The sequence below is a fragment of the Rattus norvegicus genome, chromosome 7 (genome assembly GCF_036323735.1).
Source record: "Rattus norvegicus strain BN/NHsdMcwi chromosome 7, GRCr8, whole genome shotgun sequence".
Taxonomy (NCBI): domain Eukaryota; kingdom Metazoa; phylum Chordata; class Mammalia; order Rodentia; family Muridae; genus Rattus; species Rattus norvegicus.
Genome location: NC_086025.1, coordinates 111154515 through 111205270, shown reverse-complemented (window position 1 = coordinate 111205270; position 50756 = coordinate 111154515). Strand labels below are relative to the sequence as shown.

The 50756-nt window shown below is 46.2% G+C and overlaps 2 protein-coding genes across 7 annotated transcripts; both read right to left on the bottom strand.

Annotated features, from left to right (window-relative positions):
• Positions 1-307: 307 nt before the first annotated feature.
• Apol7b (apolipoprotein L 7b) lies at positions 308-19790 on the bottom strand. 4 transcript variants are annotated; one of them, XM_006241935.5, is made up of 6 exons: positions 18726-19790; positions 8938-9039; positions 6436-6562; positions 5820-5924; positions 4373-4429; positions 308-3435 (listed from the first exon to the last, which is right to left on the bottom strand). In XM_006241935.5, the coding sequence occupies exons 2-6, from the start codon at positions 8948-8950 to the stop codon at positions 2583-2585; spliced, it is 1155 nt and encodes a 384-aa protein (XP_006241997.1). In that variant the 5' UTR covers positions 8951-9039; positions 18726-19790; the 3' UTR covers positions 308-2582. The 4 variants fall into 4 exon arrangements, with proteins under 4 accessions (XP_006241997.1, XP_006241996.1, XP_038935503.1 ...); XM_006241934.5 differs by lacking the exon at positions 18726-19790 and adding an exon at positions 11573-11692; XM_039079575.2 differs by lacking the exon at positions 4373-4429.
• Positions 19791-26964: 7174 nt separating this feature from the next.
• On the bottom strand, positions 26965-35964 carry Apol3l1 (apolipoprotein L3 like 1). Of its 3 annotated transcripts, none has more exons than NM_001013175.3 (4): positions 35754-35964; positions 31308-31393; positions 28454-28583; positions 26965-28131 (listed from the first exon to the last, which is right to left on the bottom strand). In NM_001013175.3, the coding sequence occupies exons 2-4, from the start codon at positions 31318-31320 to the stop codon at positions 27264-27266; spliced, it is 1011 nt and encodes a 336-aa protein (NP_001013193.1). In that variant the 5' UTR covers positions 31321-31393; positions 35754-35964; the 3' UTR covers positions 26965-27263. The 3 variants fall into 3 exon arrangements, with proteins under 3 accessions (NP_001013193.1, NP_001264288.1, XP_038935180.1); NM_001277359.3 differs by having other exon boundaries at positions 35831-35964; XM_039079252.2 differs by lacking the exons at positions 28454-28583; positions 31308-31393; positions 35754-35964 and adding an exon at positions 28224-28409.
• Positions 35965-50756: the final 14792 nt, after the last annotated feature.

Here is a 50756-nt window from a genome sequence, read left to right as displayed (position 1 = left end):
TACCTGGCAATGACCAGGTATGCCTGACTCACTATAAAAGGGCCTTCTTGCCCCTCCTCTTTCTCTTGTTCTCTTGCTCTTGTCTTCCTGCCCCTGCCCCTGCCCCTGTTCTCTCATCCCTTCCACCCCCCTTCCATGTGCTCATGGCCTCTACTTCTCTCTCTCTCTCTCTCTCTCTCTCTCTCTCTCTCTCTCTCTCTCTCTCTCTCTGCCTCCGTCTCTCTGCCTCTGTCTCTGTCTCTCTGCCTCTGTCTCTGTCTCTGTCTCTCTCTCTCTCTCTCCCTCCCTCCCTCCCTCTACTGCCCTCTTGACTCCTCTCCCAATGCCTTAAATAAACTCCCTTCTATACTATACCATTGTGTGGCAGGTCCCTCTATGGGAAGGGATTGCCTCCACAGGTCGTTCCCCCATACCTGACTACACCTGTATAAAACATACCCCCCATATTTTTTTATAAAAACATCAGGGATAACACATCTGGATCAACACAAGCCTCTAATCCAGATCTTGAGGCACAGTGACTGTGCATATAAAAACATAGAGTGAAAAGGACGTTGGAAAGGGAACATTGCCACCTATATAATGGACAGCTTTGACTAAGCACGTGTCATGGACAGCCGTCTGCCATGCTGTGTGCAGTTCTTTCTTCCCTTTACGGGCTGAGGAGTCACAGATCATCGTGAGGACCTCCTAGTCTCTCACGCAGGTCAGGACACCCTCAAAAAGCCTGAAGCGAATGCAGTGCCTGTGCAGGGGAGCAGCTGCAGGCACAATCTTTGTTGCCTGTCACTTGTGTTCGTTGTCACAGACCTGGTCACAGTGGCTGCTCCTCCACACTCTCCTCCCTTTCTGCCCATCCCTTCTGTCCCTTTCAGGGGCCTCTCCTCATCTCTGAGCTTCTCCTGGTCTCTTTCCTGGACACCTAAAGTGGTTATTCATACAAAGGGCTATGGTATAGAAGTTTCCAGGACATGAGAGCCTTCAAGAGTTCATTGACAAAGGCACAGGGTTTCACAAAAACAATGTCCTAAAGGGCCAGGCCGAGAGGTTCTGGAGGGAGTATAGGGGTTCAAGGTCCAGGAAGGGGTAGAGCCTGGTGATAGCTCTTGGGTTGGTCACTGGAGAGATGCTGAAGAGCTGGCACAGGGTTCACTAGTGTTCACACATGGGCCCACCAGGAGAACTAGGGTTCACTAGTGTTCACACATGGGCTCACCAGGAGAACTAGGGTTCACTAGTGTTCACACATGGGCCCACCAGGAGAACTAGGGTTTACTAGTGTTCACGCATGGGTTCAACAGGAGAGGGGACTCAATGAACTTGGACACTGAGGTGCAAGCTGCTAGGTAGCCCTAGGTGTAGGGAGTTTTCTTCCCCAGTTCATCCAGGAGGCCATCCTGTCCCTGCATGTGCACCACAGAAGAGGCTGACTCCACACCATGCTCTCACTTAGTCACATACCCAGCCCAAAGGGAGGACAGACGGACTGTGGAACACAAGAGTCTTTCTCTAATGGACAAGACCTAGACACCTCACAGTTCGTTCCTTAGTCTCCATTTGCCAGAACACAGGAAGGAGGCCACCTGAGGTGCCATGATGCAGGGGACACTGTGCACTGTAGTGCAGTCTCAGGGGAGCCTCAGCCATCAGAAGTGCAACAAGGAGGAGGAAAAGGCCCACGTGGAAATCTCAAATGTTCCTCTTAAAGCACAATAAAGAAGATGATTTTTGAAAGAGATGTTAAAATTGGGAGGGAATTATCAACTGACTATAGTTAACAATCCAGAAAATACGATATTACTTGCACAAAGCACACAAAGCATGTCTGGGTCAGCGCTCACAAATTTATTCTTCAGAAATCATGAATCAAGTGTAGCCGTTTTCCTGTCCATCTCGGCAGATCTCTTCCAATTACAGCAGATTTTAAACATCAATAGTCATTAAAGCTTATGATTTTCCCAGGAGTCTGGTAGCAGAGAGAGGAACTCACCAGTCATATCCTGTCACTCTCCTTCCATAGCATCCATGGTGACATGTAGGGCTTGTGATGACTGGACAGTTGGTATTCCCAGCATCCTCTCTGTCTAGTCTTGAGCATTTCACCCACAGGACCCACAACCAAGAACAGGAAATGATGTTCACAGTCAGAGTCTGATTGTAAGATTGAGAAATATTTGAAAAGCACACTTTAGGCAAAAGAAGGAAAGAGGAGGTCTCTGTGCCACCAATCAAAAAGCAGTGGGAAGATTGACAGCTCAGTGGACAATGAGGACGGTGACCTCAGCTGGGAGAAGTGTGGTGGGCACAACTCAGGAGCAGCCATGCTATGGCTTAGTCAGGACTCCCCAGCATGGGAGCTTGGTTTAGTTGGGAAGTTGGGAGGCTGATGGATCTAAGAGCTGGAGTCTGGTTGGAGGTCATGAGACTGTCCCATTTGTGTTCTGACTTCCTGTAGCTTAGTGTGCCCTCTCCCTTTAGCAGGAACTGCCTTAAAAGGAATACAGTCGGGGGCTCCCATGTGTTCATGGCTCTGTCCAGCACACTCCCTCCCAGTCCTCTGAGCTGCACTGAAGAAGAAGAGGTCACTGAGTCAGGCTGTCGTGAACCTGGTTGAGCTCCTGCAGCTTCTGCTCCAGGTCCCGAGCCTGCCGTCGCAGCTCTGCAGCTGACACTGACTTAGCTCCCTCATGCAAATGCTTTGAGTCTTCCACAAGCCTGACCACATCCATCAGGAGGAAAAGACCTACAGTGGCTGCACCTATGATCCGGGCTTCTTTGGTCATTGCCAGAGCTGTACCTCCAAAGGCTTTCTGCACCTGTCCAGTGGTTTGGGTTGATGTCTTCCCTGTGGTCATGAGACGCTTGGCATTAGTTGCTAGGTGAGGGTTGGCTTTGGCCAGCTGAATGGCATTCATGTTCTTCTGGATGGCTTGTATGTTCTGGATGGAATTTGTAGATAAAGAAGCAAGTCTGGGGCCACTCTGCTCCAAAACTTCTTTCATCCTGTTCATCGTGTCTTTGGTTGGCACCAGCTTGCTGGCTTCAGCTTCAGCAGACGCCAGGCTTACCTTCTCCACAATGCTTGTGGAAACACTAGTCACAGCCGCTGCTGCTCCCAGCCCCATGCCAGTGGCTGACAGTGCCAGACTGACTCCTGCTGTCACAGGTGCCAGAGCCAGGCCAAGGATTGTGAGGACTCCAGACACAGCACTGCTGGAGCTGGCCACCACCTGTGAGACGGTGCAGTCCCTGTGCACCTTGTCAACCTTGTCTGCCAGGGCGTGGAGCTTCTTGATGTGCTTCTCGAGCTCCAGCCTCACCTGAGGATAAGCCTCCAAGAACCTTTCCTTGTCATTTTGGAGTTGGTCTTCATCTTCTGTATCAGAGTCAGCTGTATTCCCACCAAGAGCCTCCCTCAAGGCATCTTCCTCTTTCCTGTAACGGGAGAGCTGAGCTGAGTGAGGAAGACAGCTTGTAAAGTAAGATCTGTGCTGTGGAAACCACAGAGCATTCACGCTGAAGCACAGAATGTTACAACTCTATAAGCTCTTCCTTACCATGATGCACATGCTCGACAAGCCATGCCATTCTCAGTTCCTAAGGACCAATGAATTCAAAACCATCTATAATTGACCTTCAATTTTTTACCTTATGTATATGAGTGCTTCCTGCATTGTGCCTGGGTACCATATTCACCAGTGGGGGCCCGTGGAGGACAGAGGAAGGAAGGCATCGGATTCCTAGGACTGGAGTTCCAACAGTTCTGAGCCATTGTGAGGGGGCTGGGCACTGACTGACTCAGTCATCTGGAAGAGCAGCCTGTGCTCCTCATCACTGAGCTGCCTCTCTAGGGTACCCTCCAGCACACCCTGTTATTGCTAAACATTCAATAAAGGAGCCTTCCCCTCAAGGTCAGTGTCATCACTACCAAAGTACTTCTCTCTAGGAACTCAATACAAAGAGAAGTTAGAGGAAAAAAAAATAACCCTTTCATTTAGGGAATGTTAGTGTTCACTGAAGAGTTCACTTCCCTCAAGAATAGCAGTCTCTGGACCTCAGCTTCTGAGACCTGCCCTGTGTATCCTACAATGCCCTGCTGGTCAGGAGTGCCCATGTTTGCTTGGAGTCCTGGACTGTGAGACTCTGAAAATTGCACATCCTTAAGAAAGCAATTATATAGGACATTCTTATATAGGACATTCTTATATAGGGCATTCTTTGAAGCCCGAGGTATTTTTGCCTTGCAGTGGTGTGTACTCCTGAGCTGGTGGAAAAGCTCACAGCTAAGATCCATCCACTCAAAACACAGCACATAGATTTCCCTTCCAGCTCTGACTGGAGATAAAGAAACACGAGTGGATTCCATACTCACGTGGGGGATTCCCATTCACAACATGAGCTCTCATCCCCAAGGCATCTCACTGTGCCTCTGTAAGAATTTAAGTAACAGGCAAAATTGAGAATTCAGAAACATGTAGGTTCCTAAGCCCCTCCCACCCCCCAAAGAATTCTCAGCCTGAGAAAGGTGAGGTGTGGTGAGGATTTTTGCTGTCCCTTCTGACCCCAGACCCCAGAGGAAGAAGACACGAAAGGTACTGACTTCCTTGGTGGAAAAAGACCCAGATCACTCATGGGGATGGTGTTTTTGATGAAGGCCCAGCAAACTTCTGGACACTGAAGCTTAGATTGACAAGATGTTTGTTCTTTGGAAAAACTTTGTGTCTTCTAAACTTCTTTCCCAGTATGGATGGGCCTTGGCTTCCCATGACTTTCTTGTGCATCTTGCACTTGTCCTGCCAAGGCTTGGCAGGAATCAGAAGTCAGGTTGTGCGAACACCCTACCTTTGATGCTTAACCTCCACCAGGTTCCCATGTCTGGTATTTAGGGAGGGGCGTTGGCCTTGGCTTTCCTCAGGAGGAACCCCATGAGGTCAGCTTCACAATGGCCCCTCTCTGCTCTCTACTACCTGTCACTCTGCTCCTCTGTGGTAAGTCTCCAGCTGAACGGATATCCAGAATTGTTCTGTCTCTTTGTCTTAGAGCTGTAGTCCTGAACAGTGTCCGTCTACCTGTGTTAATGTGTGTCAGAATAACTGTTCTTTCCCATGGGAGCTTTCTTGGTGTGTGACACTCCATGTGATCTCTCACATGAGGCACTGTCCTGAGGACAACAGAAGATTCTGCTTAAAGCCCTTCAAGGGACCTGAGGATGTGGCTAGGCTGGTGAGGTGTTTGTCACACAGACAGCAGGACCCGAGTTCAGTCTTCCAGAGGCCACATAGGAAAGCCAGGAGCTGGGCCTGGGCTTGTCATCCCCATGTGGGGACACAGAGTCAGGAAAGTCCTCGTGCTTTCTGTCACCCAGTCTAGTGACAACAATGAGTTCCAGGTAAAGAAAGGCACTGTTATTGTCCTTCATTCAGATTGTATGGTTCTCTTGCAGAAAAAGTGAGTTCAGGTCCCAGCACCCACACTTGGTGGCTCAGCTGTAGGGGATCTGCTGTCCTCTCTGGGCCTTGATGTACTATGTACTTGCTGGTACTATGGGTCAGGGAGCTCACACACACCCTTGCTCACTGTATGTTCTTAAATTCTCCTTCTCCAAATACAGTCACCAGGGTTAGGGACGCAACTCAGTCACTAACACATTAAACATTAACACTGTGACATCATTAAAATAGGTCTGGTAGCAGGTGTTCAGACACACACTTAACTGGCTTGTCGCTGATCCATTCCAACTCTTACACACGGTCCTCTAACCCTGTTCTTTCCCTTCCCATGTAGAGAGAAAAGGCCTCACTGACTCTTTGCCTGAGTACCTCTCTTTCTTGTCCTGAGGGTCACTTTGGAGTTTGTCTTCTTCTTCTCCATCAGAATCTTCAAAGATCTCAGCAAGAGCTTCTCGCAAGGCATCTTCCTCTTCCCTGTAATAGGGGAGACTGATATAGGAAGATTGCTTGTAACATAAACTCACCCACATGCAAAACACACACATGCACACATGCACACACGCACACACATGCACTCACATGTACAGAAACACACTAAAAAACTTTGAAAAGCTAACTTTTGATGAACACCTACTGTGTGCAGGCTGCCTACTGTGTGCTGGCCATATGCTGGACTCCCCACATGTGTTATCTTATTATTCTCACAGTGCCAGTCAATGGTGACCAAATAAAGAAGAAGGTAATAAATTAACTTCCCATGGTCACAGGAACGGCAATGGCAGGAATAATTTTGTTCCCTGTGGCTGCTGCCATTTCCCCTCACCCAGAGGCTCTTCTCTGGTAGAGAACATGGAGAGGGGAATATTTGCTGAGAAGAGACACCCTGAACCCTGAGTACTTGGTCTGTCTGGGGAGAGTATTCCTGCCTAGAAAAAGCCAACCAGGCCTGAATTCTGCTACTGCAGGCGTCCCTCAGGGAGGTGACCTGGACAAACCAACTCCTGCCACAAAATGTCTCCAGGATTCCTCTTCAGTCAGCAGGAGCTGCAGGTCCTCTAGGCTCCTCGTATCCAGGAGGTAGAAAAACACAGTCTCAAGGAAGCATTTCTTCTCTACATGGGAAGGAAATGTATATGGTTAGAGGACTATGCACAAGAGTTTGAATGGGTCAGTGTGTGGGAAACCTGGTTAAGTGTATGTCTGAGCACCTAGCACATGGGGTATTTTAATGTCACTAGTGGTAGGGACTGAGTATGTCCTTAAACTCATTTGTAAAAGCCCTAACCCCGGTGACTGTATTTGGAGACAGAGCCTTTAAGTTCACATAGTAATGAAATTAAGTGAGGGTGTGCATGAGCTCCTGACCTGCTGTGGAGCTCCTGATCTGCTATGGAGCTCCTGACCCGCTGTGGTAATCCCTTACAATACAAGAATAAACTGCCTTCCCTCCTCTTCCCGCTGTTCGTTTTCTCTTTCCCTGTCCCGGTCCCTCTGTCCAGGCACACAGACAGGACATGGGAACTCTCTGCCAAACAGGAAGAAAGTGCTCTCCAGGGCCAACCTGCTGCACTTGGATTGTGGCCATCAGACTCCAGAGCAGTGAGAGGTCTTTTCTTTTTAAGCCATCTGCCCAGTGTTTCTTCACCATGACATGTTGAGGAGACTAATGTCCCTGGGAGGTGTCCTGGTACTTTGCAGGGATTTTCCTTTATTTTTATTTTGTGTATATGAATGTTTCCCTGCATTTATGTGTGCGTACCATGTGCATGCCCAGTGCCCATGGAGGCCATTGGATCCCGTGTAGTGGCAGTTTACAAACTTTTGTGAGCTGACGTGGGTGTTGGGAACTGAACCCAGGTCCTCTGCAGGAGCAGTGAGTGCTCCTAACCACTGAGCCATCCTCCAGCCCCAAATGTGACCTTCGACACAGGAATGGTCAGTTTTCAATCCCGAGTTTCAACTCTACTGGCTTAAATATCTGGGAGTTCAGCAGCCCTTAGCTGGGGGTTGTGAGGGTGCTTCTCTATCTAATCAGAGCATAATGCCTGAGCTAATGAGAGGTTCAAAGACTGAGGGGAGGCACCATGGGAAGTGGGGCCTGCTGGAGTCTGGAGGGCAGTGGGGGTGTGTCTCTGGGGTTGATGAGCATCGTCTTGTCTTGATCATTTTTGTTATTGCTTTGTTTATTTTTTTATATGTTATCTATTTTCTTCTTCTTTTTTTTTTTTGGAGCTGGGGACCGAACCCAGGGCCTTGCGCTTGCTAGGCAAGTGCTCTACCACTGAGCTAAATCCCCAACCACTTTGTTTATTTTTTTATCTGCTGTGATGTGAACTGCCCACCCTTCCTTCCTGCCTCTCTGCATCCCTGGGTGGACCGATCATGCTACGTCGTAAGTAAAATAAATGTCTCCATTAGTTACAACAATGGTACAAGTGAGTAATGCAAGCTTCACAAAGTAATTACAATGGATGGTTGGATGGATGGATGGATGGCCGGATGGATGGATGGATGATGGATGGATGGATGAAGGTTCTATAGAGCTAATAGAAGAATTTAAAAAATAAAATGGAGTGCTGCACTGCATAGTAGTGCATTCATTTAATCCTAGTGCTTGGGAAGCTGAGGCAGGAGGATCTCTATGAGTTGGAAGATAGGCTGGCTATCAGAGTGAGTTTGAGGACAACTGGATCTGGAGCAGGTTGCCTCCAGTCTACACCATGGTGGTTTGAATATGCTTGGCCCATGGGAAGCATACTATTAGGACACGTGACCTGGTTGGAGTAGGCATGGCCTTGTTTGAGGAAGTGAGTCACTGTGGAGGTGGGCTCTGAGGTCCTATGCTCATTCTCCAGCCTTGTATGGAAGGGAGCCTCCTCTTGGGTGGCTGTGGAAGACAGAATCTTCTCCTGGCTGCCTTCAGGTCAAGATGTAGAACTCTCAGCTCCTCCATCACCATGTCTGCCTACCTACTGCCATACTTCCTGCCATGATGATCATGGACCAAACGTCTAAAACTGTAAGCCAGCCCCAATTAAATGTACTTTATAAGATCTGCCTTGGTCACAGTTATCTCTTCACAGCAATGGAAACCCTAAGACACCACTCCCCTGTCTCTTGTTTGTTTGTTTTGTTTTTTCTTCAGAGCTGGGGACCGAACCCAGGGCTTTGCGCTTCCTAGGCAAGCGCTCTACCACTGAGCTAAATCCCCAACTCTCCCCTGTCTCTTAATTCCTCTCTCCCTCTCTCCCTCCCTCTCCCCCCTCCTCCTCACTCTCCTCTTGGCTTCCATTTTTCAGGCTGGGTATTGAGGAGGTGATTCCTGGGAATTTACTCAAGACAAAGTGTGGAAGGGAGCTGCTCTGACCCTGGACTGGGGAACTCTCTCTGCTCCACTCAGGTTTCTCATCTGTATCTTTGACTCCCCAGAAGGAGTTCAGCGCAGAGGCTCTGGCACTCATAGGCTGTGTAGAACAAGACTGCTTACCTGGAGTGCCCATGATAGCTGCTAGGTCTAGGAGTCAGGCAGAGGACTTGACAGGTGTTCCTTCAGCTCACCAGGGTCCAGGCTACAGGAGGAAAAGGCACCCTGTGAGATAGAATGGGGACGGCTTAGTGATCAGGGATCTGGGACGCACAATTCTTTCAACAGTGGCTGCCAAGGACCAAAGAACTTGACCCACAGTTCTTCTGTTTCCCTGGGCTCTGTCACTGCTATTTAAAGAAGTTGGTCTTGTGATCCCAGCCCTGCTGCTCTCTCCCCCTCAAGGCAGAGGACCCTTGTCCTGTTAGGGACATTGAAGAAGGCATCAGGTGAGGACACAGCTGTGGAGAAAGGACTGACTCTCACACAGAAAGAGAGATGAAGAGGAATGTTCTGGTGGCCATCTGCAAGCGGGAACTGTACACACACACACACACACACACACACACACACACACACACACACACACACTTTCTCCCAGTGTAACCCTTGGTCTTGCTGTGTACTGTGAACCTTCCTGCTGGTCAGTCACACGTGAGCCCCTCTGATGAGTGCCCCCTAGATAAGAAGTGTAGGTGAGGGGTTGGGGATTTAGCTCAGTGGTAGAGCGCTTGCCTAGGAAGCACAAGGCCCTGGGTTCGGTCCCCAGCTCCGAAAAAAAGAACCCCCCCCCAAAAAAAAGAAGTGTAGGTGAGCCCTGTCCTGCCTGCTCCTGACCAGCCGAAAGCCCAGGCTGGAGCTTCCCTTTCTGAGGTCTCTAAATGGGGCAGAGGGAGCTTTTCAGCAAACTCTCACCCCTTCAGTGGCTGCTTGGCACCTTCCCTGGGCAAGGAGCCCAGGGCTCAGGACTGCAGGCTCCTCCCTTGAATCTCTAAATTTCTACCCTCCATTCCGCACACACTCCCCCCTGCTGCTGTGTCCTCTACCTTCACCACACCCACCCCAGCTCCCACCACAAGCACCTTCCAGTGCTCTAGGTCAGTGCTCCAGACAGCCCTGAAACACAGCCCGCATCCCAAGAGAGGTCCCACAAGACACCTGCTCCCTGCTGGCTTCTCCAGTCTAGCTCAGGAAGTCAGTGTAGTCTGAATCATCTGAGCCTTGGATCCCTGGTGACAGAAAAGCAAACCCCACTGAATTGCTCAGCTAGGAGGAAAGGCTGATGGGACAATGCCCTCAGACTGATGATTCTGTCAGGTTTCTGAGAATTTCCAGTAATTTCTGTGCCTGTCACTCCTGGTTTCTTCCATCACTCTTTCCTTCTGCACAACATACTCAAAGACCCTCCTCCTACATCTCCAACCCCGACCCTCAGCCAGCCTCCAAGGCCTCACATCCGTCATTCACTTCCTTTTATACAAACGGCTTCTACCTCTCAGCTCCTCTCCCTTATTAACAGTCAGAACCTACTGGAACCTTGTCCTTGGTCCAGGGCCTTCCCTCCATTGCTGCTGCTCCTCCAGACCCAGCAGTCTCTAACCCTTAGGCTATCCTCTCTATTATCCCTGACAACATCAGTCACTTCCAGTTCTAAATCTTAAAGACAGTTTCTTCTTGATACTCCCAGATGTCACTCCCAAGCCTTTTGTCTTTACATAGATGGATCCTGACACTAAAGTCCTGACACTGACCAGGGCTGTCCCCCCACTTCAGTGTGTAGATGTTCTCCTCCTTTGCAGGCTTTCCCTCTTTACTAGCCAATCTGATCCTGCCTCATTCCTAAATTTCCTCAGGTCCACAAGTCACCAGGTCTCTCTTCCTAAAGCTCAGTTCTCCCAAAGTCACAGACCTAGGATTCTCTCTCACATCAACACTTAAGCCATCACTGTACACCACCTTGCCCATCTCACTCCCGACCGCTGCCCTCATGGCCAATTTCCTCCCTAATCCATTCCTGTACCAAGCCACTTCTGGATCTCCTCATGACACCTTCCTCCTACCCACACATAATTCCTTAAACTTAAAACATTCTGACTACAAAACTCAGGCTTATGGGTGTGTCCCAGTTCCCACTTGGGTACACAAGAAAGTCCTGTTCTTCCCACTTATTCCCTACAGTCGATCAGAGGGTAGGTGGCTGCCAGCCACCTGTCAGTTTCTGTCCCAGAACCCTGGTCCAGTCACTCTCTTCTGAACCCTTGATTTCCTCATGAGGTGTGACTCAGAGTGGGGCATTCAGAGACAGGTTGGGTGAGAAAACCCTGGGTCCTTGTGTCTCAGATGCAGCCCTGTCCCCATTTTGCTTCAGTCACAGCACCCTAGAGCCAGCTTTGGGTATCCAGGCCCCAAGAACAGAGAGGCTTGGTCCCCACCCTCCATTCTTTTCTTCCATCTCCCAGTAGACAGAGTGACAGCAGCCATCTGTCTGAGGTCTCCTGGTCACGTCTCAGGCATCCTGGTGCCCAGGCTGAGCCCCTACGGGCTCTATGGTCTCGTCTGAGGAATCTCATCCTGTCTTGTGCTGAGGGCAGATGGAAAAGGTGGAAGGCCATGGCTGCAAGGCCAGCTTTACTGCTCCTGTATGACCTGAAGCAGATGCCAGCCTAGCAGAATTTATCAACAAAGCAGGTGCATAATCTTCCTTCCGAGCGGCTATGGGGGTACGCAGGTGGGAGAGCTTAGCCGTTGCCCAACTCACCAGGAATCTTCAACAGCTGTGTGGATCCAGGGACCATCTGTGCATCCAAGGCACAACCAAGTACCATCTCCTGCTTATGTACCCAAAGAAGGAAATGAAAGAGAAAGTCCCATTTCCAAGGAACTCACCACCAAAACAACACAGGGAACTTGTGGCTTGCTGGATGCTATACCTTCATCCCATGCTCCCTGCTGACCCACTCACAGGAGTGACCTTTGGCCTGTCATTCTAAGTTCTCCTTGGCTGACCCCATTTCAAGTGGGGATCTCCGTAGTCTGTATGTGGAAAAGACCTACTTCTACAGACTAGAGGACCCTCCACAGATCACTTCCTGCACCTCCTGGGCTCTGTTCAGTCCTTTCCTTTCTCACCTGCAGCCTCAGCACCACCCCCATCTCTTGGATCCTGTTGATGGCTTCCTGGGATAGCATGCACAGCATCTGAACATCTGCTTTCGTGGCTTCTCCTTTCAGGAATTCTTGCTATGAACCTTGAACCACTAAGTATCACATTGTCTCGGTAGAATAGGTTCCTACATCTTAAGGCCCTCAGACCTTAGCACAGTTGACTCCATGATGAAAGTATCATTTAGGTCATAAAACTCAGCAGATACTTAAGTTCCACATGAAAAAAAATGAGAACAAAGACCTAGTCCGTCAAAGCCCATAGTTCTGCAAAAATATCTACATGTGTTAACCTGCCCTTTGGTTTCTATAGTTTCATTTCTGGCTAACTCTTCTTGTTAATTGAATTGTGTCAACACAGAATATAGATTTTTGGCTTAACAGCCTCAGAAGAGTACAAGGCTACACTGGGATTCTGAGCACTGTTGTAGTTGCTGGCTGGCTAATAAATACTTTCTATTTGGTCTAATCCATGTGTGGTGGTTTGACTATGCTTAGGCCAGGGAGTGGCACTATTAGGAGGTGTGCCCTTGACAGAGAAAGTATGACACTGTGGGAGTGGGCTTGAGATCCTCCTCCTAGCTCCCTGGAAAACAGTCTTCTCCTTTTTGCCTTCAAAACATGATATAGAACTCTCAACTCCTCCAGCGCCATGTCTGCCTGGATGCTGCCATACTTCCTGCCATGATGATAATGGCCTGACCCTCAGTACCAGTAAGTCAGTTCCAATTAAATGTGTTTTTTTTAATAAGAGTTACCTTGGTCATGGTGGCTCTTTAGAGCAATGGAAACCCTAAGACAGAAGTTAATACCAGAAGTGGGGTATTGCTGTGATAGACCTGACCATGTTTTTGTTTGCGGGAATGTAGACTTGGAGACTTTGGATTTAGAAAGCCATGGAATGCTTTAAGTGGGATTTAATGGGCCATCCTAGTAGGAATATAGAAGACATTGGTGCTGAGGATGATCTGAACTCTGGAGATTTTTCTTATGTTTTGGTGAAGAATGTTGCTGCTTTTTGCCCTTGTCTGAAGAATATGACTGAGGCTAAAGTAAAGAGATTTTGGTTAGTTGCATTGACAAAGGAAGTCTCAGAAAAGTCCAGAATAGACTTTGTCCTCAGGTTCATGTTCATGAAGTGCTTTCTGATCAAGTGTAGCAAGCTTAGAAAGGGAAAATTCAAAATGTATGGTGCAAGCAATAAAAGGGCACCAGGTAGTACAATGGAGCTAAATCCTGTTTTTGAGGCAATAAATGGATTAAGAAGTGGTGACTTCAGGGCAAGAGCCCACCCAGCTAAGCTTATTGTTTGTGTGTTTGCCATTGAACAATTTATATCATGTTAGATGTTATTTTTACTTGGTTATTATATTCAATTGGATTTTTAATCTGGAATGAACTACAATCCAGAAAAAAAGGACACATTTGAATCTGGATCTTGAGGAACAATGTCCATGAAAAGCTTAGTTCCAGGCATGGTGGTACACACTTTAATCCCAGGAGACTGAAGTAAGCAGATCTCTGAGTTCAAGGTGAGTCTACTGAGCAAGTTCCAGGACAGCCAGGCTTAGGCTGTGGCAGAGTTGGAAAATAGAAAGCTGTAATAGATGGGGCTGGGGATTTAGCTTAGTGGTAGAGCGCTTGCCTAGCAAGCGCAAGGCCCTGGGTTCGGTCCCCGGCTCCAAAAAAAGAACCAAAAAAAAAAAAAAAAAAGAAAAAAAAAAGAAAAAAAAAGAAAAAAAGAAAGCTGTAATAGAACAAGGGCGGGGGGAGGGGCATGTTTCAGCTCCAGCAAGCAGCATAACTCAGCAACTTCAGCCATGTGGCTCTGGCTTTAGAGCCACAAATAGAAGGGACTACTGGGACAATTGATATTGGCTGTCTGGAGCTAAGAAATTAGCAGTGATTAAGAAGAGACTAGCATCACTGAGGTGCAATTTTCTGGGAAGTGTTTTCTAAGAGCACAAAGAAGCTGTGTTCCAGAGATAGTCAAGGATGTACCTTGTGCTGCAGATGGACTTGATAATGTGTTTGGGTCACCCAGGTAGTACTGGTTTTGAAGGCATGAAGGCTTCATGGAGAGCAGCTGAGGCTTGGCAGTGTGAGAGCCCATGAGAGGCTATTGGTGAAGCCTAGTTACAATGGAAGACCCTAGTGTCCTGGAGATGCTAGTACCATGGGAAGATCACCAAGAAAGCAGCAGCAGTGAAGTAGAGTCAACCAGAGCCTAGATTGCTATAGAAGGCAGAGCTGGAGAAGTGACCTGAGTCCTTTGGAAGAGCCCAGAGGATCATGTGTGGGTCCCAGACATTGGAACACGAAGTTGTAATGATTAAGTTGCCTTGGAGACCCTGAGTTATTAGAGATGTCAGAGCCGTCTTCCAAGGAAAGCTCCTAGCCGGGAGTGGAACCAACCCAGGAGAAAAGTTTGTTGCTTCTGAATGCCAGATCTGCCCACAGCAGTCAACAGGCATGAAAGTGGCTCAAGATCTGAAGGGAACTTTGCCACTGGTCATGGAGATGCGGAGTTTAAAGTTTGCCCAACTGGTTTTCTGTTTTGATTTGGTCCAGCATTTCCTCACTATGACGTTTCGGAATGGTGATGAACATCCTGTGACGTTGGAGGTATGGATCTACTCTTTGACAGTCAAGTGATTGGATGACTCTCAGAAGAGACTTTTTACTATGAGGACTTTGGAAGTTGGGCTAAACGTATTTTGCATTATGTTATGTTTAGGTATGGCCCCATAGACTCATGTGTTTGAACAGCCTGCGGGAGCCAGGGAGTGGAATGTGATGGTGTGTGTCTGCTTGGCCCAGGGAGTGGCACTAGTAGGAAGAGTAGCCTTGTTGGAGTAGGTGTGTTACTGTGGGCGTGGGCTTTGAGATCCTTCTCCTAGCTGCCTGGGAGACAGTCTTCTCTTGTTTGCCTTCCAAACAAGATGTAGAACTCTCATCTCTCCCAGCCCCATGCCTGCTTAGGACACTGCCATGCTTCCTGCCATGATGATCATGGACTGAACCTCAGAACCAGTAAGCCAGCTCCAAATAAATGTCCTTTATAAGAGTTGCCTTAGTCATGGTGTCTCTTTACAGCAGTGTAAACCCTAACTAAGACACCATGTGTGAGTAGTCTCCTCTAGTGACCATCCCACATTTCTGGAAGCCCCACGGAAGTCCCCAGAGCAGAAAAGAGTTTATTATCCAAGGAGCTCATAGGGTGTGCAAGCTGAGAAGTTCCAGGTTCCTTTAATCAACCCTTGCCTAATGCTTCAGAGGGGTGACACCTCCACCCCTCAAGGAAACAAATGAGAAAGTCGTCTGGTCTGTCATCTCTGGAGGCAGGCCTTCTGTTTAGGACATAGGGGCTGGATATAGCACTCAGGATCTGTGTGAGACGTCGCCAGACTTCCCTGGTCTACTCAAGTATATGAATGTGTGATGGCCGCCTCTGGTTTTCTTTACTGTGTCTCTCTGGGTGTCTGTCTGTGTGTTCCTGCCAGTTCTATTTCTCTGTATTGGCAAGTGGCTTTCTCAGGTGTGAGACCCCATCTCACCCCAACCCTTTCCCATTCCCAGAGCAATTGCTTGTTTCGTTGCTTGACCCCCCGCTCATGAGCAGAATCAGACCTAGTCCCTATGTAGAGGTGGGGAGGGGATGGGTCTCTTATGCAGGGGGGAGGTCTGCCATCTGAGCAGAGTGCACACAGGGAGGAGAAATACTTCCCAAGTCCCACACTGACTCTGCCCCCCCCACCCGCCCACCACCTTCTATAACCAGCCTCAGGGAATGGGAAAAATTCCGCTGGGCAAAAGAGAAGTTCTGCTTCTTCCTCTTTCGTAATTGATTCGCCCTTCCCAACAAGTGATCTGCATAACTGGAGAACTCAAAACGTACTATTCTCTGCAAAAAGTAGAGAAACCACCCTGGGAATCGTGGGGTGAGGGTCACTGCTGGGCCGTGCAACCTGGACAGAATGGGTTGTCCCTTCTGTCCAACACTGACTGACCAAGGGGACTTTAAATAATTTCTGCAGGGTCCTTTTAGGAAGATCGAGAACAGCTGCTGCGAGATTTGCTTTGTCATCCAGTCGGGCCCAGATGGTAGGAAACAGTTAAAGTTAGAAAAACGTAAAGGCTCAGATTGATGATATTGGCTGCAGGCAGCTCAAAAGATGTTTAACAACAGAACCAACTGAGAGACCAGATCCTTTGCATAAACTGAAAGGCACCGTCACCTTCTCTGATGATGAGACACAGTTGAACTTACACATGCCCTGCAAAACTCTGGTGTCCTGCACTGTCAGAAGAAAAATTTCTAGCTGAAAGTCCTGCCTCCAACCAAAATATACAGTGGCACTGTCTCTCAAACTGACAACAAAGATTCCCAGAAGTATAGGTAGAAACCAACACACCAGGACTGGCCCAACACCAAGTTCCTGTAAGTGTTCAATTAACCAGTTCAGCCACCGCATCCAGGTTAAACAATACCCGAGGGGCCTGGAAACACAAAGGGAAATTGCGGTCCACTCTGCCCGGTTCAGGGAGACCAGCATCCTGGTGCCCTGCCAGTCCTCCTGGAACACACCTCTCCTGCCTGTGAAGAAACCTGGGACCTCTGATTCTCATGAATCTGATTCTTCCAGAGACGTAGATGTGCTCTGCCTTGCACCTGAAAGCTACATTCTTCAGCCTCCCATAGAAACAGTTAAAACCACCCATCTTTGCTTTTACATGGACAGAGCCAGAGGGAGGTTACAGCAGGCAACTTACCTGGACCAGGCTGCCTGAAGGATTTAAAATTCTCCAATCCTGTTTGATGAGACACTACATGCTGACCTGCCTGTCTGCCCTTGTGTAGGTGTCTCTCTGGGTTCACACTCTTACAATCTGTAAATGGCATCCGCCTAGCCTCTAAGGCTAAAATAAACTATAAAGGGGCCACCGAGGGACTGCTGCAAGAGCTACAGACCTTGGGCTACAGAATGTCAGCTAAGAAAGCCCAGCTTTGCATACCCAGAGGTTTCCCATCCTGGCTACCAGCTGAGGGGAGGAAAGAGGAGGCTGATTCAGAAGCCACCCTTCAGATCCCTACTCCAAAGAGTAAGAGACAAGTTTGTCCAAGACTTCCTAGGTGTAGCTTGGTATTGCTGCCTCTGGGTCTCAGAGATTGCAGAAATGGCAAGACCTTAGCACCACAGAGGAGTTGTCACCAAGCCCTTAATATGTACTGAGATGAAACAAAACAGCTCTGACATCAGCACCAACCCTAACACTTCCAGATGTCTTCAAACCTTTCCATCTGTTTGTCCACAAAACAAAACATATTACAAAAAGGATTTTAACCCAAACTCTGGGGCCATGAAAACACCCTGTGCCATATCTGTGCAAACAATTGGACTCTGTAGCCTCAGGATGGCCCACCTGTCTAGGGCTATGGTGGCTACCATCAATCTAATAAACAAACACAAAACAACAACAAAATCAAGTTAACTCTGGGTCAGGATCTTATACCCACAGCACCCCACACTGAGGTTGGGCTCTCCTCTGAGGAATCCCAGAATGCTGGGTGTCTAATATTCATGTAATTCAGTACCAGTCCTGCTCTTGGACCACCTTCAAGGTTTCAGAAACCTCCAACCCTGCTACCCTTTCCCCTGATAATAGCACACTTGTCTTCATGCATGACTGTCTTGAGGTGAAAGGTGAAACCAGATATGTGGAGCCCGGAGTACTTGTTTTAACGGAAATAGTTTTAGTCCAAGCCAGGTTCATCAACCCAGAGAGCAGAACTGATCAGTCTGAGCCAGGTTCAGATGGGGAAAGGACAGTTCACCACCATATACACAGACAGTTGCTATGCTTTTACCAGCTCCCAAGTCCACAGTAAGATATCTATCTACCAACCTATGTACTTATCTATCTATCTATCTATCTATCTATCTATCTATCTATCTATCTATCTATCCATCCATCCATCCATCCATCCATCTATCTATCTATCTATCTATCTATCTATCTATCTATCTATCTATCTATCTATCTAGACACCTTCTCTCCTCAGAGGAAAGAACACTAAAAACAAAGAGAAAATCTTGGCTCTCCAAGAGGTAATTTGACTTCCCCACAAACCTGAGTGACCATGTTTTCCAGTTTACAGTGATTGTTGACGGTGTTTCTTCTGATAAATTCCCTTGCTCTGACTGTCCTCCTTATTAGCATGACTTTATCTAGACAGTCAGAGAACGTCACAGTGAGATGCAGGGATGTGAAAGAGTCCACACGAGCTGCAGACTAGCAGGTATGTGGATCCTCTGCAGAGTACAGAATAGACTGGAATGCCCAGAGACACTTGAACAGTCTCAGGGTTGAGCACCAGGTCAGAGCTGTAGACTCACATGGTGAGAGAGTGGAGTAGGGGGTCTCAACTCAAGGCTCATGAACAGGGCCCATCCCACCAGGACATCCTGAAGATCCACTCTAGGATGGCTCAGCTTGACCAGTGGCATGAGAAGAAAGGTCACTCAGGATGGCTGTTACTTAAGAGTTGGGGATGATCTAGAGGTAATTTAAGCCCAAGGAATGTGACCCTGATGGAGTGGGAACCATAAAGTGAAGGAGCCTCAGGAGGGTTGTTTGCATTCCAGCACCTTCTAGTGGAGTGGTCAGTGGCCAATGGGTGACCATTGTGGTCACCAGGTCACAGTCTACTCACTGAAGAAGAGGCTTGGCCACAGAACTACACTCACCTGTCTGCTGGACCCCTTTTGTAGGGGCTGGGATCTTCCAAATGAGTATGTAACTTGGTGTCTTCTAAAATTGTCTTCTACGTGGCCATATAGAAAAACCATCCAGGGCTGCAAAGTACTGAGAAGAGAGTAGGCCATCCTGAGAGCCCCGCGGAACTTCCTGGGTGTGGAAAGACAGCCACTGCTCCCAGATAACCATCGTCTGGCCATCTGTCTTTGCTCATTAGGGAAAATATCATGACCTAGATTACAATTGTCAGTTTCAAGAAGGTTCCAAGTTTTAGAGTCAAACATGGGGATCACTTCTCGGCCTTTGGCCCCTAACCAATTGTAGAGCTGTAAGTAAAGATGACAGATCTCACCCATGAGTGTAATATTTCTGTGTTGAAGCACAGATAACTTTGTCCTCAGTTTGCTGCATGTATAATCATCATCAAAAGCATCATGCACTTTTGCTGAAGGAACACAATAGCTTTGGGATGCCAGCTTAAAACTGGATGAGTGATTGATTCAGAAACACTGGAAATCACAATGAAGGTTTTCTGCTGATGATTGCAGAAGTTGCCAACAAAGATCAGCCAGAGAGAGGACGCAGCAGGGTGTTCAGCAGATTCCTGAGTGGGAGAGAGGAGAAGAGGCAGGTGGTCAAGGATGGGTTATGAAAATCACGTCACAAGGCAGTTCTACAGCATGTGTTAAAGGTACAACTGGTCTACCCACCTATACCCCTGAGTTAAAAGACACAAGAGAGTTGGCCAGGTGTCATGGTTATGTTTCAGCAGAGTCTTGAAACCCACCACACCTGGTTTCTGCAACCAGTGTGGAGGATCACCCCAGATAAATAAATGTCCTGTGATCCAGCCAACACACTTCTGAGAAAATGCATTAAAAAATGAAATCAGAGACACAGGCAGATGTTTGTTCTCCCACGTTCATAGCCACTCCATTGATAACAGTCAAAGGAATGGCCTGGAGCTGTCTCAGCACTGAATAGACAGTAAATTCTGACCCCACACAACCTGATCAAGCCTGGGGACACTAGCATAAATAAACTGAATGTGAAAGGACAAACCCTGCATCCCTTCTTCGTGAGAACTATGGGGAAGTAAGATCCCACAGAGCAGAAGTCAGTAGTGTTTCCACATGTTGTAGAGAGGAATTACCCCATAAGGGTTCACTGTGAGTTCACAAGATAGAGAGCGTTCCTACCTAAATGGTGGAGATATTGCTAAGCAGCAGAAATTCTGCTGAACCTCACATACCACAGAGGTCACAGGAGGAGGCCTCATGTTATTTTACCATAGTTTTGACTCTATATTTTCTTCTTTTAAAACTTTACTTTTGGGGCTGGAGAGATGGCTCAGTGGTTAGGAGCACTGACTGCTCTTCCAGAGGTCCTGAGTTCAAATCCCAGTAACCACATGGTGACTCACAACCATCTGTAATGAGATCTGATACCCTCTTCTGGTGTGCATGAAGACATCAACAGTGTACTTATAAAACTTTATTTTTCTCATACAGCACATTTGTATGCCCCCTTCCCCCTCTTCCCCCAAATCCCCTTCCAACCTCCCCTCTCCCACAGTTGTACTCTTCCTCCATTCCCCTTCAGAAAAGAGCAGCACTCCACCCCCACCAGTGATATAAACTGAACATGGTTTATATGATGCAGTAAGAGTAGCATAAACATACCAAGGCTAGACATAGCAATCCAATAGAAGGAAAAGGGTCCCGGGTTCAGGCAAGAGTTGTAGGCACCCACATTCACCCTGTTAGGAGTCCCCCAAACTCCAAGGTAAACAAGCACAGCATGTATGCAGAGGGCCTAGCCGAGACTCACATAGAGTCTGTAGTTGTTCCTTCAGACCCTGTGAGTCCCTATGAGCCTGCTTAGTTGATTCCATGGACCATGCTCGTCTGATAGCCTAGACCCCTCTGGCTCCTCCAATTATACCCCCCCCCAATTCTCTCTCTGTTCTGTGGAATTTGTTAAGTTCCGCTTAATGTTTTAGTGTGGATCTCTGCATCTGCCCCCATCAGCCTCTCTGATGATGACTGAGGTACCAATTTTGAGTATAGTAGAATAGCATTAAGAATCAGTTCACTGCTTTTTTTTGATTAGTCATACCTGGTTCTACCATAGGTCTCTGAGCTATCTGACTTCCCGTTACTGGCCATGCAAACAGGGCATGGGTTCCCTCTGGTAGTTTCACCTTCAAGGTAGACCAGTCACTGGTTGGCCACTATTCCCATCAACTGGTTGTGGGTTGAAGGGTTTGTGTCTGGATTGGTATCCCAATCCCCCTCTAGGAGCCTCATCTGGTTACAGAAGATGACTGGTTTCAGGCTCCTTATCCTACATTAATAGGAGTCCTAACTAGAGTCACCATCATAGGTTCCATGAAGTTTCCACTGCTCTAGGTTTCCACATCATCCCCTGAATCCCCACCCCCGATTGCAGTGCTCTCTCCCTCTCTCCCTCTATCCCTCACCTGATCTCTCCTGTGTGCTCCCCAACCTGTACCCCCAATCCAACCACAGATCTATTCTACTTCTCATTTCCAGAGAGACTCATGTGTCTACCCAATAGCCCTCCTAATTACTTAGCCTCTTTGGGTCTGTATTGTGTTGTGGTTACCCTTCACAGCTAATATCTACTTAGAAGTGAGTACATATCATGTTTGTCTTTCTGGCTCTGGACTGCCTTGCTCAGGATGACTTTTTTCTACTTTTATCCATTTGCCTGCACGATGTCATTTTTTCCCCTAACAGTCGAGTAAAACTCCTTGTGTAAATGTACCACATTTTGTTTATCCATTCTTTGGTTCAGGGAGATGGAGGTTGTTTCCAGTTTCTGGCTATTATAAATAAAGCCAGTAAATAAACACAGTGGAGTAAATCCACTACTTTTTTTCAGAATCCAAACTTCTCTGGCAAAAATGCAGCCAAAGGGGCTGGAGAGATGGCTCAGCGGTTAAGAGCACTGACTGCTCTTCCAGAGGTCCTGAGTTCAAATCCCAGGAACCACATGGTGACTCACAACCATCTGTAATGGGATCTGATGCCCTCTTCTGGTGTGTCTGAAGACAGCAATAGTGTACTCATAAAATAAATAAATCTTTAAAAAGAAGAAGAAGAAGAAGAAGAAGAAGAAGAAGAAGAAGAAGAAGAAGAAGAAGAAGAAGAAGCTGCTGCTATTCACCATGGCTGTTCTTGTCAAGAACCAGGGTTCAAATCCCAGCACCTACATGTCGGCTTGCAACCATCCTTAACTTCATTCCAGAGGATCCAGCATCCTCTTCTGGCCTCCTGGGAAACCAGACATGCATGCTGTACGAACACACACACATGCAGGCAAGCACCTGGACCCATAGAGTGTGAATGATAAATAGATTTTTATAATTAAAAACATAATTGCTCACAATGTTTTGTCTTAAGATTGTAGGCGCTTCAGAGACAGCCCTGATATGAAAACATCTACTTCCTTGTTTGCAAATGAGGAAACTAACCTTAAGCGTGATACTGCTGGGGGTTATATCCTGGTGCGATTCTGTTTATTTGTTTTATTTTGTCTTCCATCCTGAAACAGTCTTCCTCTCCAAAGGGAGAGAAATCCTCAAACTGTCAATGGTTCTAAGAATTTGATCTCCATTCCTGCATTTTCCCTGAGGTCTAAGATGAGTCACACGTCAAATCCCTCAAGATCATCATCGCCCAGCCCCCCACCTGGCCTTGAGGACAGCGGACATAGGGAGGTCTGTCTGCCTGGGTTCCCCAAGAGCAACTGCCACTGCTGTCAACTGTCTACATGTTTCTCAAGCCCTTTGGTTTGTCTAAAGAAGCAGCAAGGTTTCCTGAAATGTTTGAACCACAGGGTGTGTGTGAGTCACCCATCCCCTGGCAGGATGATCCCAGAGTTGCTTCACCTGACCATGTTCTGAGAGTTTCAAATGGTTTTGTGAGTTTTCCTGGGGAGATGTGAACAAATGCCTATTTACACCAGGTAAGGCAAGGTGCCGGTGCCAGACCAAAGGAATGATCTTACCTGAGCCGAGCTTAGTAACCAAGTGAATTTATTTGGCTTACCTACACGAGCATACTTAAGGGATTGCTTACAGGAGTGTGGGTGACTTAAAGACAGTTCTCTCATGAAACAGTCACTATAGCATAGATGACAGTTCATAAAACCCGTATCTCTGAGATCACAGCACAAGTTTTCAGAGGGGCAACTTCATGGCTGCTCAAGGCTGGGAAATGTCACCTATAGGTATAAACACAAGTCCTCCCATGGGAGCTTTGTGCTCTGTAGACCCATGCTGGGCATCCCTCTTTTCCCTAGAAAGGATCATCTAAGGATGTTCTCAGAAGACTTCTCAGAAAGCCCTGGTGGCCTCATCTCCCCTGTGAACGGTGAAATGGAGACCACACCTATTCTCTTCGCCCTTTTCTCTGCCACTCCTCCTAACATTCCCACCCAGAGTCGGCTCCTCTGCATGGCTACACCTTTGAGCACTGCTGGATACAACAGGCATCAATGGACAGAGTGAGATCTTTATCCTAAGGATAATAAAACCCACAAGAGAATAACAACTCAGCAGTTAACCAGAGAGAGTCTGAATGGCCATTCTGTCCTGTAGGCAAATTGGGCAGGGGCACCCTGAAAAGGACCATCCTTAAAGCTCTCCTGGAAACTGAGAAGTACACAAGAAGGTATCTTAGGAAGGAAAGATGCTGTCTAGGTGTTTGTCTTGTCCCATCTACAGTTGAGCCTCACCTCATAGCGCCCTTAGCCTATGACTCATGGGTGAGGAATACATGTGAGCTTAGCCCAGGCAGACAGGAATGGGTTTCACTGGGTTCCCTAGTGTGGCATGCAGGTAGCAAAGTCTGGGGGAAATGAGTCTCTGTAGAATGAGCAACCACAAAGAAACACAACAGAGGACTTGCTCTCTGACGCCTTGAGAAAAAGGGTCATGATACAGGGAAGTCAGGCATCCAGTGTCCAGGGGAACCAGCGGGTCACACATGATACAGGGAAGTCAGGCTGCTGTGTCTAAGGGAGCCATCTGGCTAGCACGAGAGAGGCTCAGTGCATCCAGGCATCCAGCTTGGCTTGGCTGCAGCCATCTTGGGTCACAACCCTGACCTGCTTTCCCTGCATGGGTCCTGCAATGTCTGTGGGACTTGCCAGCTGCAATGTGCTGTGAACATTAGAGATGTGCTTGCCACCCTAGCTGTCAGCAGAGACAAGAGCAGGCACATTCTGCCTCCGATGAATGTCACCCTTATCCTGCTCAGCGTAAAGTCCCTCCTTCTGAGCCAAGTGGCAGGGCCATCAGGCTTCCTGACTCCCTGGGCCTTTCTGTTGTCCGTGACTTCCTATTAAAAAGATGGGTGAACCTTTGCATTCTTTCCTCCTCTCCCAACATGGCAGTCTCAGCAAACAGAACAAAACAAAAAACAAAACAAAACAAAACAAAACACTGAAAAGGAGAAGACCATGTCCCAAATAGAGGTTCTGGCTTAGGATAGTGGAGGAGGGGCTGGTGAAGGAAGCTCCTATGAGACAGATGATCTGGTAGAGATGAGTCATTCGTTGACATGGTGATGGCAAGGATGTGTGTGGAGCACCTCTGATTGGTCACCCCATCCTTTTCCATGCTCCATGCATTGCTTGGGAACTCTATATCCACCAAACCAGTCTTCCCAAATTGTTACTTTGCCCAGTGTGGTGTTTGAATAGATATGGCCCCATAGACTTGTGTGTTTGAATGCTTGGCCATAGCATAGTGGAGTGGCACTGTTAGGATATATGACCTTGTTGGAGTAGGTGTGGCCTTTTTGGAGGAAGTGTGTCACTGTGAGAGAGGGTTTGACATCTCTGACAGTTTCCTCCTGGCTGTCTTTGGATCAAGATGTTGAACTCTAGGCTCCTCCAGCAACTGCAGTCTGCCATGCTTCTTACCATGTTGATAATGAACTAAACCTCCGAGCCTGTAAGCCAGCCCTTACTAAATGTTAGCCTTTGTAAGAGTTGTCTCGTCATGGTGTCTCTTCACAACAATGGAAATTCTAAGACAGTAGTTGGTACTAGGGGCTGGGATATTGCTATGATAGACCTGACCATGCTTTTGTTTGGAGGAATTTAGATTTTGGAACTTTGGATTAGGAAAGCAGTAGAAATGCTTTAAGTGGGTTTAATGGGTTACACCCGTAGAACTATGAAAGGAAGTCGTGTTGAGGGTAATTTGAACTATGGGAGTCTGACTCAAGGGGATTCAGAGGAGAAGATTTTAGTGTGTTGCCTAGATATCATTTTTGTGATATTTTGGTGTAGCATTTGACTGCTTTTTCCTTTGCCCAAAGTGTTTACCTGAGGCCAAAGTGAAGAGATTTGGTTTAATAGCACTGGCAAAGGAACTCCTAAAACAATGTATCCCAGACTTTGACCTGTGGTTCACTCTTATGAAGAATGTTTTGATCAAAGGTAGCATGCTGATAAAGGAAAAACCCAAATTTGTGGTTCCAGGATGTAAGGGACAACAGGAAATTGTTTATCAAGGAGATAAATAGATTAATGATATACAATGGAATTAAGGGAGTGGTGACCTTTGGGCAAGATCCCACCCAGCTAAACTTCTATCTTGTGAAAAGGATGTTCCCCCAACAGACATTGCCACCTATTCTAATTTACAGTGCATTTGAGGTCGTAAAAAGAATAGTTATATTATGTCAGGCATTAATATGACCTGGTTATTGCTTTCCTGTGGACTTAAGGAGATATGACTGTGTGTCAGGTTGGCAAAGGGTGGGTTGTGATGGCTATTCCTTGGTTGTCAACTAGACTAAATCTGGAATAAACTACAATCCAGAAATGGTCGGCACACTTGATCCGGATCTCGAGGTGGGAATGATTCACCATTTGATCCAGGTTGATGTACCTCTTTAATACACCTCATGAGAAATAGTGGCCAAGTTTATAAAGATCTAAAGAAAAGGAATTAAAGTACAACTTAGGTCTGACAGAAGGAGTCTTTAACGCCAGGACTCAGGAGACAGAGGCAGGCAGATCTCTGAGTAAAAGGTCAGCCTGGTCTACAGATCAAGCTGCAGGACAGCCAAGCTTAGGCAGTGAAGGAAACCATGAAAAACAGAAAGCTGAAGTTGTAATTAAATGGAGGAAGAGGCATCGTTCCAGGAAGCAGCAGAACTTGGCAGCTTCGGCCACTTGGTTCTGGGTTTAGAAAAGCTTCTCAGGCCAGGAATGTTTCAGGGGTGTCCCTGCATTGAGGCCCAGAGAGGCCACTGTGTGAAGCTATAAAGGTAAAGCCTGGATTGCCTTGGAGACCCCAAGAGGTTAAAGGTGCCAGAGAAGTGGGGTATGTACCAAGGAAAGCTGCTATCATGGAGGGGAGCCAGCCTCAGAGAAAGAAGGGTGTTGCAGTCGACATAGCTGAAAGGAGTTGAAAATCTGAAGAGATGCAGAGTTTGGAATTTGCCCAGATAGTTTTCGGTCTTGCTTTGGCCCAGTATCCCCTCACTGTGTTCTCTTCCCTATGTTTTGGCACAGGAATGTATATCTTGGGTCATGATATGTTTGAAGGATGTGATCTGCTTTTCGTTTTGATTTTATAACAGATTACAGTTAAGAGATTGCATGAATCTCAGAAGAGACTTTGAACTTTGGACTTTTGAACCTAGTTAAGATGGTGATAAAGCTACGGGGACTTTTGAAGTTCGACTAAATGTATTTTGCACCTTGCTATGGATACAAATCTATGGGGGCCAGGGAGTGGAATGTGGAGGGTTGAATAAATATGACCTCCATAGATTCATGTGTTTAAATGCTTGGCCATAGGGCCCAGAACTATGGCATAGGTATGGACGTAGTGGAGGAAGTGTCACTAGGGGGGTGGGGGGGTTAATGCTCTTAATCTCCAGCTATGCCCAGTGTAACAGTCTCCATTTGGATGCTTTTGATTCAAGATATAGAACACTCAGCTCCTCCAGGGCCATGTCTGCTCGCAAGCTTGTACCATGCTTCCAACCATGAACTAAATCTCTGAAAGCCAGCCCCAGTGAAATGTTAGCCTTGATAGGCAATGCCTTGGTCACGGAGTCTGCTCACAGTAATGGAAATCCCAACTAGGAAGAAGTCAAGGCGGGAACTAACTGCAACAGCAGCCACACTGCATCCAGGCAAGAACAATGAGAAATGAATTCATGCCTGCATGCTTACTGGTGTTCAGTCTGCTTTTTATTGTACAGTTCAGAATCCATATCTAGAGAACACTGCCACCCACAGTGGAGGAATTGACACACACATTAATTAGAGTCACTTAGAAAAGTCTCTCTCAGGCAGGCCCACAGGACATTGAGCTAGAGGATCGCACACTGAGACTCTCTCCCCACACGATTCTAGATTGTGTCAAGAAGACAGTGAAAGCTGATCATCTCATTCCCCCTCTAACAATTGCCTCAGTGCCTCCTATCTGTTCAGATCATCTCCACCGACCTCTGTGTTCTTTGGGGCAGCCATCAGTAAGGCACCAGGAGGCTCTTGTAGATCTGAGCAACCTCTTTCAACTTCTCCTCGAGCTCCTGAGCCAGGGCCCGCAGTTTATTGCCTGACTCTGATTTTGCGCCATCACATAAATCCATCGAGTCCCTCACAAGGAAATACACATCCATGGCAAGGAAGACACCTGCAGTGGCTACACCCCTGATTCTGGCTTTTTTGGTCATTGCTAGAGCAGTGCCTTCAAAGGCGTTCTGCACCTGACTAGCACGTGGGGCAGAGAGTCTTCCAGAAGTCATGAGGCGCTTGGCATCTGCAAGTAAGCGAGGGTTGGCTCTGGCTACCCTAATGGCACGAATGTGCTGTCCCAAGCTTTTCAATTGTTTGATGACATCATAGGCTTTTTTACTAAGTTTGAGTGCTTTCTGACCCAGGACAAGAGCTGTGTTTAGAGTGTCCATGGTGTCTGACAACAGGCGCCTGGCCTCAGCCTCATCCAACCACTTGTTTGTTTGCTCCACAATCTCAGTGGCAGCTCCGGTCACAGTGGCTACTGTCCCCAGCCCCAGGCCAGTTGCAGAGAGCAGTAGACTACCCCCTGCTGTCACGGGTGCCAGAGCCAGACCCAGGATGCTCAGGACACCTGAGGCAGCGCTGGTGGAGTTGGTTACCACATTGGAGATGGTGCAGCCCTTGTGCACCTGGTCAAGATGGTCGGCCAGAGCTCGGAGCTTCCTGATGTTTTCCTGCAGCTTCCTTTTCAACTGAGGAAAAGCTTCCACAAACTTCTTCCTGTCCTGCAGTTCCTTTTGAAGTCTGACTTTGTCCTCCCAGGTGGGGAGTTTCAGGAGCAGCTTCAGAGCCTCATGCAGTGAAGCTTCCTCATCTCTGTAACAGGAGAGGTCAGAACATCAGGAAGACGGCCTGCTTCACTGTAAGATGGGCTCCCCCATGACCTGTCTTGTCACACTCAGACTTACGTCATAAAACCAAGGTCTTTGCATTCTACCCTGATCCTTAGTCCTTAGATGTCAAAGTGTGAAGACATGCTAAGACACACTTCGTGACAGGCACATGATGAAGACGCCTTCACTCAAGGTCTGTGCCATCACTATCAAAATATTTCCCCAGTGTGAGCTCTGTAGATGAGCACAGGGAGGTGGGATTACAGAAAAACTGGGGACAAGCTGGGGAGTCCCCTGGAGATTACCTGGACAATTCAGCCTCTGCCACGAACACTTTCCAGGCTTCGTCTTTGGTCAACAGGAGCTGCAGGTCTTTTTTGCTGACCGTGTCCTGTAGATACTCAGTGACATCCTGAATGAATTGTTTCCTCAAGACTTGGGGAGAAAAAGAAATTCAGGTCAGAGAACAGTATGGACAAACATAAATGGTAACGAGCACATGGAATTGGGTACGAGCATCTGCCATTGGGTACCTATGGAGCACTGAGGAATGAGCTGTGCCCTTAAATTCATATATAAAAGGCCCTATGACAGCCAGATATAGACCTTTAAGGAAGGGAAGTAATGAGAATAGTTGATGCCATAAATACACATCCCTAATTCATGGAAGTGTGGTACTGATAAGAAACAGAATAGACCTCATGTTTATAGTGTCATCTATCCATCTGTCTGTCTGTCTATCTATCTATCTATCTATCTATCTATCTATCCATCCATCCATCTATCTCTATGAATCTATCCCTATGAATCTATCATCTCAGTCATTCTCAACTTTCCTAATGCTGTGCCTCTTTACCACAGTTAATTATGTTGTGGTGACTGCCAATCCTAAAATTATTTTTGTTGCTACTTCACAAACGTAACTTTGCTACTGTTGTGAATTGCAATGTAAATACCTCATAATTCTGATGGTTTTAGGGTGATCCCTATGAAAGCATCCTTTGACCCCCAAAGGGGTTACACCCCCATGTTGAGAACTGCTAACTATACACTTACGTCTCATCATCTACCTCTCTGTACCTGTCCCTTCCTCCTTTGGTCCCTTCCTGCCCTCTCTATGCACACAGGAGAGGCTATGTGCAGACTCTCAGTTAGCAGGCTGCTGCCACCAAGCAGGAAGCGGGCTCACAGCCCAGCCAACCTGCCATTTCCTCACGACAGGCACTGGCTTTCAGAACAAAGAGAAACAGAGGGCTTTGTTCATGACCTCAGGCTGTGGGTGCCACAGGATGGCAGCTTCAAAGACTCATACACCAGCAAGGTGTCATGGTGCTTTGCAATGAAATGGAATGTCGTCTGCTCTGAGCAATCCAAAGGAGAATCTTTCTGCCTCAGATAGTGACCATCTTGAAAGGATGACTTCTTTCTGCCTTAAGGCTCTTGAATGTCAACACCAGGGCCTGTGAATGGGACTTTCAACTCCTCAGAGGGTTGTGACATTGGTTTGTTGGATTAAAGAAGCATTTCAAAGAAAACAAAGTTCACAGTGTCAGAACTGACTGCACGCAGGAAATTAGGTCTAGCTGTGCTGGGTTGAATTTGGATTGGTCTCCATAGGCTCACGTATCAGAATGCCTGGTTCCTACTTGGTTGATCTCACAAACAATGACCTTGTTGGAGGAGGTGTATTATTGGGAATGGTCTTTGAGTTTTCACAAGGCCAAGCCATTTCCAGCTTTCTCTCTCTGTGTCTGTGTATGTCTGTCTTTGTCTTTCTCCCTCCTCGTTCAATGCTTTCTTGTACATGTTGCCTTAGCCATGATATCTTAGCACAGCAGTAGGAAAGTTACAGAGACAGCAGTGGGCACCAGGGAGAAGCGTGGTGTTGTAACACAGCTGACCATGCTTGTTCTGAAGGACTGAAGGACGTAGGAACTCAGGACTAGGAAAGTGGGTGGACCCTGTGTAGGGGTTAATGGGACATCCTAGTAGGATCTCGGAAGACAGAGGTGCTGAGAGCAATGTGTTGGTCCATGGAGAAAAGCTCAGGAGTTTCAAAGGGGAGTCATATTAGCAACTGTGCTAGAAAACATTTTGTGTGGCTGGAGAGATGGCTCAGTGGTTAAGAGCATTGACTGCTCCTCCAGAGGACCTGAGTTCAATTCCCAGCAACCACACAACCATCTGTAATGAGATTTGATGCTCTCATGTGGTGTGTCTGAAGACAGCTACAGTGTAGTTATATATAATGAGTAAGTCCTTAAAAAAAGAAAACATTTTATGTTATTTTGGCAAGAATGTGTCTGCTTTCTGCCTGTATCCAAACAGTTCCAGAGGCTAAACTGAAGACTTTTGGACGACTTTTTTTTCTTTTTCCCTTTTTTTGGGAGCTAGGGACCAAACCCAGGGCCTTGCTCTTGCTAGGCAAGCGCTCTACCACTGAGCTAAATTCCCAACCCCTTGGATGACTTTTGTTGGCAGAGGACACTTCAAGACAGCCTAGAGTTGACTCCTTCCCTTTGTTCTTAGTAACCACTCTCATGTAGATGTACCACTAAGAAGAGGAAGCCAGTGAGCACTGTCTCTCTAGGGCAGCCAATCAGCTCCTGTCCCCAGGTTCCTTACCTCCTTGACTTCCTGGCACGACTGTGTTTGATGATAAACTGTGGTATGGAAATGGGAATGAAATAAACCCCTTCATCCAAAGTTGCCTTTGTTCACAATGTTTAGTCAGAGCAATAGAAACCCTTGCTAGTACACTACGTCTGGTGAATTTTTGTAGGAGTGGAAGGACTCATTGACAGGAGCTGCCAAACATGTGAAACCTGGTTTAAAGGAGACACAGAGAAGAGTTTTCCTGTGTGGTGGGGAGTCTGGAGTCTCCTCAGACATTGGACATTCTCACTAAGCCACATGGCCTGCTGACCGCCACTTTCCCAGGCTGTCTCAACTCCTCTTGAGAGGCAAGGATAGGAAATCAGGATCTCTGAGCATGACCCCTAGACAGAGTCAAGAAAACAACTTATACCCAGGTTTAGAAGAGTCCTCTTAGTATGTTTTGGGAAATCTCTTCCTGTCCTTAACTCAACAGGCCCTCAGTGTGGAGGCCCAAAGTTCTAGATCACACATAGGCAATAGACAGAGAAGAGGAGTCAGTACCTCTGGCGGCCATGAGGGCGAAGGGTCCTTGCTTCCTGGTGTGGGATCTCTCAAAAGTCTTCCTCACAGCTTTCTGTGAGTCCAAGCTAAGAGGAAGAGAAGAAACAAAACAAAACAAAACTGTGGGATGGAGTGGAGACAGTGGTAATGACGGCTGGTGTCTCATGGTTCTCTCTGGATACCAGAGCAAGTGAGGTCAAAGGTTGACTAAACACCCCTCTCCACTTGTGACAGGTGAGAGACAAAGCTTCGAGGTCATGAGAGCAGAAGAGTTGTCCCCACTCTGTCTTGGGATGGCTTGGTCAAGGGCGACATGTCCTCTTCCCCTCCTTGACCCCTTGCTCTACTCTGGGGTCATGGGAACAGGAGAGCTCTCACTGCCCCCCACCAGCTGCAGCACTTGGAACAGCTGGTCTTGCTCAAGTCCTGGACAAGCACAGTAGAGCTTGCCCTCCTGTTAGGATTTGGTAGCTTGAAAGGACTCCCAGAGAAGTTCTTCTGAGGATCCAGTATTGATAGCGTAGCAAAAGCTGAAGGCCTCGGAAGAGACTAATGTCTCATTGCAATGAACATTTGCAAGTAAAGATGTGTGGAGAAAAAGGGTGTACTTTCTGACACACTGAGTCCTATAGCTTCCACTTCACTATCTGTGTATCTATGTATCTGTGTATCTGTATATCTGTGTATCTGTGTATCTGTGTATCCATGTATCTACGTATCTGTGTGTCTATGTATCTATGTATCAATCTATGTATCTATGTATGTATCTATCTATGTATTTATGTATATATATATCTATGTATCTGTGTATCTATATATCTATGTATCTATGTATCTGTGTATCTGTGTATCTATGTATATATGTACCTGTGTATCTATGTATCTGTGTATCTATGTATCTATGTATCTATCTATGTATTTATGTATCTATCTATATATCTATGTATCTCTGTATCTCTGTATCTATATATCTATGTATCTGTGTATCTATGTATCAATCTGTGTATCTATGTATGTATCTATGTATGTATCTATATATCTATGTATCTATGTATCTGTGTATCTATATATCTATGTATCTGTGTGTCTATGTATCAATCTATATATCTAAGTATCTATGTATGTATCTATGTATCTATCTGTGATGTTTATTTTATTCTCTTTGGAGGGGAGATTGCAAGGGAAGAGGAATGATACAAAGGGACAGGAAGATGAGTGTGATTGGGGTACAGAATGTAAAATTCACAAAAATCAATAGAGAGTTGTTTTAAAGAGTCACTGACCCTGGATTCTGGATTCTCCCTCACTCTCCCATCACCATACCCTTATTATAATGCAGTGACCCTGCCAGACCCGGAAGCTGGTGTCTGTGCCTTCCTCTGAGCCTTCCCATCCTCCTGCTGTGCGCTACATTAATCTCTCTTGGTAAAACATGTCTTCACAGGTAGCTGGTTATAGCCTCAGAACGTACTGAGGTGCCCTTCACTAGTGAGGAAGAATGAGTGTTATTTCTTTGTCGAGTACAGCTTTGCCTCCCATTCTTTGTCTGTGGAGTTTGACAGACACCACGGACACACCGGTCTTAGCTTTCTGCAGCACATACCTAGACTCTCCTTCAGGCTTCCTATCCAAAGCCATGATCCTGTGACAGGCTCTTTCTACTGCCCTAGGTCCAGCCTAGGATCCCCATGGTGAGCCCTTTTCATCGAAGAGAAAACCAATACAGGCTCACTTGATGACAGCAGTGTCCCTTCACCAGGACAGCAGAGCACAGACTACACAGAAACCTGTAGATCTGTCACGTGGGGAGGGAGGAGTGAGGCCAGGCAGCGACAAGGCACCCCTGTCAGTGACAAGGGGCACATAAAGCTTTCTTTTGGTCCTTTACCCACAGCTGTCCTGCCCTGTCCTAGGTCAGCTGCTGGTCTTCATTCACCTCAGAAGGATAGTCACCGTGATTGTCACAGATGCCTGCCCAGCCTTCTGCCAGGCTGCCCTTCCTTCTGGACCTTGTTTCCTGCAGACATGACTTTTCAGACTTGGAGTCAGTAACACAATGACTGAGTGACCCAGGTGTATGAGCAACCGGACACACGGAAGGCAAGATAGGGTCTTGCCAAAGGCACCAGAATGACAAGAGAGCCTTCTCTCCCTACCTCTTATGTCCTGTTTTATAGGATACATGACCCAGAGGCTGTCAGACAGAAAGACTGTGGTTTGGGGAGACCCTCTACATGGGTGACACATGTGCACTCTGAGTTTTCTGTTTCTGCATCACTCTGAACTGGTGGGATAGCCCAGTGGTAAAGCATTTGTTCAGTGCACAGGTCCTGGGACTGATGTCTGGTACCACAAAAGAAATGAGAGCAACAGAGACAGGAAAGGCCAGGCCTCCTTCACCCTTCCCTTCTGTTTCCTACTGATCTGCTCTAAAAAGTCTCTCAGGATGCCTGCTGCATGTGTGCCAGGAGGAAGTGTGGGAGGTCCTAGCCCTTCCCTTCTGATGGCCAGGGGAAGCCCAGGCTGGAAGCCTCCCTTCCCTAGCTGTGCACAAGCTCTCCAAGTGGGGCAGGGTAGAGGCTCTCAGCAAGTCTTGCTTCTCAGTGGCTGCAGAGCATCTTCTCAGGGCTCAGAACCTGAGAAGCTTCACCTCCCAGGAGCAAGTGGAAGCCCATTTATCCTGGGGGGATGGCCTTCTACCTATTGCGGCCCCTCCCCTTTTTCCTTCCCCTCCCCCTCTTCCGTTCCCCTCCTCCACTGCCACCACAAGCAGCTTCTGGGGTTGCAGCCCTATGCTGAGGCTCTTCCTTCATTAAAATGTCACTCATTTTCCTGTGGTGCCGGGAACAACCAAGACAGCTTTATTCAATGTGCTGAGCCTGCTACAGTCTCGGCTTTGGAGACGTTCCCTGGACATCGAGCCAGTACTTTTTGAGGGAACAGCTTCATCGAAGGGAAAATGTGGATTTTAATAGAAAATATTTAAATTTTCTAGAACTTTTTGCTTTTGCAGACCCAGAAATAATTTTCCCTACCCCACCTGTGGTCTGGCCTTTGACCTTTTGATTACAAGGCTCATAGTGTTGAATATGTGGTTCTGCAACTGTTCCCTCCCTGCCCCACACTGTTACCCAACCAAACACACAGGACAGCCTGTCCTCCTGCACAACCCCTCACAGGCTGGGCAGAGTCCAGGGGAGGCCGGGCTGCCACTTATCTGCTCAGCCTGATTCAAGACATCCCCACCAAGGTTCAGGTTCCCCCAGGCCTCTCGTAGACACATGCTGAGAGACACAGTGTGTGGCACAGCTCCTGGGCACCTTGTATCTCCCATGCCAGTCAAAGTTTGTCTCCTGTGACCTTGGTGGCAATAGGTACCCTGGGCCAATCTCAGAGTGCACAGGACACCTGGACCAGTGGGCCCTGGGTGGCCTGCCTGCCTGCCTGCCTGCCTTCCTCTACAGCCTTCGTATCCTCCATCCCCAAAGGAGTGGGGACCCCCAACAGCCACCTTCCCCTGGGAGCTGGCTGAGTTGGTCTCAGGCAGTCCTTGAGCAGAGCGATCTCATCTGATAGGTCTCCACCTTTTGAGCTCATGGCAGAGAGGGAGAAAGGGACAACCAGACCCATCTTGGCTGCAAGTCTAGACTGTATCCTGTCTGACTGTTCGGTTTCAGACCTGGGACAAGGGACTGAGGTGCGTATTTTATATACCAAAGCAGGCCTGGCTTCCAGGTATGCTCCGCCCCACAGTCGCCTAGTAACAGCCAGCTGTGCCTGACTGTAAAAGGGACTGCTTGCCCCCTCCTCTTCCTCTTCACCCCCTCTTTACCCCCTCTTACTCCCCTCTTACCCTCTCTTGCTCTTTGTTCTTCGATGTCCTTGCCCCCTTCCTCACCCCCCTCACTCCCCCATGCCCATGGCCAGCTGCCTTTCCACTCTTCTACTCTTCTCTCATTAAACCTCTCCATGTGGAACCATGTTGTCTGGGTGTGTTGTGTCTGGCCGAGATTTGAAGTTCTAACACCCAGTGCCCCCTCAGTCCCTAGCTGGCACATCCTGCTCCCAAGCCTGAACTTTCTGCCCTTCACCTGGGCTCCTCCCTATATAATCAAGATATTTTGGTCTCTCTCTTTCTCTTTCTCCTTCTCCTTCTCCTCCTTCTCCTTCTCTTTCTCCTTCCCCTTCCCCTTCTTCTCCTCTTCTACTTCTCCTCCTCCTTTTCCTCTTCCTCCCTGTCCTCCTCTCTGTCCTCCTTTTCCTTCTCTTCTCTCTCAGCTCTCCCCCATAATGGCCCTCATCACTTTCCCTGTGGTGACTCCCCTGGCCTTGGGGCCAGTGAACTGACCCAATTGCAGCTTCCCAATAAACCTGCCTTTAATTATAGTCTAATCTGGCTTAAATTGACTCATTTCGACGGTGGTAGAGAAATAACTTATCACTGACCTTGATTATCTCACTCTTCAAGAGCTGCTGGGTGGATGAGCAAGCAGGTCGGGACTCTCAAGAGGTCCCCAACTTACTGGAAATCCTTCCTGTGGGTGAGGGGGAAGGCAACACAGCCGTCCTTCCCGTGTGTATCCACTCACTAGCTGAACATCAGGATCCCAGTAAGGAGCAGCTGCCTGCTGGTTATGCACAGCACCGAAAGTGAAAGTCCTACGCTCCAGAGCACAGCCTAACTTACACAAAAGAATCTACTTGCAGGAAACCACCCCAACCCCACCCTCCTGGCTGACCCATGAAACAACCTTAGCTCCACATCCCATGCCCTTCTCAATCCCTGACAACTGGTTGGGACTTCTCTGTGGTCTTGAGGAAGAAAGAGCAGCCATCATAGATTGTGGGACCCTCTTTAGTTCACCCCCTAAATGACCCTGCTCTGTCCACTCACGATCTCCAGCAAAATGCTTCTCCCTCCTCTTCCACCTTCGCTGCCCCTTATCCTATCCTGGGGTCTCTTATGCAGACAGTGGTGCTGCTGTGTCCACCATGTCTGGCACCTGGATATCTGCCTAGGTTATAGGAGGAGAAGGAAAAGGAGGACAGGGAGTGTGGAGGAGGAGGAAGAGGAGGAGGAGGAGGAGGAGGAGGAAGAGGAGGAGAAGGAAGAGAAGGAAGAGAAGGAGGGGAAGGGGAAAGGAAAGGGGAAGAAGAAGGGGAAGGGGAAGGGGAAGGGGAAGGGAAATGGGAAGGGAAAGGGGAAGGGGAAGGGAAAGAAGGGGAAGGGGAAGGGGAAGAAGAAGGGGGAGGGGAAGGGGAAAGAGAGAGACCAAAATTATCTAGATCTTTTATGCAGACAGTGGTGCTGCTGTGTCCACCATGTCTGGCACCTGGATATCTGGCCAGGTTCTGCATCTGGAACCATCATGCACTGCTCCCTCTCAGACACCCCCAGCACCCTCCACCACACACTCCTCTGGTCCATTCTTGTCTCTTATAGTAGAGTCCCGCCAAATCTCTTTTCTCTAAGCTCACCTAGCTTGATGGCTGTTGAATAGCTCTCCTTTTCTTTCTCTTTTTTTTTCTGGGTGTAACCCTGTACACATTTATTCACACTCAAACAGTTCCATTATTCTAACAAAGTATCAAACCAGCTTGCAGACACTATGCCTGCACATGTATGGTACAGAAAGAGCTGGAATGACTGTGGTGGTTGAGTCTATCACAGATGGATAGCTTGCTTTCATTCGTCAGCAGCCTTTGTGGTGCCAGGCTTCCGGTGGACAGACAAGTCCCTCAGCTCCATGACCAGATGACCATGGAGAAATCTTACATCTTGCGTTTGTTTGAGGAGGTGGTGTATCTGGTGATTAAGGTGGGGTCTGCGAGGGAGAATCCTGGCTGCGCAGCAGGAGCAGCAGGTGGTGAAGGCAGAGGACCAGGAGATTTTGCAGGAGGAGGGGTTTCTGGAGCAGCTTGTTTCTGAAGAGATTGCGCCTCCATGTTCGCTCTCGTCCAAAAAAGTTCTCCCTTTCTCTTAACAGATGGGATTTAAGCAGGGCTGGATGAAGGGACCAACTGGCCATTACGTCAAGACGGGCATCATCCCATATGTATGTACTTGGGGATTGATGGCCATCTTAATGCAGCTTCTCAGGGAAGGACAGCAGGTGACACTGGGCCTTTAAGCTACTGCTGGCGTCTCTTCTAATGTACTCTACGTTTGGAGTTTTAGAGTCATTCCTGAGAAACAAAACGTCTCAGTGTTTTATCAAATCAACAATTTCCACCGTTGACAATGGGGGCTGTGCTGTGAGTTTTTTCCAGGTGGGAACAGGTGAGCGGAGCCCTACTAGATTCTGGGGTCGGTCTTCCAGCCAAGAACAGTTTTCCATGCTAACGAGGTGAGGGTTCATCCAATAAGCTTCCTTTCCCTGACATTCCTTCCTGCAAAAGATATTTAGTCTCTGGTCCACCCTGAGGATGTAGTATGCACCCATTTTCCATGATGAACTGCCAATAAATGATACGGAGAAGCAAGAACTGCCCTGAGGAACATGGAGGAAGCCTTCATCTACAGAACTACACTATCTAAGTCTCCCGCAGAAGGCCCCTCTGTGCTCCAGGACTGGCCACCGATATGCCAAGCCAGAGTTCCCCATTCCCACCCAGCCCTAGCTATCATCCTCAGCCCACAACCCCCACACCCACAACTTTGTTCCCAACTCCCCATGACTCAGCATCGTTTGGATGCCCAGGAGTTTGGGAACCCCAGCCCCTGCCTCCTCATCGCAGGCCCGTGGACCCCCAACCCTCTGTTCCAGACCGCTCTGCAGGTTTCCAGCTACAACTGGATGCCCATGAGTCAGGAAACCCCAGCTCTGGACTCAGCCTATGCTGTTTCTCACATGGGCTGAGGCCCACATCTTAGGCTGTGTTTTCTCACCCCATGAGTCATATATCAGTGCTTTCCTTGAGCCCACCACCCTACAGTAGGGCAGGGTAAAAGCAGTGTAGTGCATTTCATCAGTCCAGTGGCATTCTCACACCCCAACAGTGGGTCAAAGTTCAGAACCAAAGTTCATGTCCTGGTCAATAATGTTTAAGGAGTTATAGCAGAATTGTTTACACGTCTTTCCATTAAGAAAATGTTTAGTAGCCAACTAAAGATTCCTTATCTATTTTCTAGCTCCACAAGTTCATTATAAGTTTAAAGCAATATTGTTTATGTCACAATTAGCAAGGTTTTGTCAAGAGACCAATCTTGTCTCTTGTGTCTTATTATTTTGTCTCTTGTACCTTGTGTCTTATTGTTTTGAAGTCTTGTATAAATAAACTAGTTAATAGTTTACTTTCTGTCCTTGCATCTATAATAAATTGCCCATTTACAGGTTATAACCATTAGTTATTGAGATTAATGGCCTCATTCGTAACCTAGAGGGAATGTTTCCCTTGATCATAAATTTGTTCCAATTCTATTTTCTTCTCCTATTGTAATTAGCTCATGACACAGAGCTCTATTTGCAGTTTTTTATCCTATAGGGGACTTACTATTACTCAAACGAATTCAAGAATCTATAAGATAATTATCAGACAAATCATCAATTTGCTTAAACAGCGTTAGTACATGAAAGTACATCTTCATATTGGTTCTGTGGGAATCTGCCCAATAGGGCGAGATGATGCCCAGGAACCGTTAGGCTATAGAATAGGGACAGAGAAGGCATATCAGCGGCGAGAAGCAATGGGATGAAGTCTCTTGCCGCAGACCACCCAGGGGAGTGTATCAGCAGAGGGACCAAGGCTTGGATTTCAGGTACAGAACGGACTCGGTGTGACAGACAGACACAAACTCGAGGTGTGTGCTGCTGCATAGATTTAAGCAGTTAGAACAGGTGCATCATAATTGGCAATCATCCAGCTCTTATTCATCACCCCACCAAATGTCCCTTGCAAGGAGGAGAGCTGAATGCACAGTCCAGGAAACAGTTCTCAGCCGCAGACAATAGTTTAGAAGACTGCAGTTATACTGCCAGACTTGGGGGCACCAGATATGCATTCAACATTTACCTTTATTTTAATAAAGTTTAAACTCTATATTTATGGCTACTCAGAATAATATGGAAACTTTTGTAACCATTCTATAATTTCTTTCATTTCTTGCTCAATGTTACCTTCTCTTTTCCTTCTAGTTAACTCTTGATAAGTTTGCTCAACTTGTTGGAACTTATCCACGGTCTTTCTAAAAGAGTCACTACTATTCTGAATCATGCTAAACAAAACTTTCCCAAAATGGGGGAAAGGCTTTTCTGGAACAGTCATGCTCTTAGTAGCTGCAATTGATTTCTCTCCTATTTGCTGGGAACTAATGGGTGCAGCAGTTGAGTTCATCGCAGCCCTTGAGTTCATCAGGATCATGGTGGTGTGAGACGTTTCCGTCTCTGAACTTTCAGTTCCTGAAACATCTAAAGGTACATGACCATCTTCCCACACTACTATGTTCTTAAAATCAGATATTGTTGACAGGCTTAAAGCTGCTAAGATCACCAAGGCTAGAACACAGAAGGCACCTCCACTGAAAGCATAGACCCTGGTCATCATCTTTTTGTAGGGAGACTGCCAGGACCTCCAGGAGGCCAAGCCATTCCAGGCACATCCCTCTGTTCTGGATAGAAACGAAGCACAAGAGCTTCAGGTCACACAGACTCCACTGGAGTGGGTGTGGCAGTCTCTGGGGTCCATGCCTCTCAGAGCTCACTCACCACAGCTAAGCAAAAATGGGGAGCTGTCTCCAGAAAACTCGAGTGCTCGCCGTAACCTTTCCTTCATGGCTCCTGTCACCTAATATCATTCAGAGTCTTTTTTTTTTAATAAATTAATTTATTTATTTTAACAACTTTTTTCCCCCCAGAGCTGAAGACCAAAGCCAGGGCCTTGCGCTTGCTAGGCAAGCACTCTACCACTGAGCTAAATCCCCAACCCCTCATTCAGAGTCTTTACAACTTTGTGAACCCACAGGCAAATGGAAAGAGACTCTTTACGTCTCTGCCTTCTTTTCTGTTTGCTCCAAGCCTTCTAAGAGACTCCAATACTTTCTGAACTTTGCTACTAGGAGCTAACTGTAGCTTGTCAGCTAGACAACAACGCTAGCTCCCTCACGCCAAGGTGATCAACCCTACGTTAGTTCATCAGTCAGTCCATCAACTAACCAAAGCTACGAGGTCTCTTATTAAAAGAGGACAAACAGGTTTGTTTACCTTACTCACAGGCTTCATGTTAAAAGGTAAAACAGATTTTAGATGTAACTCCACTGAAGGAACATGTTGCATAGTTTTGTTCAGGTTCAAAAGCACGACTCTATTCCTGCTGTCTTACAGACAAGTGTGAACTAACTTTTCTACAACATGGATTTTAACACAATGGTAATGCTAATATACCTCCTCCTTCTGTAAACTAAGAATTCTTGTAAGCTTCAGGGAATTCAAGAATTCTTAGACTTGGATCCACCGGTCCAATGGACCAGATAAGTACATTTTCCTGTTCTTGAAAATGGGATTTTCCCTTGGTCTTAAGATTCCTCACCTTCCCCAATTACCAGAAAAATTTAACTTCTGTATCTAGTCTATATTAGTCTCAGCAGATTTTCACCTGGCTGATAGACTCCATCCAGGGTTCACCTGTGGACTGCAAACTGTTTCACTGTGGACTTATTGAAAACTGACCTAATCTAGACCAGCTGATGTGATTGCTCCCTGTCTCTCAGCTGGGTCAGCTAACCACATGCTTCTAATAAATACCTCATTGCACAGCATCTGACTGGCCTTTCACCCTTCCTGGGCCCTGATAGCAACGTCCTAATGTCAACTGGAATCATCCACTGTCTTGCCTAACAGGTCGAGAGGCTAAGTCAAAAGGAATAGGGACAAATGGCTACCTGTGACTTACCAAACATGGGCCCACATTTGTCAACTGATAGATTAGGCAAAAAAAAAAAGTTCTACAATATGATAAGACATTTAACCTGCTTTATGCAGAACAAAAAAATGCTACATGGATTTAAGAACTTATTGTTACTAAACAAACCATTTGAGATTCTAATCTGGCTACACTAAAAAACATTATAAAAAGGGGAACCGAAATAAAATAAATGACTGGTGGCACTGTCCATTTCCAGACCCCAGTCCTCTTGGCACCCTCTCTCTTTCTCTCAAGTCTTTCTCCCTTGCCCACCCTCCACCCCCACCCCCATTCCCACCTCTCCTCTCATGGCCTGGTCTATTTTTCTGGCTACGTTCAGTTTAGATTCTTCTAGATGCCTCTGGCTGTACTCACCTTCATATCTACAATAAAACCCTTCCCCTCAACCATACTTAAGAGCATTGTTGTCCTGATTTTCATTCACTGAGAACCAAAGGAGAGACAATAGACATAATGTTCATTTTATTAATTTTTAATTTAACTTAATTTACATATATATTAAGATATGTTAAATCTTTTAAATTTCATTTTATGAGTATGGGTGTTTGCCTGCATGCAGAACTGTATTTCCCCAAATTAATCTCTAAGCCCCACCTGCCCAGGAGCCAGGTAACTTCCTAGAATGCCAGCAATTAACTAAGGGCTGCCACATGACTTATGGTAATTTCTGTTCTGTCTTTATAAATCAGCTTTATAAAAGGATTTAAAACAATGTTTGTTTAATAAGATATCAAAACTACACCCCCATGCTGCCAGCCACAGTGTAACATAAAAATAACCTACTTGGTATTAATGTTAGAAACAATAAATTGTTTACACTGTTAGAACTTGGTGTTGCCTTCTGAAAATTATCATGTTCTATGACTTGTCTCTTTAAAAGGTGCTTTATTAGATATTGCAAAAGCCCAGCTGAGAGGTATTAGACTTCATTTAAAAGTTTTAGAGGTTTACAACATTTAAAAATGTTAATCACTAGCTTAAAAATGTCTCTCCTTACCTAAGGTCTAACAGAGACTGATTTAAAAATATATGTCTTGGACTGGAGAGATGGCTCAGTGGCTAAGAGCACTGACTGCTCTTCCAGAGGTCCTGAGTTCAATTCCCAGCAACCACATAGTGGCTTACAATTATCTGTAATGGGATCTGATGCCCTCTTCTGATGTGTCTGAAAACAGCTACAGTGTACTCATATACATGAAATAAGTAAATAAATCTTTAAAAAATATCATAAAAAGAATATATGTGTAATGTTGCTAATGCCAGTATTATGAAACTGTAGCTTTTTTCATAAACCAAGTCATACAGGAAACTGTTATGTTCTACAGTGATACACCAGATAAAGGTCAGAAAGTTCCCAGTCTCTTTATGAACTATGTTTATGGATTAAAAAGAGAACTCCGATGTAAAATTGCTAGTTTAAATCTAAACCTAACAGGGATAAAACAAAGTCCTAATCTTATGAAAACTATTAAATTATTGTAAACACTTAAGTATAATTTTAAAATGCACGTTGATAGTCACCTTAAAATAATCAACTTCTTTAATATGTTCAGAAATTTATTTATCGTCGTGTTAAATAATAAAACGAGAGAAGGATGGTTTACCTCAGACAGGCTTGGCAGGTCCCAGCCCTCAAACCTGTTAGAGATCTGCTGGATACTACATTGAAGATGTTTAAACTTATGACAGACAGATGCTCCCAGATCCTAGCAGTGACCCTGGCCCCCAAGATCTCCAAGAAGATAATGGGCTTCATCTGGATTATGGCAATGCTAACCACCAGACAAGACTGCCCTAATGATTCACCCACTGCTAGGGCCCAGCCCTTGTGGGCAGGCAGAACACCAGAGAGTTGATTGCCCCACTTTGCCTGGATCAGGTAAGGTCAGTCTCTCCCATGCTCCTCCTCCACAGAAAAGCCTCTCATTTTTCGGGTCTGATGGTCAAAGATTGCCTCTGCCCTCAATGCCATGGAGACAGTCTTGAAGACTGTCTACGTTATGGACTGTGGACTAGTCTCTGTATTTCAACTGATACATAGACCACTTAGAGTACAGCTCATCCTTCTCAGGCCTCTGATCTTATTGGTGGCTAGACTAACTGTAGCTTGTCAGGTAGGGAACAACAGACAACTACCTCCTTTATCCCAAGGTGACCAACCACCATTTCAGATCATCAATCACTTCATTAATTAATTAAAGCTCTTATTAAAAGAGGACAAACAGGTTTGCCTTGCTCACAGGCCTCACATTAAAAGACAGATTTTAGATGTAACTTTTCACTAAAGAAACATGATTTATAGTTTTGCTACGACCTGATCAAAGACACGAGTCTACTCCTACTGTCTTAAAGACCCCTGCTAACTCCTTTTTCTACTGTATGGATTTTACCACCTCCTTTTGTGAGCTAAAAACTCATGTAAGCCTCAGAGGCTCAAAGAAGCCCTAAACTTGGATCTGTCTGCCACAGGTCAGACTCCAGACGAGTACATCTGCCTGTTCTTACAAATGGGTTTTTCTCTTGGTCTTGAAATTTCTCACCTTCCCCAATTACTAGACAGTTTTAGCTTCTGTCCCTAGTCTGTATTTCTCTCTGTGGATTTTCACCTGGCTGACAGAGTCCATCCAGGGATCACCTGTGCACTGCAAGCTGCCAAGCTCTGGCTTGCTGGAGGCTGACGTAAGCCGGTCTAGCCAATGGGATTGCTCATCTATCCAGCTGACTCAGGTAAGCAGACACAACATCTGACTGGCCTTTCAGACTTCCCAGGCCCTGACAGCAACGTCCTAATGTCAGCTGGAATCATCCACTGTCCCACCCAACAGGCTGACAGGCTGAGTCAAAAGGAATAGGGACAAATGGCTCCCTGTGACTTACCAAGCATGGGCCCACCTTTGTCAACTGATAGATTCATTAAGCAAAAGGGTTCTACAACATATTAAGACACTTGGCCTGTTTTATGCAAAGCAAAAAAAGTGTTACATGGATTTAAGAACTTATTGTTCCTAAACAAACCATTTGAGATTCTAATCTGGTTACACTAAAAAACATGAAAAGGGCCCTGCCCATTTGCAGGCTCCTTCTAGATAGCAGTGCTGATGGGTATCAGATTCAAAACAAACAAATGCCTGTCATAGGGTCAAAGATTGACCTAATGTGCAACTCCAGGAGGAGATGTAACTCCCAAAATTAACATGTGCGTCCCACCTGCCAAGAACCAGGTGTTTCCCTGGAATGCTGGGAATTGTAGTTTTTGGGAAATAACAAGGCCTCATGGGAAAATGTGTTATCTTTTTGGTTTGTCCTTATAAGCCCCTGCAGCATGTGGCTCAGGCCATTCTAGCTGGCATTTCAAGGGGGGGGGGGGGTTGGTCCTGGCTAAACCTCTTGGTCAGTATTTACTATTTAATAGATGCTTGCTTTAAATTTGGCTCAAAATGGTGGAGTTGGGTTTTCTAGCAAATCCCCTCACAGTACCTGCAGAGGCCAGAGGAGGATACCGGATGCACTGAAATTGGAGTCTCACAGGGTTGTGAGCTGTCTTGTGGGTGATGGGAACTGAAACAGATATTCTCTGAAAGAGGAGCCAGGAGCCAGTTCTTTAATAACTGAGCATTTATTCCCCAAGCCTCATTTATTTTATTTTGTTGAGGAAGTGTCTATGTAGATCAGGCTGGGCTAGAACTTGCAATCTTTCTGCCTCAGCCTCCCAAGCTCTGTAGTGACAGGCCTGAGGTACCAATGTTTATTTTCAAAGACAGTGTCTCATGTCTGAGTGGAAAATATAAGACAGAATGCTTGGCCCATATATCTTCTCGGTATGCAGATTTCCAGGCATTTTTTATTTTAAAATTCTTTAAGTTTATTCTGAGTGTGTGTGCGAGAGAGAGAGTGCACACACTACAGCGCTCCAGTGGAGGTCAGAGGACAATTTTGCAGAGTTAGTTCTTGTCCACACTCCCATGGGTTCCAGGCACTGACCAATCGTCATGCTTGCACAGTAAGCTCCTTCACTCACTTGGCCCATCTTGCTCACTGTCCCAGATTTAATTCCCTGTCATTCACAAAGCTGATTGTCCTCCATGGTGCCGGTGACACCATGGACAGAGAGAGAGAGAGAGAGAGAGAGAGAGAGAGAGAGAGAGAGAGAGAGAGAGATGGGGCTCAGCCCTCATTGTGGAGAGCTTAGAATTCAGTGTGGGAGAAAGTGTTTCATCTGGTGAGGATGGGTAAAAAAAAATTAGCTGTTGGAGGAGGGTCTTGTGCACTGCATATTCAGATGCTGATTTATGTGTCCTGAGATTTGCTTACAGCTCAGATATGAGACATGGGCTTGTAATAATTAATGAATTATCAGAGGCCATCTAGGAAAGGCTATGGCAAGTATATGACTCTTCTAAAGGTGACCACCCACCCTTTTACATGGCTATGTTGGGTGTACTCTGAGATGCAGGGTCCTCAGAGCCTTCATCATGGATTGCTTCTTGTTCCTGATACACCTTTTCTGTCTGTATTACTTAGCCTATCATTTCTGGGCATCATCCTACTATATTGGGCAAATTTCCCAAAGAATCAACATGAAGATGATGTACGTTCATGTAGTAAAGCTGTGCAAACGAATTGATGTTTTCATAATTTCTGATAATGATTTTATAAAGATCCCAAATTGATGAGTAATCTCAAGATCCCTATAGAATAAAAGCCACAAATAGAGGTTTTTAAACCTTCATGTGTTACAGAATAATTGCACTAGAAAGCAGGCTTGGAACTAATTTATCATCAAGGAAATCATTCCTTCTAGGTTACAAATGAGTCCATTAATCTTAATAACTAAAGGTTATAAGTTGAGAATGGGCAATCTGTTGTAGGTGCAAAGAGAGGAAATAAATGGACTAGTTTATCTATACCAGACTTCAAAATAATAAGATAAAGACAGATGATTTGTTTCTTGAAAAAAAAAAGCTAGATTAAGACATTAAAACTATTGCCTTAAACTTATTTTATTTATTTATTTATTTATTTATTTATTTATTTATTTATTTATTTATTTATTTTTTGGTTCTTTTTTTCGGAGCTGGGGACTGAACCCAGGGCCTTGCGCTTCCTAGGCAAGCGCTCTACCACTGAGCTAAATCCCCAACCCCTCCAGTTTTATTTTTTAATGTGACCCAGACTGGTCTCTGATTTGTTTTTTTTTTTAAATTTAGAGAATACTTTATTAGTTTTTGTAATCAAACCCACGTAGATAAGACCTTACATATTTAATACAGTGTGTTACCCCTGTACAAATGGAAAAAACTTAAGTTCAACATTTCTAGACCAATATGGCTGTTAATTTCTGTACAGTGCCAACTCAACACAGTAAACGGGGATACTTTTTTCAAAGTTGACAGCACAGCTAAAGTTTCAAAAAATTCAAATTATATATCTGTATATATATATTTATATTTATATAAAAAGACCAATAATAGCAGTGTGTTATGCATCAACAGCAGCAACAGCTTTTCCAGGTTCTGCAGTCATCTGAACAAAACTGTAGAGACATCCAGCACACTCCATTAAAAAAAAAAAAAAAGTAAAATAACAAAACCCGAGAAGACAGCACAGTTCTGTTACTCTTGTGGTACCTGGCACCATTTTTTTTTTTTTTTGGTTCTTTTTTTTTCGGAGCTGGGGACCGAACCCAGGGCCTTGCGCTTCCTAGGTAAGCGCTCTACCACTGAGCTAAATCCCCAGCCCCTGTTTTTTTTTTTAAATTAGCTTCTCAATCATCATCTGGAAAGAAAACATTCTGAGCAACATCATTAAAAACAGCTCTGATAAAGCACGGTCACTACTACGTATCATAAAGCAGGTACAAGCTATTTTACATCCACAGAGGTATGATACAGTACTGTCCTACATCTATAATACTAGAGGATACAATTTAAAAGGCATTATTTGAGACTTGATTCTACTTTTCCAGCAGAGGGCCCAAAGGATGGTGTGACACAGCTTTGTAAAGAAACATACTCTAGACAGGATTTCCTTTCACTAGTGGCACAGTTCTAAGGATTCATTCTCTCCATGAATGTCAGCTAAAACCGTTATTAAAATAATGAAATATCCCTAGAACAAAACCGTATAACCACCGGATTCACATGAAGATGACCTAGTGGAGACAAGCTGGACCTCACCTTACCAACAAGCTATCAAATCTGTTATGTTTAAACAGTGAGACCTCCAAGGAAGGAGATGCCAAGTAGTGCTTCAAAGCTTCGGACCACAATCAAACACAGCATCCTTTTCAACAGAAGCAGAAGCTCATCTGAATATGCTCAAGGATGCTGACATCAACATTTAATCATCTCCTCACTCATCCAGGAAGAAGGGGAGATCAGTTACTACTGTACTTTATTGTGTTCAACCAAATCACCATGTTACAAAAATAGCAAGCTGCCATAATAAAAAAAAGGCTCCTCTATCCAGCACCAGATAGCATCATTTTACTTTCAAGCCTAGAAATTGCACACTTGTATATAAACCAACCGAAGATGAGGATTGAGAGTTCATCTTGGTGGATTTTTCCTTTGATGAATATGAAGTGTCCTTCCTTATCTTTTTTGATGACTTTTAATTGAAAATTGATTTTATTTGATATTAGAATGGCTACTCCAGCTTGCTTCTTCTGACCATTTGCTTGGAAAGTTGTTTTCCAGCCTTTCACTCTGAGGTAGTGTCTGTCTTTGTCTCTGAGGTGTGTTTCCTGTAGGCAGCAGAATGTAGGGTCCTCATTGCGTATCCAGTTTGTTAATCTATGTCTTTTTATTGGGGAGTTGAGGCCATTGATGTTGAGAGATATTAAGGAATAGTGATTATTGCTTCCTGTTATATTCATATTTGGATGTGAGGTTATGTTTGTGTGCTTTTCTTCTCTTTGTTTTGTTGCCAAGATGATTAGTTTCTTGCTTCTTCTAGGGTATAGCTTGCCTCCTTATGTTGGGCTTTACCCTGTATTATCCTTTGTAGTGCTGGATTTGTAGAAAGATATTGTGTAAATTTGGTTTTGTCATGGAATATCTTGGTTTCTCCATCTATGGTAATTGAGAGTTTTGCAGGATACAGTAACCTGGGCTGGCATTTGTGTTCTCTTAGGGTCTGTATGACATCTGTCCAGGATCTTCTGGCCTTCATAGTTTCTGGCGAAAAGTCTGGTGTGATTCTGATAGGTCTGCCTTTATATGTTACTTGACCTTTTTCCCTTACTGCTTTTAATATTCTTTCTTTATTTTGTGCATTTGGTGTTTTGACAATTATGTGACGGGAGGTGTTTCTTTTCTGGTCCAATCTATTTGGAGTTCTGTAGGCTTCTTGTATGCCTATGGGTATCTCTTTTTTTAGGTTAGGGAAGTTTTCTTCTATGATTTTGTTGAAGATATTTACTGGTCCTTTGAGCTGGGAGTCTTCACTCTCTTCTATACCTATTATCCTTAGGTTTGATCTTCTCATTGAGTCCTGGATTTCTTGTATGTTTTGGACCAGTAGCTTTTTCTGCTTTACATTATCTTTGACAGTTGAGTCAATGATTTCTATGGAATCTTCTGCTCCCGAGATTCTCTCTTCCATCTCTTGTATTCTGTTGGTGAAGCTTGTATCTACAGCTCCTTGTCTTTTCTTCTGATTTTCTATGTCCAGGGTTGTTTCCATGTGTTCTTTCTTGATTGCTTCTATTTCCATTTTTAATTCCTTCAACTGTTTGATTGTGTTTTCCTGGAATTCTTTCAGGGATTTTTGTGATTCCTCTCTGTAGGCTTCTACTTGTTCTCTAAGGGAGTTCTTTATGTCTTTCTTGAAGTCCTCCAGCACCATGATCAAATATGATTTTGAAACTAGATCTTGCTTTTCTGGTGTGTTTGGATATTCTGTGTTTGTTTTGGTGGGAGAATTGGGCTCCGATGATGCCATGTAGTCTTGGTTACTGTTGCTTGGGTTCCTGCGCTTGCCTCTCGCCATCAGATTATCTCTAGTGTTATTTTGTTCTGCTATTTCTGACCGTGGCTAGACTGTCCTATAAGCCTGTGTGCCAGGAGTGCTGTAGACCTGTTTTCCTGTTTTCTTTCAGCCAGTTATGGGGACAGAGTGTTCTGCTTTCGGGCGTGTAGTTTTTCCTCTCTACAGGTCTTCAGCTGTTCCTGTGGGCCTGTGTCTTGAGTTCACCAGGCAGGTTTCCTGCAGGGGAAAAGTTGGTCCCACCTGTGGTTCCAAGGCTCAAGTTTGCTCGTGGGGTACTGCCTAAGTCCTCTCCGCTGTGGCAGCAACCGGGAAGATCTGCGCCGCTCTTTCCAGGAGCCTCCGCACACCAGGGCTCCAGATGACGCCTGGTGTTCTCCTCTGGCGTCTGGACGTGCACAGAGTGCAGCCTCCCCTGGTCTCCCAGGCGTGTCTGCCTCTCTGAAGGTTCAGCTCTCCCTCCCACGGGATCTGGGTGCAGAAACTGTTTATCCAGTCTGTTTCCTTCAGGTTCCGGCGGTGTCTCAGGCGCAGGGGTCCTGCCGCTCCTGGGCCCTCCCCCACGGGAACCCAGAGGCCTTACACAGCTGCCTCTTGGGTCAGGGACGTGGGCAGGGGTGGGCAGTGTTGGTGGTCTCCTCCGCTCTGCAGCCTCAGGAGTGCCCACCTGATCAGGCGGTGAGGTCTCTCTCCCACGGGGTTTGGGAGCAGAGAGCTGCTGCGGGCCGGGATCCGAGGGTGTGGGACTTCCGGTAAACACAGGAAGTGCCCGGTCCCAGAGGAATTTTGCCTCTGTGTGTCCTGAGTTCACCAGGCAGGTTTCTTGCAGGGGAAAAGTTGGTCCTACCTGCGGTTCCAAGGCTCAAGTTTGCTCGTGGGGTACTGCCCAAGTCCTCTCCGCTGTGGCAGCAACCGGGAAGATCTGCACCGCTCTTTCCAGGAGCCTCCGTGCACCAGGGTTCCAGATGGCGTTTGGTGTTTTCCTCTGGCGTCTGGACGTGCACAGAGTGCAGCCTTCTCTGGTCTCCCAGGCGTGTCTGCCTCCTGGTCTCTGATTTGTTACTGCCTTAAACTTATAATGAACTTGTGAAGACATAAAATAGGTAATGAATGTTTAGTCAGTTACTAACCTTAATGGAAAGACCTGTAAACAATTCTGCTGTAACTCCTTAAACCTTATTGATCAATGATATGAACTATTAGTTTAAACCTACTATGTAAGTTTAAGTAACTTTACTTAGACTATGTACATTTAAATAAAAGACCTTAGAAACTCATATGATTGATTATCCCAAGAAGGTATAAAAACTAAGAATAATAAACTGGTCTTGTAGCCTTTTTCTGCTTCATCTAGTATGTGTGTCTCTGTGTGCTCCTGACTTATTTTCTTTTCTTTTCTCTCATGACTCAAGAAAAGTTAATGAACTCTGAACCTCTTGTCTGGCCAGCAAGAGGCTTGAGTCAATGAGTAACTAAGTTTCTTTTCTTAAATCCTCTGCTGGTACCAGCTGGAGTTAATTGTCAGAAGCCATCAGCTTT

Bases quoted from the DNA above. Each gene is read 5' to 3' on its own strand.
- Apol7b (XM_006241935.5), bottom strand. The intron at 5,925-6,435 runs GTCACCTCCCTG...CCCCTATTACAG, and splicing joins GCAGGAGTTGGTTTGTCCAG to GGAAGAGGAAGATGCCTTGC. The intron at 3,436-4,372 runs GTGAGTATGGAA...CTCCCGTTACAG, and splicing joins TGTGAATGGGAATCCCCCAC to GAAAGAGGAAGATGCCTTGA.
- Apol3l1 (NM_001013175.3), bottom strand. The intron at 28,132-28,453 runs GTAATCTCCAGG...CTCCTGTTACAG, and splicing joins GCAGAGGCTGAATTGTCCAG to AGATGAGGAAGCTTCACTGC.